The sequence below is a fragment of the Elaeis guineensis genome, chromosome 1, assembly GCF_000442705.2.
Source record: "Elaeis guineensis isolate ETL-2024a chromosome 1, EG11, whole genome shotgun sequence".
NCBI classification, from domain to species: domain Eukaryota; kingdom Viridiplantae; phylum Streptophyta; class Magnoliopsida; order Arecales; family Arecaceae; genus Elaeis; species Elaeis guineensis.
In genome coordinates this window covers 152682634-152748737 of record NC_025993.2, presented here as the reverse complement: position 1 = coordinate 152748737, position 66104 = coordinate 152682634, and the positions used below count along the sequence as shown (strand labels likewise).

The window sequence follows — 66104 nt, the reverse complement described above, 5'->3', positions numbered from 1 at the left end:
GTGAGATGCAAGCCTTTCAAAGGTTTCAGTGGCCCCTGATCAGGCCGAAGGAAGCAGAAGTGCTAAAAATCTATTGAAAATTTCTGAAAAGCTGCTTCGAACCGGAGCAATCTGATAAGAAAACTCTTTTTGGTTACGAGTATTGTTTTATAAGAAAACTCCGGATTTTGTTTCTACATGTTTTGAATTTTGTTATATAAGTTTTAAATATAACTAATATAGATTATTGAAATAAAAATAATGATGAGCTGGATGACAGCTGTCAGACAACCATCCGTACTTCTAATGGTATATTGATAATAAATCGATGTGGAATAACTGATATAAGTAAATATCTGAACTGGATGCCATCTCTTGAGTATCAGTAATCAGGTTAGTCAGAAATCGACGTGAATGTCCTGCTTACTAGCAATTCTGGACTAAGCCGACTTAACAGATAATATTGAAGAGTCAAGTCGGCTAGTGACCGATGTAACCCAAGAGGATTTTTATCACAGATAACAATCTGCAGCCATGTGTCCAGATGATGTTAAGATCGAACTTATGATGCTGTCAGTTTTCTGATGAGGTTGACTTCCTGATAAGATCGGCCTCCTGACTGCAAGGCTCTGAAGGTTAGGTCAGCAACAAATCGAGCTGGAGAGCTGAGAGTTGCGTTGACTGAACCGTGAGCGAAATCTGCAAAAGAAGTTCCAAAATCATAGGATACCCTTCAGTTTAGGACCTTCCGATACTTAAGTTAGTCAGGGTCTTGAGAACAGGTAATAGAAATGAAGAAGTAGAAAACAAAAAAAGTGAGAGTTTGAGTGGAGAAAAATGGAGAGAACTCTAGTTTCATTTGAGAAATTTAGTAGAGTTTATCATTGTTCACTCAGACTTGACTTATCTTTCGGAGAGCATCTTATTTTTTTTATAGAGAGAGCTTGTTTAAACCTTAAGAAAAAGCTGTTAGGTCGTTAGAGATCTGTTAGGCTGTTAGGCCATTGGAGATCTTTAAATTGTTAGAAATCTATTAGGTCGTTGGGTTGTTGTAACAGAATCACCAGCTATGCAAAGATCGTGGGACGGCTGCCTACGTGATAAATGAGTTGAAATACAACTGGAAGATAATTATAGCTGAGTTGGATGACAGCTGTCAGATAACAGTACATAGATATAGCGGCACGTCGGTAAGAGATCAATATGGAATAACTGATATAAGTAAATAAACTAAGTGCCATGCCTGAGTATCAGCAATCAGGTCGGCCAAAAACCAACGTAAACTGATTTGATTGAGGGAGATCGATGGATAATCGAGGTGAGTGTCCTACTTACTAGCAGTTTTGGATTAAGCCGATTTAGCGGATAATACTGAAGAGTCAGGTTGGCTAGAGATCGATGTAACCTGAGACCATCATTAACTCAGATAATGATCTGCTACCATGTGTTCAGATGATGATGATCTCAGCCTTCCGATTAGGTTGGCTTTCTGATGACCTTGGCTTTTTGATAAGGTCAACCTTTTTATAAGGTTAGCCTCCTGATGAGATCGGCCTTCAAGGCTTACATCGGTATTCTTATTAACTCGATAGCTCCTGAGCATGAGTCTCGAGGATATTGACTGAGGTGGTAAAATCTCATAATATTTGCCACCCACTTCTGAGTCCAAAGAGATTGCTTTGGACGAAAGAGGTCGTTCATGAAAAAGAATCCTCAGTTTGTCCGAGGTGGCGAATCGATGCTATTTGATTCTTCAAATGAATCACTGCATCCTTCCACTTGAGCTCGGAGTAGATAGATCGGATCTTCTGCATATTTGATAAGATTTCAATCTTTAGTGCCTCATTTTCTTTCCTTTCAAGGGCATGTTGTATGAGAATTTAAGTCAGAACTTGTCAAATTGACATTTTGTGAGGTCCAATCTGGAGATCAGATATTTCATTTTTGATCTTGGCCCTTTCGAGACTTTGGTCTCATCAAAACTTTGAATTTTTATGAGGTCCAATCTGGAGATTGAATATCTCACTTGATCTTGATCCTTTCGAGACTTATCTCGATCTGGAGATCGATATTTTGGTCCTCAAGGAGATTTGGCCTATTAGGGCTTTATCTATTTGGAGATCGGATTTTTGGTCCTATTGAGACTTATGTAGATCTGGTGATAGATATTTTGAACCTTTGGGAGTTGTCTTGATCTGGAGATCAGTATTTTAGTCCTTTGGAACTTATCTCGATTCGGAGATCGAATTTTTGGTCCTTTGAGACTTATCTCGATCCAAAGATCGATATTCTTGATCTTTTGGGACTTGTTTCGATTTGAAGATCGATAATTTGGTCCTTTGAAACTTGTCTCAATTCGAAGATTGGATTTTTGATCCTTTGGGACTTGTCTCGATTTGGAGATCAGATTTTTGATCCTTTGGGACTAGCCTCGATCTGGAGATCAGATTTTTTTTTCTTGGCTCTTTTGGAGCTTAAGCTCAATCCAAAGATCGGCTCTCGATTTGGAGATCGATTTTTCTTCTTGGTGCTTTCAGTGCTTAAGCACGATCCATAGATTGGCTTTTCATCTTGATCCATCTAGACTTAAGCTCGATCTGAAGATCGGCTTTTCATCTTAGCCCTTTAGGGCTTAAGTTTAATCCAAAGATCAATTTTTCTTCTTGGGCCTATGGGGCTTAAGCTCAATCTAGAGATTGACTTTTCTTCTTGGCGCTTTCGGTGCTTAAGCTCAATCTGAAGATCGACTTTTCTTCTTGATGCTTTCAGTGCTTAAGCTCGATCCGAAGATTGTCTGTCGATCCGAAAATCGACTTTTCTTTTTGGCTCTTTCGAAGCTTAAGCTCGATTCGGAGATCGATTTTTTGGTTCTCTTAATGAGGTCGAATTTTTGATGAAGTCGGCCTTTTAATGAGCTCGACTTTCTGATGAGGTCTAATTTTTGATGATTTCAACCTCCTGATGAGGACAGCTTTCTAATGAGCTCGGCTTTTTATGAGCCCTTTGGATGAGTTCTGTTTTTTGATGAGGTTGGTTTTTTGTTCTGCTTGATTCTTTAAGTGAATTGCTGCATCTCTTTAGATAAGTTTTCAATATAAATTGCTAATGCGAATTTGTTGATAACTTCTACCTCAAATCCTGTCGAGGATTTTTAGATGACCATAGTTGTAGCAAGTTGGAAGATAGCTATCAGATAACTGTCTGTATTTTGGGATCACGTCGATTCTGGTCTGATGTCCAATATGGAAGGTCAGTCGATAGCCAAACTGATCATAGTGCCTCATCAGGAGTCAATTCAGATTAACTCAGATCGATGTTTAATTAAGCTGAGTTGAACCAGATCGGTGTTCAACTGATCTGATCCAGAAGTAGACTTTGATCAATATAATTGTTAGATGATTCTCTCAGATATTGCCATGTGCTAAAGATGGCTTTCTAAGAGATCAATTTTTTCCACTTCGGATCTTGTAGATGATTTTTGGACGACCTCGGATTCTGTCAAGATCAGTTTCTATATATATATATATATATATATATTGGTCTGTCCGATCTCACATAACCCGATTTGGGTTTAATTGTCCTATACATGACTTAGATAATTATATTTATAATGAACTGTTGTGGTCAAGGGGTTAGATGGCTTGGCTGGTTGGATTAACTCTGCTCCCATGTACATAAGCAATTGTCCATTTTGGCTCGTGACCATCTTTAGGCTTTAGTGGGCCTTAGGCTTCAGTGAGCCTTGATCATTTGGAGCTTCATAATTTTACTCTTTGTCGGGAGAGAAAAAATTTTAATTTATATTAGCCATACTTCTTTTTAACTCACAATTGATGTGGGATTAAAGATACTGTCCCCTTATAACATGAACATTATCTGACCTTGATTGGATCAATCATGAAGCCTATACAGCTTAATATAATAAGTAAACTTTAAAATATTAAAATGATATGATTTTGAGAAGTAGATCGATTAATTAAGAACAAACCTGTCTTAATAAACTGAATGTAATAGAAGTTTAAGAAATACCTTTATTTGATGTCATTATGGGCAGATTAGGTCTCCCATATATCAAATGAGTTTCATCTTGAGATATTTCATCTCTTTTCCTTTTAAGGATATATTGTCTTAAAATCTCAAGTCCAGAACTTGAGTTTTCTCAAACAGATATCTCATTTGGACAGACTTTCTTGTCATTGTTTGATCAGATTTTATGACCTCGTTTGGACAAAAGTTGCTTCAACTTAATTGTAGAGATTTGATCTCCTATGGATAAGAATTAAAATATTGAAGAAAATTTTACTGAAAGCTCATTGTCAGTGTGTTAGTTTTTTTAGGAAGAACTTTCATCTACCCTCCAATCTCCACCAAGATTTGACATTATGTTGATGATTCCAGTAGTAGGCAGATTGTGATGGATTGGTTGCTGATTGTGTTAAGATAGAGTTTCTTGAGGAACTACTTCTAATTGCTACTCTGTGGTACATTGAAGTGGAGGTGAAACTGCTTTTGGCATGCCTCTAGGGGAAGACAGTGAAGGCATGGAGTTGTTTTGTGCTCTCTGATTCATCATTTTTCCATAAAATTTTTGTGGGACTAAGGAAGCCGTCTCTATCTTTTCAGAAAAAAATTCTCTGCTGCCTCCCGATTTCCACCATGATCTCTCATTGTTGCTTTGTGGTACGTTAGAGCTATTGTACCATAGTAGTGAGGGTTTTAATTTGCTGGACAAAAAGAATAAATTGTTGTGAATCAGCAATTGATGGTTGAGCAACCTTCTGAGCATCTTTAGGAGAAGATGAGGCTGGCAAAGAAGAAATTGATGCTTTCTTATTCACCATTTTCTACAAAAAATTTTCAAATGCCTTCCTTCTAGCACTAATCTATTGCTGTAAAGCTCCGGAGGTAAGATCGGCAATGAACTAAGCTGGAGAGTTGAGAGTTGTGCCGATGTGAACTGCGAGCAAAATCTATAAAAGAAGTCCCAAAATCATAGGATGCCCTCCAGTTTAAGACTCTCCGATGTTTAGTTAGCTGGGGTCTTGAGAACAGATAATGAAAATGAAAAGTAGAAAAAAAAAGTGAGAGTTTGAGTGGAAAAAAATGGAGAGAACTCTAATTTCATTTGAGGAATTTAGAAGAGTTTGTCTTTGTTCATTCAGACTTGACTTACCTTTCAGAGAGCGCCTCCTCTCTTTTATAGAGAGAGCTTGCTTAGACCTTCAGGAAAGACTGTTAAGCTGTTAGAAATCTGTTAGGCCGTTAGAGATCTATCAGGCTATTAGGCCATTGGAGATCTGTTAGACCGTTAGAAATCTGTTAGACCGTTGGACTGTTATAATAGAATAATCAGCTGTGCAGAGATCATGAAACGGCTACCAATGTGGTAAATGAGCTAGAATACAACTGGAAGACAGTTACAGCTGAGCTGGATGATAGCTATCAGATAACAGTATATAGATGTAGTGATATGTCCGTAAGAGATCGATGTAGAATAACTAATATAAGTTAATGAACTAGGCGCTATGTCTGAGTATCAGCAATCAGATTGGTCAAAAATTGACGTAAACTGATTCGGCTGAGAAAGATCGATAGATAATCGAGATGAATATCCTGCTTACTAGCAGTTCTGGATTAAACCGACTTAGCAGTGGATAATACTGAAAAGTCAGACTGGCTAGAGGTCGATGTAACCTGAATGTCATTAACTTAGATAATGATTTGCTGCCATGTGTCCAGATGATATGATCTCAGCCTTCCGATGAGGTCGGCTTTCTAACGACCTCGACCTTCTGATGAAGTCAGCCTCCTGATGAGATCGGCCTTCAAGACTCACGTCAATATTCTTGTTAACTCGATAGCTTCTGAGCATGAGTTCCGAGAATATTGACTGAGATGATAGAATCTCACAATAGATGGGTATAATATAGGACTGAAATTGAATCAGATACGAATCGGATACCACAATATTCATATTCATATTTATTTTATTTGATGAATACAAAAATGAATACAGATATTGTTCAGATATAAAAATTTATATCCATATTTATTTTAAATAGATACGGATACAATTTAGATACTGAAAATATGGATATAATTACATATATTACATAAATAATTAATCGTTATGATTATAGAATTAAAAATATTATTAAATATACGATAAATTAAGTTAATAATATATTTATATAATTATATATTTTTTTAAAAATAATAAATACTATATAAAATTATATAAAATTACATATAGATTCGGATATTCGAATATGGATCGGATAGTTGCCTATCCATATTTATATTTATTTTTCTTTGACGGACATGGATATGAATATTAGTCAGATCCTCAAATTTCTATCTATATTCGGATTGATTCGGATATGAAAACAAATATGAATGAATAATATCCATACTACTTTTAGCCTCCGTATAACAATGCTACAAGAGTCAAGAGCAATTATATGTAGTGGTAAAAAAAATCTAATTCTTGTGAAAAAGAAAAAAAAATAACTATATTAAAACTGTAGATATTATAATTAATTTTTTTGTAAAATATCTATTTTTAGTCAATTATATAATCATTATATACTTTTGTAAAAATAATGTTTCTCATGATACAATTACACATGTAACGGAAAGATGCGGTATAGATATCACCTGATAGCCACTTTGAATTTAGGCTTCCTAGCTTTCCCAAGATTGTTTTGATCCTATATATATATATATATATATATATATATATATATATATATTTTTTTTTTTTTTTTTTTTGGTAAGACATTGTTTTGATCATTTGAAAATGCATCACATCACTCCATATTCAATGAATTAGGAATCCTTTGGGTGAATATGATCTGGAGTAATACTGAAAAGGCAAATTCCTTCCTTTTTCTTTTTTATAATTTTTCAGTCTTAAAGTCAATGATTATGATAGTCCTTCCATCATGTATTATGATGCTAACCCATGCTCTTGCCACAAATAAACACATGCTCAACCACAAAAGCATGTTTGGCATTTCTTCAGCTTTTTCAGAAGTCTTTTCACTTCCCAGATAAGCAATGCTTTAAATGTTTGCCAAATGGCAATCACATGCTAGACAAGCATTTTATTCAAGCCATTTGGACCATATTTGAACAATTTAAGAGGGAACCCTGCAATGGCTACAGCTTATGCAGAACATTACCATGATCCATAATTTTGTGATGTCTAAAAGCAAAGCAAAAATTTTCTACATCAATTTGCCAAGTCAAAACCAAACAGTGTTATTGAGACAAGGACCACAAAACATGTTATCAGCAGCAAAACAGACAGCAAATACTAGGACCCAACATGTAATGAAAGTCATAGTACAAATTATCATTACCAGAAATTAGTCACTTAAATCTTTGGCCTTCAGGCATAATATGATAAATACGCTAGATCTACATACCAGATATTTCAAATATAATCAAACTATAAATTTCTTAAGCTGCAATTCACTCTTGTTCTTATGCACCTATTTTATGTAAAAGATAGTTATAAATAATCACATTACACCTTGCTCACAGATATAAAGTACAGAACTCAAAACACCACCACCTTATATCATAGTAATGACAGGGTAAAGAAAAATCCTCAAATCTTTTGCAAACCACCTGAATCTGAAAAATAGGAACTGATAACAGCTGCAGTCCAAATCCAAAAGAAATAAACTTATGCTTCTCTATATCACCAGCATATAGGAAATTAATCATATGTTGCAGAGGGATTCTCAAACTGAACCCAATGCAAAGAATGATTTCTACAAACGGTTCTGTAGCTATAAAATCCATTACTCTCTTTTCTATCAGCACGTATAAATCCAATATAACCACCCAGGCAGCAAAAGAATCTGTAGACAGAAATCAGCCATCTTTTGTTAGAGAATTTACTAAGAATGACTATAATATTCAGAATGAAAATAACATCCAAATATCTGCTTAATATACAGAAATTATTAATACTTTCATATAGAAAAACATAATAAAAATCATGAGAAAAGCTAAAAAGCTACCACCATCCAAGCCAACTGATGATCGACATCTTCATATTCATAGCAAATAACTGAGTGCAGATGCGGACTCCAACTAAGATTCTTGGCATGCCTTTTATGGATTCAATTGTCAGGCAAGATGGAGTTGTTCAGAGAACATACTTATCAGATTTATTTTTTGAATATCATGTGGCTCATGGTTTATGTTATAGTGCCCTAAGACAAGGCCATCCTAGTGAGTTGTTGGTTGAAATTTATTAGATAAATAAATGAAGTTTGGGTATCTGCAAAGTACGTGTATCATGGCTTCAAGCTTCACTATCTAATTGTTGCAGCAAGTTTGGTTGGTTCCTCTGATTTTCTTGATTTTGCATCCAGTACACAGATGGTGTTTAACCAGAATTTTCCTACAATGGATATACGTCGAACTGGTCTATGATGACGCCACACATGTTCAACAGCACAATTGAAGCAGACCCATGCTTGATTTGGTATCAGGGGTAAATTCTAAAGATGATTAACATCACTCCTATACATTTTTTTGTGCTGTTCTCATAACTTAAAGCTTCAATTCCAGATGAACAGTGGCTATGTCTTAAGCAGCACTCTTGAAGAATTCTTAAGGAAAAGAATAAGAGTAGCCACAGAACAAAGATTTACCTTTTATATATCAAGAAAGACTGAATCCCAAATCTACTTTAGTGTGAATTACTGATTTCTAATTTAGCAAAACTGATGCTTTCTTTTGCAGAGCTGTGAAAAAGGTGGAGACTCCTTGGAGCGATACAAAGCCGTCAATGAAGATATATACCCACCCCAAGTCAAGAATCTTAAAAAGGTAACTGTTGTGCATGTAATATCCTGACAAGAACCTAGATCCCATGCAAGAGAGATAAACTGGACCAATGAATGCCCCAACACTACTGCATCACGTTAATCTAAGCATGTGTGAACCTCTATGCTATGTGTTAAATATGGACCGAGACGGTAAGATCCTTAGGACTATAAATGAATGAAGCAATGATTGAGTTGTCTGATGTTCTAAATAAAATTATGAGAAGAAAAATATCCTTCAAGCAGAGGAATGAGAGAAACAAGGCAGCTTTGCAAGACCGCATACACATTGGCTGTTAAGGCCTTCTGACTCATACAGTGAACTTAAGGATGACGGTGGAATAAAGTTAAGAACAACAAATTGTTGAGCAGTTTGGCCTTATGCCAGGAAGGTTAATCATCAAAGTTTAATGAGACAATCACCAAAAAGTTAAAAAATTTTAACAATACAAACTTGTTTCTACCACCTATAAGAAAGCACATAAGAGTACTAAGAAAGGTAATTTGTGGGGCAGTGGAATAAAAAAGGGGCTTCCCAAAGAAATATACTGACAGAGTCAAAAGCATGCATGACATCAAAGACAAAAATCACAACTAGTTACAGAAGAATTAATTGAAGATTAGGTCTACTACATATGAAAAAAATGACACAGACAATGCCAGTTAAGATTATTTAGATCTTCACTTGCACAAGCATAAAGTAAAGTGGAGGCAACTTCGTCCATGTCTTCTTTTTTTTTTTTTTTTTAGCCAAAGATTACCCAGGCCCTGTCAGCCAATGCTATCAACTTCATGTTGGTGCCACATTTTTTATATTGAAAAAACATGCCAAGAACACTATGTTACAGGGTACATCAAGATAACCTACACAATGTAGGCATTTTTTTCTTGCTGAATTTATAAATTGTGAAGTCCACCTTTCAGTCTTGAATAATTCAGAGAGAGAGAGGGCAAAAGACTCTGTGCGCGCATGTATTATGCCTGCACATGCATGTGCACAAACACATCTGCGCCAAGGTTCTCATCTCAGTCAAGCGCTTGGCTGATTTGTATGTCATCAGCACTTACGCAAAGTGTTATATAGAAAATCTTGGCCTATATAAACGGGAATATTCCAAGATATCTAACTGACATTGTATTCGAGATATCAGGTGATATTTTCCAATCATCTTTCTTTACTTCCTCAAACAGATTTTTAAATAATAGATTTTCAAAAATAGATTTTCAAAATCAATGCCCAACAAAATTGGTGCTAATCTCAGATTTACCATATTGGCCAAGATTTCAATATATAGGTTCTAAAATATCGACTAACATCTCAGCAAAACTCAGGATTTCCATTTTTTTCCCACCACCTGTCTCAGCAAAGATAAAATGACTGAATCTCATATCCTAAAAATCTCAACCTGTGCATCTCCTCCCCCCCCACCAAATCACAAAATCCGATGTACTGAAAATTAAGCTACTATTTCCTATGTTAACAACTTGAGATAATTCATATTAAATTTTTCAAACAATATCATCGCATGTCCAATATCTTAATTGATTCATGTGACTTGACAAAAACAATTTTATATTCTTAATTTCCTTTTAAAAAATTATTTGAACAAAAGAAGTTATTAACATGTTCTGTTTAGTTTTGAATCATTAAAACAAGTGGTAGCAACAAGCCTCTTGACCAGAATAATGAACATGAATTGTTAGTCACAGGCTTTTGTCTTTTAAATGAAGGCCACTTGGTGATGCTGCAATGTATCAAGTGTCACAAAACACTCTTGGTGCTTGCTTTGCCAACAACAACACGCACGCATGCACAGGTGCTGCACATGTTGTGCCAAAACCATAATTACTAACCAGCAAAGCCCTCTATTTGGGGTTTAAACATATGACCTCACAGCTTTGCAAACTTAAGTTATTATTAAGGAGCTAATGCATATTGATACAGAAAAGCTTCTAAAAGTTAACAAACTTATTTCTTTAAGAATATCAATATGTGGCTTTCACAAAGGAATTTTCATGGTCTGAGCTTTCTTCCTTGGAAGAGGCCGTCAATCTGTGACCTTTTCCCAACCATATTCTTGATTTGCTACAAGTTGTAGCCATGGATAAGATTTAGTAAGAAAGGACAAAAGGTCGCACACAGTGACAGCATGGCCTCAATAAGAACACGTATAGACCAAGGAATACATAAACCAAGAGTATCTGACAATGGGATAAGGCTTGATTGTAATTTTATGATATTTACAGCAATGTTTTTACTTAGTATAAGGCACAATTTTTCTTTATAGCCAATGGCTATGCAATATTACATGTTTTCAGGTAACTAAGGCGATGACACTAGCTATCATATGTTTTAAACATTAGCACCAGACACATGACAGATGGACAATAACACTAGGTCAGGCATCAAGAGTCCAGAAAACAGTGTGAAATGCAAAACTGATGCACTTGCCTGGATGAAATTTATAGAGATTTGCAAGTAAAATCTTCCAGATAATGATCATCTGTGCACAAATTACTACTAGTTAGTCCCTTAATTGGATTACTACTTCAGCCGTAAATCATATCTACAATGATAATGCTGATGAAATTAACTCATAATAAATAAAGAGTTTTTAATCTTAGGGGTATAGCAAAAGAAGGAACATAAGCAATCAGCATAAGATTTCAGCAATTAGAGCAAAGCAACACAATTACCTATCTTTGCAAATACAAGTGGACCTCAGACAACAGAATAGCAAAACCAGCCTAGCAGATCTCCTCAGTACTCACTGATTATGATTCCCTGCTGCCTCTAGAGACTTTAAATAAATCATAAATGCTCCAGTGCATGATGCAGTTTGGGGACTCTGCGCCGAAATAATGGCTCCAGCCGAAAAGATGAAACACCAGTCATCCACCTTTTAGCATCATACATTTCATTCCACGCCTGAACTATCTCATCAATCTTAAAGCCCAAACCTGCAATTCAAGAAAATCTATTACAAATCTAGATACCAATGTCACAGGCAGCTACCAAGCAACCTACTTGATATCTGAAAAACTCAGGATCACCCCAGGTTTAAATTACTATGTAATCTGGTGTTAGTTGATCTCTTAAAAGGGGGTTGTGGTATGCAGGCAGTCAAGGAACCACATAGTGCATGTGCACTATTCAGAATGCATAGGCAGATGCATATAAAGTTAGTACCATAAATATTTAAAAATAAGTGAGCACATTATATATAATGATAGTAGCAAATTTTTTACAAATAATAGCAATATTAATAATAACATCTAGCAATTAGTGTTTACTACTTAGTAGTAGATTCTTATTAGCAATTTTTAATAATTAACATATCTACATTGTTAATACACATGCATCTGGCCTGCTTGAAACATATCCAACAGAATAATCAGATTGAACTTGCCTTATTCTCACGGGCTTACATAAAAGTGGCCACATATATGACCACACAATGCTAGAAGGGTCATGTGTGAGGTAACACAATGACAAGTAGGCTGCATATGCAGCAAGTCCGTCCATATAAACATACATACATACTGCCTTTTTGACTCATATGTGGCCCAGCCGAATATAGCAGCCACATATAGGGTATGCAGTGAAGCTAGGGGACTGCATACACATACACAGCTGAATATGTGGCCTTATGCACTGCATTTTAAATAATGGTATTACTACCAATCTTTGCATTATCATCAGTTGCAGAACTTCAACATCAACAATGGCACGATACTTGTATTAGTACAAGAATAACAAGGTACCTCTATAACTTAAAAAATCAACAGGACTGTTAGTGCAAGCACTATGTCGTGTTTGACATTAGGACTAAGACAATTATACAAGTCTTAAACTAATTTATTCTATTGCTAAAGTGTTTATACCAATTCTAAATTAAATATAAGGCTGCTATTATCAAAAATGTGCACTATAGTAATGGCAGCATAGTATATGCAATTATGCATACACACCTATGAGTATATGCATGCATACTGAAGCATGAGAATCATTTTTCAAAATTCATCCTGCCCTCAGACTTTTAAGGCACCAATAGTCTACTAGGTAGAAGCCTAGCCCCCCAAGAGGCTCACCACTTTCGACTAAAGACTACCAAGTACCATGAGGAGACAACATGGCCTTGCATAGTCGTACCACTAGTTAATGCTTCCTTTTCTTTCTACATCAAAAATAAATGACTGATGAATAATTTGACAAAGAAATCAAGTACCTTCTTGGGTGGTTTTGTTGGCACAATGGTTTTTAATCATAACTGCAATATCTGTTGGAGAAGCTCCTGCAAGTTTGAATTTTTCTACAGCTGCCATCAGACACTCTTCCCAAATTGGAAAACCTAATTTGAATTCCACGACAGAGCGCTCGTAAAGCATGGTACCCCACAAAATGTTTATCTGCGACCTCATGTTGGAAGCCTGTTCTGCAGCTTCATCATTGGAGACATCCTTGAAATATCCATCCAAGCCCATCTTTTGCAACAGAGTTTTTTCCTTGCTAGGCTTAGATAGTTCTTTTAAACGCTGCTCTTCCATCTCCTCCCACATCTCTGTGCCCCTTTCCATATTATCTTCAGCATTGTTGAAGAGCTCTAAAACATCTGCTGAAGGCCAGGTCTCTAAATCTACCTTGCTTCCAATTGCATAGTACCAAGAAAGCTTTGCTTGCTCAAATTGTTGCTGCCCAAGTGCAAGAAGGGCTTCATAGAAGTCTGGTTTGATTTTCAATGCTTCTTCATACCTCTTTCCTGCTTTAACATATTCTGCCTGAGCCCATCCATATGCAGCTTTGACTTGTGAAAGTATTGATTCCTTGGAAGCATCTTCTGACAAGAACAACCTCTTCCTTGCACGAGACATGTGAACATTGCCCCAATTAAACAAGGCCAGGGCTGCCATCTCCTGAAACTTTTCCTCAGCAAGTTCGAAGATTTCCTGAGCTTCTTCACTTGTGACAGTGTCTTCCATTGCCTCGGAATACAGCTTCATCCCAAGCTCATGAAGATCCAGATATGAATCAGAATCAAAACCCACATGGTTCCTGAATAGCCGAGCAAATTGCACAATCCAGTCATCAATACAAGTTGAAGAACTCTTGTCCTCATCATATCTGGTACTTCCATTTTCAGAAATGCTATTAAGATTTCTATCTAGGTTTTGCACCGCAGAACCATTTTTGGCCTCCCCAAGCAATGGCTCTTGTTCAGGATTAACTTCACTGATGTACAGCCTGATTGATCCCTGCGGGTCTGCAGATTCTTCGGCCCACTTTAGCTCTTCTGATGCAGTAATAGTCACCAGGTCACCTTCTCTGTCCTTGTATTTAACTAGAACTGCCTTTGGGCCTGGAAACTTGTTTCGAACAATCTCCCTTAACTGCAACATGCTACAAGTTGCTGGTATCTGAGCCATTCTTATGTCCTCCCCAAGCACTAACTTCACAACCTTCATGGGTTCTTCCTTCACATCACTATGCTTCTCCTCTACCACTACCTTGTCCACAGCTTTGTGGCTCTTCTTCTTTTTCGACTTCTCTTTCAATGGTACAACTTCTGGAGGTGATATAATTGTCTTGTCATCCAACTTGATGCCTTTTTTCTCCATTATCTTTTTAACCCGTTCAGAAATTTCCAATGCTGTGAGGTTGTTTGGCTCCAGACTCAAAACCACATCAACATCTCTACAGGCCCACTCCAATCTGTTCAAAGCTTCAAAACATCTCGCCCTCTTCAAGAGGGCTTTGGTATACTTGGGTGAGACCTCGAGGGCCAGATTACATTCATTGATAGCTCGGTGGTACTCTGCCGGGCTTATCTGCATATAACAAGCAGCTATATTGCTGCGGAGGTAGGCAACATCTATGTGGCTCTTGGGAAGCAGCTTAATGGCTTTTTCATACTTAAGTATGGCCCCCTCATAGTCCCTCCTTTGGAATAGCTTGTTGCCCTCCTCTTTCATATCCTGAGCCATGTCAATGAAGATGGTCATGTCCTCATCAAGGACCTTTGGGCTGTGCTCAGAAGACCGGCTGTGTTTTGAGTTTGTGTCACTGGCTTTGCTTCCTGATTGCTTCTTCTTCTTTCCTGAAGGCTTACCCATTTCTAATTCACAAGTAAAATCGAAACCCTAGCTCAAGCTCCAACCAAAAACCTTTTTTTTTTTTCTTTTTCTTTTTTTTTTTCTTTTTTGGTATGCTTCCACCACTATCGATTGATCGACCACACAAAACTTGGATACAACAGTTTCTGTAAAATAAGAAAGGGTTCTGCGGTATAATTCCTAATTATACAACATCAGCAAGCCAAACAACCTTTTCCCCAATATATTCCACCGACAAGGAAAAAAGCAATCTTCTGAACACAGCCAAATGGGACCTGATGGGGATGACGGGTTTTCCCTTAATTGCCCAAGCTGAGATAGAAAAAACCCTAGTCCCGCATCAAGGATCCCTCCTTCCCTTGCTAAGCCACAAAACCGCCTCAAAAAAATCCGTCAAACAAAACGAATAGGCCAAATCAAGAGACGGGGTTTTCCCAAATCCCCCTTCCGCACCTATCTAACCAAACCTTGCACCCGAAAAACCACTCTTTCGGACAGAAATCAATCGAAACAGCCAAGAGAGGAAAACTTATCTGAATCACGAGTCCTCCTCAGATCGCCCGATTGAGAAACCTCGCTCCACCTCCCAGAACCTTGAGAAGATGAGAAATTCCTCCTTGAACTTAATCTGGGAGGAGGGTTCTTTTCCCCTTCCTCGATCGAAACAGCTCCAGCTCCCGTCGCCTTCCAATTCCGGAGGAAATTAAATCGAAGCCCTCAAGAAATTTCCAAAAAGTACTTTCGCCCTCTCTTTCCTTATCTAACGACGGTCGTCTAAATCCAAATCACCACTCTAACCCTAGGCGACCACACGCAATCCAACCGTTAATTTCCTTAATTTCCCTCTTTTTTTATCAAGGCGTTCGGTGATTTGGACGGCAACGGGAGGCGCACAGGCGAGCCGCAGCCGTCCACCCCGGCGCGTTTCGTTCATTCGCGCGTGGGGCCAAAAGGAAATCCCTTTTTTTCCCTTGGCCTCCAAGATTTCCGCGGTGGCGTAAACATAACACATCAGCAGCCCGAAGCTTCGAGCTGTGGATGAGTAGAGGCAAAGAATACGGGCTTCGCTGTCCCTTTCATTATTTTCCTTAGGGAATGCACGCTGGAGAATACTTTGGGCACGTTCCACGCACCGTACTAACAGCCTTCTTTATATGCCTATCCACCTGGCATCTATTGTTTTATACGCAACTGCTGCTGGATATAGAGAAATTATATAATAGACCGCATGCATCATATAGTTATACGTATCATCAATCATAATCATTTATATTTTAGATGATATATCAAGATAAATGCTTGATGCATAGAGCCATAAGGAATGCATGCCATCTATCACAATCACTTACTTCTAAAATAATATATCAAGATAAACATTTGATAGATGAGATTAATAGAATAAACAATTGTTATTGATAGTATATATGACTAAATGATCTGCATCATGTAGCATATAATTTTTTATAAATATATTATTTATGTTGATATAAGAAAATAAGTGGCAAATGAACAACCTTGCATGAGGTTCTTATAAAGTGCACCATGCCTCGGAAACCTTACTCCTTTTTTGTTTTGATTGGACCTATTATTTTTGCACAGCAACATTTAAACGCCGCCAAGGGCAAGAGAGAAGGCTGGATTTGGAATGTTCTGATAAATTTTTGATTAAAAGGCAAATATTTATTGGTCGACAAGAAGCTAGCAAACAGCCAGCTCAAATGATAGACGGTGACATGTGACAATTTCCCTTGAGGATGACCAGGACATTAAACAAACATGGAAATAAATAGCACGTGCCAGAACCTATTAAATTCCGGCACCGTTCGTAACCAGGAGATGATGGCAAACTTTACCCTCGGTCACCTGGTCAAACTCGTAGATCATGGATGTCTCGAGACAAAAATAAAAGTGGATAGCTTTACTTTATTATTCAATAATATGAAGATCCAGTCCGTTAATTGGAAGGTGCTCCACATCTTTCCACGAGATAAAGCATCTATTTCTTGTCTTTTTTTTCTTTTAAATTTAGAGTGCCTATTTTATTTAATGTACATGTCCTAATAAATCCAGGAATCAATCTTTATGAAGTAGAAGTAATCGAAGGTTACGTGCATGCAAGAACTCACTTTGACACATGGCATAAGGCTTGGTATCACGAACAGAAATTAGGAGGAGATACATAGGGACCAATTGATTGTTGAGTTGTCAACCCAATAATAGTAGGCCCATGCAATTTCTTGACATTTTTTTTTTCTTTTTATGCTTTTTTTGTATAACTTCTGTCTCATATACAAATACATATTTGGAATAAAAATTTGTGTGCAAATTAAAAATAACAAAAAATATATATAAAAAATTAAAAACTAGAGATAAATCTCCAGTTTTATTTTTATCTTATATTCTTATATTTTTTAAAATATTATAGTATTAAATTATCATAGTACAGTATTTCTTTACAATAAAATAGTATTACATTATATTAGTGTAGTATTTCTTTATAATAATGTAGTATTGCTTTATTATATTATATTAATATAGTATTTTTTTATAATAAGATAGTATTATATTATATTAGTATAATATTCTTTTATAATAATACAGTGCTGTTTTATTGGATTATATTAGTATAGTATTCTTTTACAATAAGATAGTATTATATTATTATAGTGTAGTATTCTTTTATTGTAGTATTACTTTACAATATGCAGTATTGCTTTATAATAATGTAGTATAATTTTATAATAATGTAGTATTATTTTTATTATAGTATAATATTATTTTATATTAATATAGTATTACTTTATAATAGTATAATATTGCTTTATAACTGCAAGGACAATTAGATTATTTCATCTCATTTGGATAGTTGCTTTTAAGTTATGTTTCAAATAAAGAAGGTTTTTTACTTGAAACTTAAGTGAATAGTTATTTTTAAATTTAAACTCAATTAAATATTTTTCATTAATTTTTTCAAAAAAATCACATGTAAATTATGTGATTATGGGAAAAATGTGCATGGCAAATTTTTATTTAAGTGAAATATCATATTTAATTGGGATAAAAAATAATATTTTCTTCTTCGTATCTAGATATCCTTCGCCGTGTGATCGCTTCAAGATGTCAGCTTACTTTGATAGGTTTTTTTGACTAACAAAAGTCTTTGGTAGTTGTATCAAATGACCTGGAATTTAATCTTGTCTTTGTCAGGTTAGGAAGGGTTTAGGGATATTTGGAGGCAGTCAATAATGGAAAACTCAAACCGGAATGGGTCAAAGATACCTATCAGGTCATCTCTCAAAAAGCATAGACCTATCAGGTCATGTAGATCATCTCTCTCCTTTTAGATCAAGTTGGGGTGATCTCTTCCATGGATTTTTTTTCTTCCCTTTTCATATCCTAAAAGCTCTCTTGTCTTGAAGTTCCAGTGAGATAAGAATTACAAAAATTCCTTTAAACAAAATATACTAAAATGAAATCTCAAGAGAGAATATTGGTTGAACTTGCACACCTTAACCAAGTTTTTTGTTTTTTTGGTAAAGCACGTTTAACCAAGGTTGACACATGCTAAATATTTTTTCTTGCATCGAACAATATAATTAAAGTCAAAAATAACCCATCTGCTAATGAGAAGATAGTGTTGATTAAGATAAAGTTTTATCCCATGTGGCAAACGAAGAGAACATGAAGTTGAGCATTCCAAGGGTCTCACTTTTTGTGAACGCCTGCATCAAAGTTTCTTATTGAAAACAAGAATTAATAATTTCACCTTCCCAAGTCAATCTTTGTGTTGCCATGTCTTAAAATGCATTTTGTTGTTGGGTGATTTTAGATTGTGTTGGGATAAACCCACCGACCCCGACATTGGTCTCTACGACTCCAACTCGGCAATAACCGACCAACCGAACGTATGATTCTGTCTGATCGATTCCAACTCGACAATAACCGACCGACCGAATGTACAACTTCGACGAAGTATTGGCCGAACTGACGACTCCAACTCTTCATCAACTGATTGAACAAATATCATCGACTTATGGTCGGTGACCGATGATACAGCAGAATCATCAACTAACGACCATATCTACTACCGACATACAGTCGGCTAATCTGCTCAATATGCTATAACCGTCACGAACGGTTACCGATCGCATATCACGATGCTATAATTGAGAAATTAATGATCCACTACGTGATTATGGCCCGATGATTTAGCATCATAAAATATGGGACCACGTTCGATGGTTACAAGAACCTCATTTATAAAAAGGGGGCAAGAAAAACAGGGCTGATAAGCCATTTCTAGCTAGAACTCTGCTACTTTGAATATTGACATCTACTATTCACCAACTTTCCTCTCTAACTTAAGCATTGGAGGGTCCCTATCGGACACAAATTCGGTCAGTGCGGACGTTATCTTGCAGGTATTCATTCTCGATGATAGACGTCGGAGAGTTGACCACAACAAATTGGCGCGCTAGGAAGGGGGACGGAAAAGAGATAATATTCACCATAGTGAAAATTAGAGCCCAATATTCAACTGCAACCAGATCGACGAGACACTCTTCCTATCGGAAAGAGGTTCCTCCCCCTTCTCCAGTAGCAAAGCCTAGTTCCTCACGTCCTGTGGTCACCACGGACGTCCAGATCGCTGCACTCGTGCAGTAGATGAGTATTCTTACGGAGGCGGTCAGAAGCCTCCAGCAGCAGCAGACTCAGCCACCACAGCCATCGGCGGAGCAACTGATGGCGCAGTCGGTGCCATCCAAGCACAGCCACCGTCATCCACGACAATCACAGTCTCCTTCACCAGAGCGACCATCTCGACTCTCTCATCGAGACGAGCAGCGGCACTCGCGGCACTCTCGATGCGCCACCCACCATTCACGACGTCCTTCTCCTTCTCAGTTGGATCGAGCAAGGAAGGAAAAACGACCGCGAACACCGTCTGCTTCCCCCTCTAACTCATCGGGAGGTTCCACCCTCGAAGTTTTCCAACGACGACTTGATGATTATGAACGTAAATTTCAAGAGATCAATCGCCAACTTGCTCAGCTTCAAGTAGAAGGTCGGAAGTCCTCCAACGACTATGACTTCCACGCCACCCAGCCGCTTTCTCGACACATCTTAGACCAACCGATCCCATCTCGGTTCAAGATACCTCAGGTGGAGCCATACGACAGATTCACCGATCCGATTGACTACCTTGAGAGCTACAAGGCTCTCATGACGATTCAGGGGCCACCGACGTCCTCTTATGCATCGGCTTCCTGACAATTCTTCGGAAAGCTGCTCGAGCCTGATACTCTGGGCTTCAGTCGGAAAGTATATATTCTTTCGAATAGCTAGAACATTCTTTCGTGGCTCATTTCAGCACCAGTCGAAGGCCGCCACGTACTTCTGATAGTCTCTTCTCGATTAAACAAGGAGAGACTGAAATACTTCGGGATTTCGTGGCTCGCTTTAATGCGGCTACGCTTGAGGTCAAAGACCTTAATGAAAATATGGCTATCTCAGCCATAAAACAAGGTCTGAGGGGATCTTGATTTACATATTCTTTGAACAAAATTTTTTCTCAGACTTATGATGAACTTTTGGAGCATGCATACAAATATATGCGCGCAGATGAAGGAGCTTCTGACCAGTGCCAGAAAGAAGGCAAAAGTCAGAAGAAGAAGAAGCAAAAGAAGGAAGGAGCTCCGATCGAATCAAGTCGGCCACCATCCAATAAGCGGGCTTCACCCTGACGATGGAGTCCAAGGCCGAGTTACGGCAGGTATGACTCCAATACTCCTCTTTCTGCTCCTCGTGTGCAGATCCTTATGGAGATCAAAGGAGCGAAATATCTGCGACACCTCCTACCGATGAAAGCATTGCCAAGGAACCGTGACTGAAAGAAGTATTGTTGGTTTTATCGTGATCACGGTCATGATATCGAACAATGCATCCAGCTCAGGGATGAGATAAAAATCCTTATTCGATGAGACTACCTCGATAAATACCAGAGAGATCCACTGACTCAACCTCCTGCTGATCGACGACCTCAACTGCAAATCGGGAAGGCTGTAAATAATCAATCAACTGTAAGGGTGATCAACATGATCTCCAGACGACTGGACAGGGGGGCAACTTCTGAAGATGAGTCGGCAAAGCGATGATGACTCGACAATATACTAACTTTTTTGGAAGAAAATGTTCAAAAAATTTAGACTCCCTATGATGATGCTGTTGTTGTTTCGACAATAATAGCAAACTATGATGTAAAAAGAATCCTTATAGATAATGGAAGCTCGACTGATGTTTTATTTTATTCGACTTTCTTCCGAATGTGACTACCGAATGACCGACTCAGAAGAGTTTCAACACCATTGGTCAGCTTCACAGGAGATGCTGTCATAGTGGAAGGAGAAATTTCTCTCCCCTTAATCACTGGGACCGAGCCACAATAGAGCACTGTTTTCATAACATTCACGATAGTTCGGGTACCTTCGGCTTATAACTCCATACTCGGACGACTCGGACTTAATACCCTAAGAGAAGTGGTTTCAACATATCATCTGTTAGTCCGATTCTCAATAAGACATAGAGTCGAAAAAATGCATAGAGATCGACAACTCGTCCAATGTTGCTTCTTTGTCTCCACTCAAAATAACAAACCTGAAGACTCTTTGTCTGTTGATAAATTGGACCAAAGAGAAAATCAGGAGAGGGGTGAACCGGTTGAACAACTGGTTTTCATCCCGTTAAAAGAAGAAGATCCCGAGAAAATGATCCGAATTGAGTCACAATTGTCCGACTCAAAGCGGCAACAACTAATAAAATTGCTCAGGGCCAATGCTGACATTTTTGCTTGGTCGGCTACCGACATACCCGAAATTTTTTCAGAAATAATAACTCACTGACTTAACATCAACCCAAATGTTAAGCTGGTGAGACAGAAGAAACTGCTTTTTACTCCTGAAAGATAAAAGGTCATTGATGAAGAAGTCGACAAACTCCTTGCAGTAGGCTTCATTAGAGAAGCTACATATCCTGACTGGCTTGCTAATGTGGTAATGGTGAGAAAAGCTAATAGAAAGTGAAGGATCTGCATCGACTATACTGATCTGAATATATTCTGTCCGAAGGATAGCTTTCTTTTACCAAAGATTGACTAATTGGTCGATGCGATTTCTGGCCACCGACTACTGAGTTTTATGGATGCCTTTGTCAGATATAACTAAATCCGTATGGCACTAGAAGATGAAAAGCACGTGGTTTTTGTGACCGATAAAGACATATACTGCTACAAAGTAATGCCTTTCGATCTGAAAAATATCGGTGCTACCTATCAACGGCTTGTCAACAAGATCTTTAAGATGCAGATCGGGCAGAACATGAAAGTATATGTGGACGACATGTTGGTGAAGAGTCTCCAAACTTCAGATCATGTTCGGGACCTGGAGAAAGCTTTCAGCATACTTCGATAGCATCAGATGAAATTAAATTTGACCAAATATACATTTGGAGTAACCTCCAAAAAATTCTTCAGATTTTTTTGTTTCACAATGAGGGATCGAGGCTAATCCCAAAAAGATCAAAGCCATTATCGATATAAAGCACCTGAGTTCAAAGAAAGAGATACAACAACTCAATGGAAGGATTGCCGTGCTCAGTCGATTTATTTCTAGATCGGTCGAGAGATACTTGCCATTTTTCAAAACTTTATGGCAGACGAAAAATTTTTTGTGGTCGGATGAATGCTGACAATCTTTCGAAGACTTGAAACAATATTTGGCTTCTCCATCTTTGCTCACAAAACTAAGGGTCGGAGAGACATTGTATCTCTACTTGGCAACTTCAGCAGAAGTAGTTAATTCGGTGCTCGTCTAGGAGGATGAGAACCGAATTCATAGACCAATCTACTATACCAGCAAAGTACTTCACAATACCGAAGTTCGATACTCAAGGGCAAAGAAAATAATCTACGTCCTAATTATATCAGCACAACGACTTCGTCCATACTTCCAAGCCCATCAAATTATACTTTTGACAGATCAGCCGCTGAAGGCAATCTTACATCGACCTGACACGTCAGGTCGGATGGCAAAGTGGGCAGTAAAGCTTGGTGAATTCAACATTCAATATCGCCCACGACTGTCCATGAAGGCACAAGTCCTAGCTGATTTTGTTGCCGAATGTACCATATCCAACAATAAGCCAGAAGACACAGATGACAACATAATAAAAGAGGATACGACTCCCGACCCCGACCTAGAGTCGACCTGGGTGCTGCACATTGATGGAGCATCTAATGCACAGGATAGTGGAGCCAGCCTTATACTCACAAATTTCGAAGGGGTAGTCATCGAATACGTCCTTCGATTCAATTTTAAAATCTCAAATAATCAAGCTAAATATGAAGCACTTTTGGCCGGCTGAAGATAGACAAAGAGCTCGAGATCAACAGTTTGAAGGTCTTCACCGACTCACAACTGATTGCTGGATAGGTCAAGGGTGAATTTGAAGCCCGAGATCCTACTATGATGAAGTACCTTCAAAAAGTGAAAGATATTACAGTGAGCTTGAAACATTTCGAGATCTTTCACATCTCCAGAATCGAGAATGCTCAGACCGATATACTTTACAATTGGCTACTACTGCTTTCAACTCACTGGATCGAACATTTATCGAATATCAGCCGAGCATTGACAAAGTCGAGGAAGTACTGTAGTTTACTATCGAACCGAGCTGGATGGATCTGATCATCCAATATCTGACTAATAGGACCCTTCCTATGGATTCCTCAGAGGCTAAATGACTCTGATGGACAGTCTCTTAATATGTGATGATAAATGGTCATCTATACAAAAGATCCTTCTCTCTTCCTTTGCTGAAGTGTTTGGAACCTACAGATGCTGACATGCACTTAGAGAAGTATACGAAGGGATTTACGAAAATTATTTGGGGGGCAAGTCTCTAGCTTATAAAATCCTACGACAAAGATATTATTGGCCCAACATGAAAAAAGATGCAGTTGAACTCGTCCGAAGATGTAAACCATATCAAAAGTATACGAATATACAACATCAATCGGCTAGTCAGCTGACATTGATTGTAGCACCATGACCCTTCGTACAATGAGGGATTGACATACTTAGTCCTTTTCCCCCGACATCTGGTCAGAAAAAATTTATAGTGATCGCCATCGATTACTTTTCCAAATGGGTAGAAGTCAAACCTCTAGTGTAAATCACCGAAAGCAAGATGGAAGACTTTACTCAGAAATTTATTATTTACAGATTCGATTTGCCACACACCATCATCACCGATAATGGTTAACAATTTGACAACCAAAATTTCAGAGAGTTTTGTACGAAGTTTCATATTACGCACAAACTCACTTCGATCGGCTTTCCACAGTCAAATGATGAAGTAAAAGTAACCAACCGAACAATCCTGCACGGGCTAAAAATCTGACTAAATGAAGCCAAAGGCCTCTAGGTGAAAGAGCTATATCTGATTTTATAGACGTATCGGACAACTTCTCGCATACCGACAGGAGAATCTCCCTTAATTTAGCCTATGGAACAGAAGCAATGATACCGCTCAAGATCGGATTGCCATCAACAAGAGTCGAACAATATTGTGAACCGAGCAACTCTAAATGTCAGAGAGCCAATCTAGATCTCCTTTCAGAACTCCGACAGCAAGCTCAAATTTGGATGACTGCATATCAGCAAAGGATAGTCCGGTATTATAATGCAAGAGTTAAACCGAAGGTCTTCCGGTCAGGAGATTTGGTATTAAGAAAAGTAGAAGTATCAAAGTCTTTGGATTAAGAAAAACTATCTCCGAACTAGGAAGGACCTTATAGAATATCCGAAACTCTTAGACCGACGCATATCGGCTGAAAACTCTCAAAGGGTCGGCAATTCTCCAAACGTGGAATGCTGATAATTTGAAGATGTATTATCAATAAAGTCATCGATATGTACATTATTTGAAATACAATCAAAATTTTAGAATCACAAGTCTTTGACAAGTTTTATCAACTACCGACTGAATGTTGGCTTTCATTCCCAAAGCCGAGTTGTTTCCAGTACTTAGACACAAAGAATCAACTGCTTCAGTGACAACTGTATCTCGATTCTCCCGCAATAACCAACATCAACTACAGGCTTCACTAAAAAAATTGAACTGCCGACTATACTTCAGTTCTCAATATCGGCTTTTCATTGTAAAAGCTGACTATAGTCGAAAGACTAATATACCGACTTAGTCTCGACTAAGCAGAACGAAAAATGCTAAAACAATCAAGGTCGGATTGGAATTATACCGACTAGGCTACGGTCAGTTGAAAGATTTTTGGCTTGCCACTGATTATCAGATAATTTGATATACAAGCCCGACCAAACATCGGGCATGGAATATTCGACCTACAATCATGATCCTAATTTTGTTAAATACGTCAAAATGATTATGCGACTAACGGATATTCTATAAGTCCTACCGAATGATCGGACAACCAATTAATGTTCGATGATTATTCCACATTACAGACATTGCAGGCATTATCAACAAGCAAAACAAGAGACAAAATTTGGAAGAAGATGCTTTCATTCATTATCAAAAAGAGTTACAAAATTGGATCGAAGTCCAACTACAAGTGTCAGATTACAAAAAGAAAAAGCAAAATACATTGACTAAGTTTCATCATCGTTCCTTTGCTCGGGTGTAGCATCTCTGACTTGAATGATTTCGGACTCAGTCGGTGCTTCTTCTTGAATCGGAGCGGCTTCTTCTTCAGCAACTCCGTCTTCTGATCTTGAAGGGATGATGCCGCTCAAGTCGAGATCTAGACACAACTGTCCGACCACCTCGCTTGGCCGACCACATTAACAGCCTGACCCACTCGTACAGGAATAAAGAGGGCTTCAGATTTTCATCCACCATCATTAGCATCCTTGGTTGCGTGGCTTAGACGAGGATATGAAGCACATAATGACAGCTTATTCATTCGACCATCGGCTCTAGGGGCGAAAAGTTGAAACTGCTCTGGGATACAAAACTGCTCCCGAAGCCGTTCGACATTCGATCCCGAAAGTGAAGAGGACTCCACATCTGGACTCGACTGGGACTCATCAGTCAGATTCTCTGACCGATCTTTTCGAGAAGGAGAAGTCCTAGCCATGAGAATTACTCTAAAGAAGATAGAAGACTTTAGAAGAAAGAAGAAAGGATTCGAAAGAAAGGCAAAGTTCACATGAAAGCTGGGAGCGATAACCTTTGACGTTGGGGCAACAATCCGGCAGAGTCCCAGCACCACCAAAGACAGTGAAAAATAAAAATTTGGCTGAGAGCGATCCTATATATAGAATCTCTCAACGATCGAGATGAGAGCGGTCAAATCGAAGATCCATCAGATGACGACACGTGGCAACATCTGGACCGACCATTGGTTGGACAGTTCGACGCACCTGTTCCAAATTGAACCACGTCACCCCTATCTGCGTGAACAATTTCGACCCAATAACATCTGGACACGTGGAACAAATCTACTTATTAGAATCATATCATTCAATGTCGAATCGACTTTTCGAAAAGATACCTGACACTGACAACTGATACCGAATCATCCGGCCAGTATAACTGACGAATGTACCTACCAATACGATAAAATAATCGATCATCCGTATCTCAGAGGAAATGACGTCAAAATCGGAGCTCGATGTGATAGAACTCTCTTCGTCTAACGTGATAAACCACGTGACAATTTATACGTTGGATCACTTTAGATTTGAGAGTGAGGGGCAACTGTTGGGGTAAATCCACTGACCCCGATTTTGGTCTCCATGACTCCAACTCGGCAATAGCCAACCAACCGAATGTATGACTCTGATTGATCGACTCTTTCTCGACAATAGCCGATCGACTGAATGCACAACTTCGACGGAGCATTGGCCGAACTGACGACTCTGACTCTTCATCAACTGATTGAACAAATATCACCGACTTATGATCGATGACCGACGATACAGTAGAATCATCAACTGACGACCGTGCCTACTATCGATATACAGTCGGCTAATCTGCTCAATATGCCATAATCGTCACGAACGATTATCGGCCGCACATCACGACACCATAATTGAAAAATTAATGATCCACTACGTGATTATGACCCAATGATTTAGCGCTATAAAATATGAGACCACGTCCAATAGTTACAAGAACCTCGTTTATAAAAGGGGGTAAGGAAACTAGGACTGGTAAGCCATTTTTGGTTAGAACTCTGCTACTTTGAATATTGACATCTACTGTTCACCAACTTCTCTCTCTAATTTAAGCATCGGAGGGTCTCCATCGGACACAAATCCGATCAGTCCAGACGTTGTCTTGCAGGTGTTCGTTCCCGATGATAAGCGATGGAGAGTTGACCGCAACAGATTAAAATATCAGTGTGATGCTACTTGAATACTCCAACTTTGATCACGGTCTCCTGCTTTGATCTTGACTAGAGTTTCCAACCACCAAACCCAACATCAATTTGCAAACTAACCTTTGGTTGGTACCAGTAGTTTCTTTCAAAAAATATTGTTGACCACCAAATTAAACCCTAAAAGAAGTAAAAAATATCTGTGGTTGAATCCAAAAATGTGCCTCAATTCATATGGCATCAATTAACACCGTTTTTGTCGCTTATGCAAATGAAGGAAAGATCCTCCCTAGCTATACTAGGAGGTAAGATATAATTGTCACCTTGTTCCCTTGTCTGTAAAACGAAAATTATAAACTCCTAATAACTATCACATCTTTTTGAGAGAAAATGTTCCACGACAAACATCCTCTACCCAAACATAAAAAACATGACCTTGCTCCATAATATTCCATTTAAAAAAGTCGTGGATTATTTGTTCTCATTGACATAATAATGTAGTAACTTTTACGTGATTATATGTTTGCACGCTACTCAATGATTCGTGATCATAATTATTGATAAATATCTTTAAAATATTTATGATTTAACAAAAAAGGAATCAATATGATGATTATATGCATAGTTACTTGTACATCTTGAGCAGTGAATATATCGCACTTTTTGTCCTTTTTTTTATTTATGTGGCAAAATCTTATGTAATTGGCAATAATGTTCCGCAAATAGTAGGAAATTATTCTAAGATGTTCACTCCAAGCCTGAAGACCAATATAAATTTCTAATCTTGATTTTACTGACTTGAAGAGATATAGTTGATTTCGAATTTTGAAATATCATTCCAATTTGGTGGGGCAATTGGGCAAAGTCTGACTGATGACCAATTTTTAGAAGTTCAAAGGAGGATCTATTAGATGGACACAAAAGACCATGTCCAATTAATGTGTGGATGTTGTCATATATTCTAAGACTTATTGGATTATTAAAATTATTTGATTGACATAAAGAGCTAAATTCATCATGTATGAACTCTATCATAATCCAAGGTCCATGTTCTTTCGAAAATGTTGAGTCCATACTCAACGAAGCCGCTTACGTAAGGTGGCTTGTGTTCAAATAACAGGTAATAGCATGTCACACGTATGAGACCCAGCCCTTTTCTTGCATATGGAACCCACCATCTCTGACTTCTTTCTCTGCAAGCACATGCATGCTCGTGTGGACACCCACATTAAGCAAAAATGATGATAAAAAGAGACATTAATACATATAGATGGCTCATAAGATGATCATGCGGTGTTTGTTTCTGTCTCTCGTTCTTTAACCCCCCCCCCCCCCTGTTATTCAGTGCAAAAGGATTTTAAATTAAAAGTCAATAAACAAAGAAAAATTATACTTTAGTCCTTCAAATTTCATAAATATTTTTTACACAATATTTATAATTTAAAAACTTCTAATTGGATCTCTCAATTTAACATGTGATCTAATGTAATTTTGTTGGCTGATTCCGGCCAATTTCTAGCGCTAGAAGGTTGTACATAATGCACATGTGACGTTCTTTTCATTATTGGTATTAATATCAGCATATGAGTAATAATATGGCATAACGATTAAAAATTTTTATTTTGACGATGTGGCATATGAGCGTTGATGTAGCATATAAATGATGATGTGATATATACATTATGATATAACACTCGATGAATAGATACTTCAAGCAAAAAATTTCATTGTGATGTGTGTTAGGTGCTATATCATCATCTATGTATCAAACATTACTCATATACTTTATCATCAAAATAAAATTTTTTTAATCATTATGCCACATCATCATTCATATGTTAACATTGGTGCTAGTAAAGAAAAATCATATGTATATCACGTCCAATTTTTTAGTGTCAAAATTTGGCCAAAATCAGAGCCTATATTGAACCTGTGACACCCCAACCCACATGCACAAATGTTAAAGCATTGGAGATGAAGATCAATGCTGGGGAGGAGTTGGACTCCTCCCTCCAGCTCTATTTAAAGAGAAAAAGGCTTCCATTTTTTTTCCACTAGGGATCAAGGTCTCAAGCCAAAAAAATCATCACAGTTTTCTTTCCAAAAGCTACCACCGTACTCGCCCGAAATCGAGATTGGAGAGCTCGTCAGAGCCTAAAGTGGGCCTTGGCCTTCTTTCCTCTCTCTCTTTGCTATCTCCTTATAGCTTTAGGCACTATCATCGGCTGCTGGTTTTGTTAGAAAATTCATCAAAAGAAAATTTTCTATTTTTTTAGATCTAATTTTCGGCCTTATTTATCTTTTTCCAGTCTTTTCCCACCGCCAGCCTATGTCGTCAGAGTTCTTGATCAACCTCCTATGTTGGCTTGTGCCTAATAGTGAAGCCCAATCGCCAGATATTAAGAGATGTATAGGTTAAAAGGCAAAGCCCTATTTTTGTTTTGTTTTCTTTGTTTTATCTCTTCATCGTCAGCCGCTGTTACCATCGACTGCTGCTGATGGTGGTCGACCATCATCCTCTCTGATCGGTAGCCACCACCCACACTTCTTTCGCTCCTCTTTCCTATTCTAAGATGGGAGGGGAGGGCACATGCTCCCCTATTTTGCCTAAGATGTCAGAGGAAGAAGAAATAAAAAGAAAAGAACGGAAGAAAAAAGAAAAAAAAAGAAAGAATAAAAAAAAGAATAAAAAATACAAAAGGAATTCTATCTCTTCTCTTTTCTTCTCACCTTCCTCTCTCTTTTTATTTTTTCTCTCTAAAAGTATCTTTCTCTAGATTATATTTCTCTTCTTGATTATTTAGATTTTAATATCTTGATAGATCCTGATGAAGGAATCTTGGCTATTGACTGTCGGCTACCAACCTCCATGTTAATCAGGTCGAGCATTATGAGATTTTACTATTGATTGCATCATAGCATCCTAACATAATCCTTGATTTGTTGTTGACCAATTAAATCATTTTGATTAGGGCTGTCGAAATGGGCTTGGCCCACAGGACCAGCCCGGCCCAACCTTGTAAATGAGGTGGGCTGGGCTGCCATATGAATAGCCCAAATAACAATCGGGCCTGTTTGGCCCATCCCACATCAGCCCAAGGGCTAATATGGGTTGGGCCGGGCTAGTCCGGATAGGCCATAAAGATTTTTTTAAAAAAAATTTAAAAAAAAATTATTTATTTTTTAATCCCTGGCTCCTGAGCCCCGCTGCCCCACATCGCCGGCCACTGCCGCAAACCAGCAGGATGACCGCTTCTGTCGGTTCCTCTCTCTTTCGCCTCCCAGCTTTATAGATCTCCCTTCCTCCTCCTCTTCATCGCCAGTGCCGCCGCCTCTGACCTCCAAGTCCGATTACGAATCAAGATACGCTGGCCCCCTCCTCCCTTCTACCAACGGACGCCCCTCCATCCAACCTCCAAGCGATCTCCTTCCTTCTCCTCCGATTCCTTCCTCCCTTCTGTCGATGGATGCCCCTCCATTCAACCTCCGGACGAACCCCCTCCTTCTCCTCCTCGTCGGCACCGCCACCTTTGAGTCAAATCCAGCCATGGCTCCTTCTCCTCCTCAGGCTCTCTCGATCTCTCCACTCTCCGAGTCAGATCCACACCGCCTCTCCTTGGGCTCTCTCGATCTCTCTCCACTCTCCAGGCTCGACCGCTCGAGGTGCAGCCACCTCCGAGTCAAATCCGACCATGACTTCTTCTCCTCCTCGGGCTCTCTCGATCTCTCTACTCTTCGAGTCAGATCCGCACTGCCTTCAGCCTCCCCTCAGGCTCTCTCGATCTTTCTCTACTCTCTAGGCTCGATCGCTCGAGGCTCTCCCCCTCTCGGGCTCTTTGCCTCTCTTTTTATCACTCTTCACTCTTCAGTCATTTGAGATTTAAGGCCTATGAGCTGGCCCGATCTGGCCCACAATCCTTAAAGGACTGGGTTGGGCCAGCTATATTGTGTCTCATTTTTTGGCTGGGCCTAGCCCGGCCCGGCCCATCAAATTTTAAGCACTTGTGGACTGGACTAGGCCAGGCTGGGCTAGCCCATTTTGACAGTACTAATTTTGATTGGACTGATCAGAATATCAGTCATAATCATTTAGCCAACCTTATAAGGATTTCAAAATTTAGGATTTTTATTTTCAAAATAATCATGCTTAAATTATGACAAAAATATGATTTTGGATATTAACTTTTGAAAAAAAATTTCGATAAGCTCATTGTTCATGTAAGATTAAGATGGCTCCATGTTGGATAGAAAAGAGCTGCTCAAGGTGTTGCTAGAGTGACATTTAACGAATAGGATGGTGGTGTTCCTTAACAAGTCGGTGGCACCTTTCAACAAAAAGGAGTTATTGATCTTACTAGAAATGTCCAATGGAGCAACAAGAACTAAGCATGGCTTATATAATGTAGATATTAATAAGATTAGTATAATTGTAACAATAGTTGCAGCAATAGTTACCACAATAATGGCAAGTGAACAACAAACGCTGTCACTACAAGAATGTGGAGAGCAGCCAAAGTAATGAAGTAATATTACAAAATTTAAGCAGTTATTTCCATTGACTTTCAAGGAGACTACAGAATTTTTGAAAGCTGAGAATTGGCTTATGAAGATGGACAAAATATTTGCTGTTATGAGATGCTGTGATGATAAAAATATCTTGTATGCATCATACATGTTGCAAGATGAGACGTTCAATTGGTGGGAGAGGCTACAACATAAATATGAATAAGATAGGAAACAAATCATCTAGAAAAAATTTTGAAGGACATTTTATAACCAAAGTGTAAGGACTAAAAAAAATAAAAATTTATTTATCTAAAATAAAAAAATATGACGGTTACAGAATATGAAACTAAATTTATAAAGTTTGCCAAGTTTGTCTTATGGTTGGTCAAGGATAAACATGATGGGATGCATAAATTTGAGATGGAATTGAGGATAAAAATTAGAAAATAAGTTGTGCCAGATGGATTAATCATTTATGTAAATATAGTGAATAAAGTATTGATAATTGAAAAGAAAGTCAATAAAAAACATGCAGAAAGATAAAAAAAATCAAAAGAAGGGAAATAAGTCAAATGAATCTCAAGGATAAAATAATAAAACTATTGAGAGTTTAAATAAGACATCAGCAAGTAATAATTCTAAATTCACTGATAGCATCAAGTATTTCACATGTAGCAAAGCTCATAGGGAAAAGGATTGTCATTGGAATATTGATGCATATTTTTGATTATAGTCAAAAGGGCCGTAAAATAACTGAATGTCCACAAAGAACCGAGAGTCAACTTACCCCAATAACTAATCATGATAAGGATAGAAGTTTGAAACTCAGATCCAAGAAAGGGTCTATAATTTTATATAATAAGATACACAAGTTTCCGATGCAGTGGTGATGAGTTTTGAGATAGATTCTCAAAACTAATTTAATTAGTTGGTTAGTTTTGCTTGCAAGATAAGTAATGCTTTTCTTTTTTTAGATTTATTAATAAATTTTAAAATATTTTTTATATTGAATTATTCATAATTTATAAATTCGATGTATGATATTTTGGATTGTCGAATATGCTCTTTTTTAGTATACTAAATAATTTATGATTGAATGTTTTGAAATTATTATGGATTATATCAATTGATTTCAATGTTACATGGTTCATAAACTTTTTGAATTGGAAGATGAAAAAATATTTTGATTTTAGATGGATTTTGACTTACAACCTGACTATATATCTAACTCTACCAGTGAGGGTTAAATGTTGGTATTTTAATATTATACTAGTGTAGGTTGTGTACTAATATTTTGATACTCTGTTAGTGAGGATTGTGTGCTAGTATTTTGATACTCTGCTAGTGAGAGTTGTATGCTAGTGCATTGATATCTTACCCATAGGGATTGTGCACTAGTAATTTGATAACTTACCAGTGAAAGTTATATGCTGGTAGGATTGGAGCCAGGCTTGAGCTGGCTCGAGGCCCATCAGGCCGAGCTTTGAGCTAAGCCCACAACAATTCAGGCAGGGCTTGGGCCTAAATATAAGATCCGTTGGTCTTTCAAGTCGGGCTCGAGCATACCTTTGGCCTGGTCTAGGCTCGAGCTTGAATTCAAATCCAATTAGTAGCTGAAAAAAATCCGATGAATAGTTTGATCAATAATCCGATCAAGTCCAATCTTAAGTGGATTTAGTCTGATTAATAAGTCGAGCCTGATCTGATTAGTTAGTCAGTTATCTAATTGCTTCTCAAAGAGCTTTAAAATCTCTCTTCCTATCTCTCATCCATTCCTATGGCCCCTTAACTCCAACCTCTCCGGCCTCATCCCCCACCTCACCCCCTCCGCACTCTCGACCTTGTCTGCACCCCCACCGCCACCCTCCATCAGTACTTTTGTTGGGCCCATTCCCTCCCTTCTCTTTGACTGCCGCCTTGCCGCCAAGACCCTCCACCTCCTTTGCTCCCATGACTCACATCCCGCTTGCCACTTCACCCTCTCTCTTCCCCTCTCCTCCCTCCCCGACCACTCCCTCGACACCCTTCTTCGCTCCCTCACCCATGTTGGCCGCCTCCGCTTTGCCATCTCCCTCTTTTGCCTTCTCTCTCCTCCATGTTCTCCTTCAACTCCCTCCTCGCCGCCCTCCTCCATCGTAGCCACACCAGTGCCACCAGTTTCCTATCTGACGAAATGCTCCGCGCCACCCTCACAGTTCACCCCAATGCCTGTACCTTCAATACCCTCATCTGCTATCTCTGCCTGAACTCCATGCCTGTTGAGACCTTCCACCTCTTTCGTGAGATACCCTACTGTGGCTGCCAACCCAATCTCATCACCTACAACACCCTCTTCGATGGCCTTTGCCGCACTAGCGAGCTCTATGTCGCCCGCGGCCTCCTTGACTCCATGCGGACCAAAAGCAAGAAGGTGATACGATGGTGAAAAGCATATAATTGGATCAGCCCAATATTTGGCACAAATAAGTAATTCGGGCATGCCTAATTGGATTTAGGTCAGGCTTGGGCATGAATTTTAAAAAATTTCGATCCTAAGCCCAGCCTGAAGCCCAAAAAATATTTCAGGTCATGCTCGGATAGGGGTGCAGCCCAGCCTGGCTCGGCCATTTCCAACCCTATATGCTGGTATTTTGATACACTATCATTGGAGGTTATATAGTGATGCTTTGATTTAGTTCATGGTTGTCAAAATAGATATGATATTTTGAAAGAAATTAATTTATGAATAAAATGAATTCGTATAGATCTTATTTTGATTAATATTGTATATTTTGAAATGATATATCTTACATACTTATTTTTAATATATTATTATCGTTTGATTTATCTAACTAAAGTATATATTGCTAGTTGCACTGTTTAGCTCATTGTCTATTTATTATTGTGTTTATAAATTCAAAGGACTGGCTTGACTTGGAGATTCAATATAGAAGAGCAAATTAGAAGTAGAATATGATATCTTTATTTTAGATTATAATTTATTTAAAATAAAATAAAACTAAAAAATATTATTTTATAAGATATTTGATTTAATTTTTTAAATTAAATTTAAACTTTAATTTATTGATTATTTATTCTACTGTTGCTTTATGATATTATAAAAAGATGTCTTGCATATTTATGAAGAGAGTTTTTCATGAATATGCCGTAGTTGCTATGACTCCTAACTTATAATTTCGAATAGAAAATGTGATAAAACCATACTCAAAAAAATATGGAACTTAATTAGAGGTTTTTAAACTAATGGACTCATTTAAAAATTATTATAAAATTTGAAAGATCAAAAGTATAATTTATATAATAAATAATGGGTGTGAAAAGTAAAAAATGAGATATGAGAATCATCATCCCATTGCCTTGCTTGGGCATGACAAGGTAGCCCATTCCATTGTCAGTCATAAACACCAATTGCCATTCCTTTGTGCCTTTTCCCTGAAAATGGAATGCAAGTTTGCAAACTATATTTAGTTTAGTGTATGCATCTCTTCAGCTGAGGAAGATTTAAAATCTAAATTCTTATAGTATTTTGGTTACCCAAAAAAAAAAATATCTAATAGTATTTCTCAAATGTTCGACTCATAGCTTTTCTCATTTGAGGTGCGCCCACCATTTTTCTACAAACAATGAAAATACTCATCATGTAAGGTCTGTTCGGTGCTTGTAATTGAGCATCCAAGCTCAGTTCGGACCTGGAAGAATCCGCTTAAGCCATTTGTTTGACGTTTTAGCTGAACTGAATTCCCTAGGCCTTCAGTCCCAGGGCCAATGAAGGCTAAACAAAATAGGGCACGAAACTACTTCAGTGTGTTTTAGTGAAATGAGCCACCACTCAGCCCACTCGTCAAACGGGCCCTAGCCTACGCGCGTGCTTCAACCCAGGATCACCATTAATTCTCATGAGAAATTTTTTGTACGCTGTCCCCGATGAAAAAGAAAATACACCGCATCTTGGACTATATAATATAATTAATAAAAAAAATATTTAATATAATTTAATTTTTTTAATCAAAATATCTGCCCACTCATTTTACTCCCAAGATATCCTAGATAATAATATGATGTCATAATAATAATATGATATCCTATTGCATCCTATGATATTCTATTACATTACATACATAATTATCAAAATATCATAAAAATTTATAAAATTTCATCCTGTTATATTTTATATATAATTATAAAATATCATAAAAATTAATAGGATATCATAGTAATATTATGACATCCTGTTGTAATTTTATAACATCTTGTTGCATTATACAGACAGTTACCAGGACGTCATAAAAACTAACACCATAATAATATTATGACATCCTATTACATCATATAGATAATTATCGAGATATCATAAAAACTAATAAGATATTATAATAATATTATAATATCTTATTTTAATTCTATTATATTCTATAAATAATTATCGAAATATCATAAGAACTAACAAAACGTCGTAATAACATTATAACATTCTATTGCAATCCTATGATAATATATTATATTTTATAAATAATTATCAAAATATCATCAAAATTAATAGGATATCATAATAATATTATGGCGTCCTGTTGCATCTTAAAGATAATTATTAGGATGTCATAAAAATTAAAAAAATATTATAATAATATTATAATATTATATTATATTTTATAAATAATTTTTATGGTATCGTAAAAATTAATAGGACGTGATGATCTTATGGCAAACAACAAAACGTGAAGAAAATTATATTAAATATTTATTTTTTATTAACTGTACTGTATTATATAATTTAATAAAATGATGCTTTTTTTTTGCCTCCACCTGACCTGATGGTCAAAGAATTCCTCTAATTCTCGTAACAAAAAGGCCGCTTCAAACGCATCCTAACGCACAGTGTTTCTCGCGATCGACACATTTCTCGAAGTTCTCAGCCTTAGATCAAGACAGATGTGGCGCGTCCGAGAGAAATTCAAGATATAGTAATGCAAGCTGAGCTTCACGGGATCCGCTCCACGATAAGTTGTTGCTGCTGATCGTGAACACTCCTTATCGTGTCCCACCTTCACCGCTTTTTTTTCGCTACATCCGCTCCGGCTCCCGTACGAAAAGGACCGATCTCTCTTGTTAACCTTTCTGAATCCTTCCACGGAGAAAACTAGGGCGTGGTTCATTCCCCCTCTCTTTTTGTCGCTTTCCCTTTCGGTCGCTGTTGACAGAATTCGGGATGGAGACGGTCAGAAGGGCGGCTCATGCCGGATCCTGGTCCACCAGCAACGGTGAATTCGAACTCTCCTGTTCTTTTGGGTCTTTTCACGGAGGTTTTTGCAGTATTGATCTGAGAGAACAGTTTTCCTCGGGTTTGCTTCCATTTGTTTCCGAAGGAATTCTTTGGATGTCGGTGGTTATTGGTTGTATTAGAGTTTAAATGGTTAGTGGAGGATTTATCGGGAATGGATTGCATTGCTTGGTGTGCTGAATCAGAATCTAATGGATGGGGGCAGCTGGTCGTTTCTGCAACTGTTTAGACGTCATTTATAAGTTCATGGATCAGTTTAGCTTTCCAGCTGTGATGGTTTTTTATATAGATGAGATTCGGATTGTGTTGATCAGTCTATTTATTATAGTGAATTGTTGTTGGTGCCTATTTTAGATTTGTCTCTTAATGAACCTTTAGTGGGAAAAGGATGTGGATGAGGTTTGCGCATAGTCTTTTCTTGTGCATTTACGATGACTGGATCTAACATAAAGTATATTCAACTTGATTTCTTTTTCAGAAAGAGAATAGAAATTATCATCAAGGAATATGAACTTTCGTGTTTGCTTTAATGTGGAATGAGGTTATGACTCCATTGAGCCAAAGCACTAGGTTTTCCAAAAGAACGTCCATTGAAGTGTTGCATGATATTGTTGAAGATTAGTTTGGAGTTGTGACTACTGTAGTGTTCATTGGTGCAGAATTGTAGCATGTATCGGTATTTGAATACATGGAGGATTGATTTGATGGGAAAGTGCCGTTGAAGAATATGATTGTGCATACGAATGGATTATTCTTGAAGTAAATGGAATCGGAGCTTTTATTCAATTTGATGGCGGTGTATCGTATACTTGCTATCTCTCTGCTTAACAATGATGAAAATACTGTTTGCTGGTCTCATGCTGCCTTGACACTGCAGTGACATTTATATGGTGCTGTGGTGTGCCAAGAAGTGGCAAGTAGCCAATATGGCTATGTGCTGGTAAGGCACTAGAATGATATGTTCTTAATGGTACAAATGACACTTCAACACGTTATATTAATGAATAGATGGATAGGAAATTTGTAGTCAAGTTGAAAATGGAAAATTAGAGTGGAGATGAACTTATAGAGTGTTGTTTGAATTTTGAACATAAAATGCCAATAGGATGAACTATGAAGTGTAAGTTTTATATGATAGAAACTGCATTACCGATGGTGTGGAAATTCTAGTTGTATCAGTATGCAATTACTGATTAAGATCCAAGCAGTGAAGAGGTAATCAAAATAATTAGCCTATGGCAGAATGTTCAAATTGGAGATTAAGGAAGACATTGCAGACTGCTGTGAAATGTTTTGACTTTTGAGGTAACTCAACTAGTGATCATCGATCAGGTTTTAACATTTGCATAGCAAAACATGTTCTAACAACCTTAGGCTGCCCTTAATAATATCTGGGTGGCTTCTTTGCTTTCCGTTCCATCAAAAAAGGAAAAAAAACGACAACCTTATGCTGAAATTAATGAGTTTTGGCTTCAGAGAAATTCCTAGGAAATGGGCTGAGCATCGTGCTTTGATCTTCAAAACGAAGAACAAGGAACACACACAAATAAAAAAAGAAGGAATACCACTGCAAGCATGTAAACTGGAATAAGATGTAGTAACGAATGTGCTATTTACTTTTCCATTGAGTAGAGAATGACATGTTGGAACACATGTATGTCGCAGACCACCAAAAAAATGCAAAGTATGAATTTACTGCCAATATCTAGAATTATTTAATTGCATGGGTGGTTAAGTTTGTTCTGTTAATTCTGAATCTTAGTTAAGGCAATGATTTAAATTCTGAATCTTGAAAAGCTTTCAATACTATCTGGTAAAGGTGCTATCAAGGACTTTTGGATTCCTCATCTGATAGTTCTCCTACTCTTGTTCTTCCTAGTTTTCAAATGCCTTTTATACACATTGTTTCCATTTAACCAGTGTTTGATTATACTGCAACTTTCAGAGAAAAGAATTCCCATGCTTATATTGGAGTGTTTTCCTGTTGTTATAAAAGATTTTTCTAAGAGTGCCTTCATGAAATCCTGACAGCCAACAAACTGGAAGAGGAACTTGATGGGTGGCTCAGAGTAACTGGCCTGGCTAAATCTCCTAATGTTAGAGGTGTAATTGCCCCGTAAGTTGTCACACACAATCTTTCATGTTGCATATCTGATTAAACACATCACCTTGCTCTATTGTTTCTGTACTCCATTTTTTATCCCTACAGGCATGCTGGTTATTCATATTCAGGTCGCTATGCAGCATTTGCATTTGCTAACATACACCCAGCAAACATGTGATTTGATTATGCCATTCCTTTCTTACTTCTATTTGTTAGTCCCAGAATTTCACAATATTGGACTGAAAATTGCATTTTAACCTTAGCCTGCTATGATATGATCTTATGACACTCAATCAATTGAACCTGATAATTTGTATTAACAAACTAAAGGGTTCTGACTTTACTAGAGTTCATATTATACAGTCAGCAAGAGAGCATCCTTTAGGTCCATAGAGTAGTCAATAAAAGTCCAACAATCAAGCTTTTCTATTTTATATGGTTTAAAAATTGTTCAGGTCTGATTTATCTATTTTATTATTGCGAGCCCTAGTAGGAGTCAAATAGGTTGGCAGTTAGTGGGATTTCAAGGGATTATTTTCTCTTTATATTTGTAAGAGTCCAAGTTGTCGTAAACCAGGGGTTTGTTAGAGTCAGATTAGTCCAACTGGTTTTCTCTTCTGCATACATGGATGCTATCTGCTTAATTATGCTGACATTGTGATTGGTTATCAGACAAACCAGTTGCATGATAGCTTTGCAATGTTTTTTGAAATCACAACTGGTCAATTAACCATTTGATCAGCATCTATGTATTAATGCAATAAGTAAGCTGTATCATTTTTCCCATAACATATTGATTTGGTCATTTTACTTTTTCAGGGGCTTTGTTTCATTGATTTTGGTGATTGAAATTTGTCCTTTGTTGTAAAGCAACTTACAATGCATGCATGCCTTGTTTTTGTTAGGTCAGAATTATGTCCAACCCACGCTACCAATGCTTCTTGTAATTTTGTAGTTGAACATGCTTTAGCAACCTTTATACAAAATCTGTACTAGACAATTGCAAACATGTGAGGCATGAGCCATGAAGGCATTTGCAAGATGCCATGACCAACTACCATTGGGCACGTTTTTACATTTCCTGTTTCAGCTTAAACATATATCCACTTGTGATTGCTGCACATCCATCAGAACTGAATCAGTTCTGGAATCTGAAGGTAAATGAGGTGTTCCTCCTGCTGCTGAGAATGGTTCCACAAGCCATATGTCCACAGCACCTCCAGCTGAAACCTCGGATTTGGATCAAGCAAAGGGGTGATCGATGAAGTTCGATGCAGAACTTAAAACTGTTGCCAGCTCTTTTATGCCTGTGATGGTTAAGAGCTCCATGCTTGAGGTGCATTTTCATTCTACATTTCTTTTTTTATTATTATTTCAATAATGTTTTAGATTTTGTGTGTTTGAATGAAAAGAACCTTTCAATGCTTACATCTAGCTCTGGTTCTCCTCCTTGACCTTGGATGATAAACCTCAGTATTTGGCTATCTGCAACATGGGTATGAAAAGTGGCATTAAGTTGTTCTGTTTATTTGTTAAGATATACATGGACTGAATGTAATTTCATGTAATTGTAACTTTAAACTGCATGCCTAGTAGTTAGCCATTGCCTCCAGATGGTTGCTTGTGCAGTACCAGTTCTGTTCACTTCTTCATTCTACTAGAACATGAGGGATATAATATGTCCACCTAATTGTGTGCATGTACCATCTTGATAATCTGCTTGTGGACATGCATGGATATCAAGCAAATCAAGGAACCATGGTGTCTGGCCTGTCTGATGCTTGTAGAATATAGTAAATTAGTGTGTTGGATATTAAACGGATGGTTTATCCTGGTAATCCACCAGACAAACTTGATATATGTTGATATGTCAATGGTTGCTGGTTTGTTCGATGACAACACTCCTTGGACAGGTAAATCTGGAACCAACCTTCCAACCTTAAAAACAATTTCCTGGTGTTTTTCAGATTCTACTAATTAAATTGGTAGGAATAACCTCCATGTTGCATTACTTCATATACTGATGGAAGACTTCCTTTCGAAAAATGAATAAATAAAGAGAAGTACCGATGGAAGATATCAACAATGTTTCAAGCTCATGGCCAAAGAATCACATGCATAAAAGCTAAAATGTAAAATGGCACATATCTATTCTCAAAGTCAAAAATGTCTTTCTTTGTCAAACCTTACACCAATGTTTAAGTGAGTAGAACACTATGGGCTATTTGATTGACAGGTTTTTACTAAAGCAGATTTAGGAAAAGCTTACAATGAATACGTTCTACAAAAATTGTTGTTTTAGTTGCCTTCCATTAAACCTATTTTTCTATTAAGTTACAAAAGTTCAGGAATTTTCTATGGAGAACAGGTCTTCTCTTCTTTACACAAAGTCTGTAAATTAAAATCTGTTATACAGAGAATCATGTTTACAATTATCTGTAGAGAACTAGAATGGTTGATCTATGCACCAGGGTTTGACCCAAGTAGGTTAAACCTCTGCCTTGGTATCAGACTCGAATCCTATTGAGGTGTTCAACAAAATTATGTCAGGTTGGTTACCATAGGAGGCATTGATGACGATTGCAACATCCTCATTCAATCAAGATGCCACCTTCCAATCACAAAGAGAATTGCTTCTCCAATATTACCCTATTCCATAAGCAGGTAAAAATTCAAAGGCTTAATTGCTTAAAAAATCCTACATTTTTGTATCATTTTCTATTTTAGCATATCATTTAAATTTTTTCACTCGGGTATGTATCCTTTGTAATTCATTACAATGTTTGCCTGCCTGTCAAACCGGCATCCAACTTTGCTGTTAAACTGTAGACATAGAAATGACATGGAAAATAACAAAATAAGATGGAAATGACATGAAAAAAATAAATTAAATTGAAAATAAGATATGTCTGTCATCTTCCTCCTATTCCAACCCCTCTCCTCCTCTCAATCCCTTTCCTCCCAACTCTCTCCATCTTCACCACTTTCCTTCCTTCAAATCCCTCGCTATTTAGTGCAGAGAAGAAAGAAATAAAGCAACAATCTAGAGGAAAGGAAATAGAGTCAAGAGCAAGCAATGGCCAAAAAAAGAAATCTCATTCTTAGGAGGGCATGGGACCTCATAGTCCTCTCCATCTCTCCAATGGCCTAAGTGAAGAGACCCACCAGCCAAAAGCTCTTCAAAATGTTTAAAAGATTCAAACTCTGTAAACACTGCAACTATGCCTTTATTGGAGAGTACAAGTTCTCCCCTTCCAACACTCCTCTTGTCTACCACCCTCATGCTTCCTTGAAGAAGAGAGCTATTTCTTTTGTCTTCTATGTGGTGGGAATGACACCGAGTCTATTGTTAAAGAAAGCATTGGAGATGAATGGAAGATATTGTCATCATGTGCTGATGAAGCTAGGCAAAAGTATCCAAGCTTTTAGAGCCATAGGAAGAGAATGATTCATCATTTGTTAATCAAAAAGTACAGAAGCTCGTAGAGAGGTTGTACTAGGAGATGAGGATTCAAAGACAGGAGTCTATAATGTACTACATGGAGATGCTTAATAGTTCTTAAATATTTGTATATTTTGCATTTTCCCTCTATTCCTTTCATTAGTTTTGGCTCCTCTTTTCTCTATAGGTGGTTTTCCTTCTACATTTGGCTGCAAAGCAAGATCATGCCTTTGTTGTTTGAATTGTTTCAAATAATTTGTGTTGTTTTATTCTGTTATTTGTAAGTTATGATTAGGTTATGACATATTGTAAGTTGATGTGAGTAAATAGTATTTTGCATGGCTTAGTTTTCAGTTAGCACCAAAAAAGGGGCAATTCTCACTATGCTTTCTTTTTTTTTCTTTCACTCCCACAATCTCAACCTACAACCATGTTCGCCTCATTATCCCGTCACACTCTTCTCTCTCTGGCATTTCATCAAATACCTTGCACTTCTCAAAGCATTCAACCATCAGCATCCTTTTGTCTTTTTTAGTATATTTGTTTTTTCTTTGTTTCACATATGCATCAATATGGTATTTTCAGTATAACTATTAACTTGCGAGATTTTCTCATAGGACTTGGTGTGACTCTAAACGCACGGGATGAAGAGAGGGTGCAGGTGCAGTCCAAGAGGAGGGTGGGAGGTGGCAGTATGGGAGAGATTAGGGAGGAGGAGATGGCAAGGGATTTGAAGGAAGGGGAGAGGTGGAGGTAGAGAGAACCGGAGGGATGACAGATAAGCCTTTTATTTTTCATTTAATTTGGTTTATTTCATGTTATTTTCATTATTTTCCACGCTATTTCCATATTGGTATGTTATGCACATTGTTTAGGTCGATTACTGTTGGAGGCACCGCTGAAGATGGAGATTTGTTTGGATATCGGGATAATTCATTTCATGAAACATTGGAAGGTGGAAAGCAGCGGAGCAATGTGAAGCATAAATTGGGGCGATCGTAGATCAGAGTCCTGTCCTGAACGGCTAAATTCTTTCTCCTCTATCCCTTTCTCCCTGTTGGTTGCCCTGTATGGATATATATTCCTGGAATATAATGGTTTATCATGGCTTTCAAACATGCCCATAGAGCTGTTTGGGTTGAGATTATCATCCAGTGACGTAGAGAAAAGTTATTGCTTCCAACAACATCACATTTATAGGAACTGTTTGCTTCTGCTGGTGGTACCCTTGTACATGCCACCACCTGATGTGCAAGGTCTAGGCTCTGGCACCTTCTCCATCGTGATGAGATACACAACATGAATATGTGAGAATTCCGTACCCTTTCGTTAGCTAAAGCCGCAGCACACTGTCACACTTCCATTTCACATCAATAAACTGGCTTTCATCGGTAAAAAAGATTCTGCACAATAAAAGCTAGCCCGATGCACCACAGCATGCACAAGTTGACCAGACGATTACACGAGGCCAAAACTGCTCTCCAAGAACAGTAACTAGCATTAAGTAGAACTTGCAAAGAGACAAAATCTATGATGGACATTCCGACAGTTGCATCTACAAAGAGCATGATCTCGTGCTCCATGTGGTATGACGAATCATGAGGCAAGAACCGATCGTGGATTGTGGCGAACATTGTTACGGCCAAGGCCCAACCCCAGAGCAACCCCATCAGTCTTACCGTTATGGTTGCACTGTAAAGAGTTTACGTGTCCATTGTTGGAATGCACATCAATGCAAACATGGCCATTGCCATTACCACGTTGAGAATGGGTGCCTCCATTCTGAATATTTGTCCTTCTTGTCATTTGGATCATCCCCATTTCCGCGGAAGGTGTTGTTTGCTCCGGACACTCGACATCTTCATTATAACCATTAAGAAGGAAGTCTGAACAGTTCTTGCGAATGCCATGATCATATGGGTTTCTGAACCGACCACCTGGTCCTCTGAGATAGCTATACCTCACAGCATTTGCCATCTCATTTGTCGTTATGTTCCTCGAGATCTGCATAAAAAGAAGAAACAATTAGGAAGGGTTAGTCTTCTATCAACAAAAGCTATTAAACACAAGAAAAGCAAATTTACTGATACAAGAATGCACTATAACATTATTCAGGAAGCTTGCAACTATAGCACTGATAAATAGACATGATGAACTTTGATGCACATAATTTATTGGAGCCATTAACTGCTTGCTGGGTTATAAATCTTGCAAATAAAAATTCCCAAATCAAACTCAATTTTGAATGAACTTGGCCATCTATTTTGATTTAAGACTTGCTGGCTCTGACATTTTCTTTATTTTTTTTTCTTTCTAATTAATGCTTGCATTTTCTTCTTAAAGCTACTATTTGTGTAAAGTGTGCTTCATCAACATCCTGCACATTAATGGACTGCTGGGGAAGAGGATCGAGTTCTCTTGTCTATGATCACATACAGAGAATAGCAGCAGATTCTGAAACAGATGGACAAATAGGATACAGGTAAATGCAACATCACTCTGAACCAAGAGTCTGAGAGAATCACAGACACAGAGAGATGCCAATAAGTAAAAATATTCTAAAGATAATTAAACAATTCACCTTAATAATTAATAGATGATTACACGTTAAGTTCAACAGAAAACTTAAATTGGAAGACAAGTCATGATCCCAAACTCAAGCACAAGGATGTGCAAATAAAACCATGCTGCAAAATATTCAACACATCTATCACTAAGCCCAAAGGAAAACAGAGTATATTGGAAATCATAAAACTTAGACTGATATGTGCAGGTTTCATCTGCAATAAAAAAAAAAATTGCAATATTAGAACTTGTTAGGAAAAATGTCTCCAATTCGATGCATAGGAGCTAAAACCCAGATGCAGAGAAGCCTATCTCGAAGAACACGTCGCGGGGAGCCCAAAAATGCGGAGCGGTGAGACCTGCAGTGCACGGACCAAAAGGACTAGCGGTCTAGGCGCAAGCGTGCGCAGGCCCGGCACGGGCGCGCGCGGGCCCGGCCTAGGCGCCCGCGACGGCCTAGGCCTAGGCGGGCGCACGCAAGCATGGCCCGTGACCTCATGCGGTCCACGCCTTGGCCAACGTTTTCTCTAGGTTTTGTGCATGGACCGGCCAACATTTTCTCTAGGTTTCGTGCAGTCCACGGTGGACCGACATCGTTTCTCAGGGGTTTCTCATGGTCCATGGAGATTTCTTTGGATTGATGGTCATTTTGGCACGATCGGACGGCTTGCAGGTATTGTGGTCTTGATCGGATGGCTTGGAGGCTTGATCGGGTGTGATCAGGCGCGTAGATACGCGATCGGACGGCCAAAAAAGACGTGCAGCATTGATCGAACGGTCCAGATGCATGTGGAGTTCAATCAGGAGTGCTTTTTCAATGCAGTGAGGGTTTTGGGACTATAAACGGCCCTGTGGGCAACAGAACCGAGCGGTGAAGGCAAGGGAGGCTCAGGCAGCAGCCGAGAGGAGTTCAACGAGTGCCGAGCATGAGCAACCCGCAAAGCAGATGCAGACAGAACACTGAGGGCAGAGCATAGCATCAAGCAGGACGAGGCAACAGCCGTGTAAGTGACCGTGAGGTATGATGTAGCGGTTTGCTCCACTGGAAGCGTCCAAAGGCATCGAGGACTCTGATACTTGCAGGCCTGTGAGAGGATCTCCTTGAGGGATTTGAGAGAACTTTTGTGAAGATAGCTTCTAATTGAAAGAAATTTGTGTACGGAGAATTGAGAGTGTAAGGATCTCCTCTTGTATTTATTTTCTCTTACATAGTGAAGCTTGCATACTCCATGAAAGTAGCACTTAGGCTATTCCACGCACTTGATTGTGTGTTCTCTATTTTTATTTTTGCTTTTTTCCTGCCGCAACGGGTGGCACCAGATCCGCAACAAGTGATATTAGAGCAAGTGATATCACAACAATTAGTATCAGAGCCAAGTTGGTACCAGGTGCAGGTTGTGATGGTGGTGATCAAGATTGAAGATGGAGAAGACAGACGCAATCAAAGTGGAGATCAATCGCGAAGGGTTGATCGATGCTCTCAGGTACAAGGAGAAGCCGTTTACATGAAAGATGCCAACGGGAGTCCAATGCGAGGTGGAGGTGGATCGGGCATGAGATGGAAGACTTGGAAGGATGATGAGCGACACCGCGAAGAGGCTACTCCGAGCAGATATTGAGTCAGAGGATATGACGGAGATGGGATCGAGCGGCCTGGCTCAACTCTCATATTTGTCCATCTATGAGTAGCAGGTGTTTGTCCTAAGGCATGGAGGTAAGAAGATTCAAAAGCTCTCAAAGTCAGGTGGAGGCTGAATGTCGAGTTGAGGTAGAGATTGTTAGAAAAAATACCTCGAATTCGATGCACAGGAGCAAAAACTCAAATACGGAGAAGTCCAGCTCGAAGAGCACGTCGCGAGGAGTTCGAAAATACGGAGCGATAAGACCTGCAGCGCACGAACCAATGGGGCCCGTAGCGTGCGGACCAGAAGACTGGCGGCCCAGGCCCGCGAGCGTGGCCCAGTAGCACGCGGGCTCGGCCCAGAAGCATACGGGCGTGCGGACTAGCCTAGGCATGCGCGGCCCAAGCCCAAGCGAGCGTGCGCAGGTGCGGTCCACGCACGAGGCATGGATCGGCCGGCTTTTCCCCAAGGTTTCGCACAGTCCACAATGTTCCGACGCCATTTCCTAGGGGTTTCTCGTGGTCCATGGAGATTTTTGTGGACCAATGGTCATGTTGGCGCGATCAGACGGCTTGCAGGTGTTGTGGTCTTGATCGGATGGCTTGGAGGCTTGATCGGGTGTGATCAGGTGTGCAAATGCGCGATCGGGCAACCAGGAAAGATGTGTGGCACTGATCGGACGATCCAGAGGCGTATGGAGTCCGATCAAAAGTGCTTCTTCGATGCAGTGAGGGTTTTGGGGCTATAAACGACCCTGTGGGCAACAGAACCAAGTGATGAAGCCGAGGGAGGCTCAGACAGCAGTCGAGAGGAGTTCAGCGAGCACCGAGCATGAGCAACCCGCAGAGCAGACGCAGACAGAGTACCAAGGGCAGAGTATAGCATCAGGCAGAACGAGGCAACGATCGTGTGAGTGGCCGTGAGGCATGATGTAGCGGTTTACTCCACAGAAAACTTCCAGAGACGTCGAGAACCCTGATACCGACGGCCTGTGAGAGGATCTCCTTGAGGGATTTGAGAGAGCTTTTGTGAGGGTAACTTCTAGTTGAGAATATGAGGATCTCCTCTTATACTTATTTTCTCTTTCATAATGAAGCTTGCATGTCCCGTGAAAGTAGCACTTGGACTATTCCATGTATTTGATTGTATGTTTCCTATTTTTATTTCCTCTTTCTTCTTGCCGCAATGGGTGGTACCGGATCCACAACAAGTGGTATCAAAGCTAGTGATATCACAACAAAACTTTTATGATACCACTTGTCATTTCAAAATGCATCAGACTCTCAGTATGCCAAATTAAGTATTTATCAAAAAGCTAGAGAAAATACAATCACACGATTTATTTACATACCTGTGATGCCTGTACAACAGTCAAAACTGCAACTCCAAAGAAAAGAAAGAAGTCCATTATTAGAAACAATACAGCTCCAGGATGATAAGTAGCAGAATGGCTCAACCATGCACCAAAAGATGTTGATGCAGTTGGATCTTTCACAATTCCTATAACACAAATTTAGTTCCTGTTTAATGCAAGTAAAACACAATATTTCTAATCAACATAAAAACTAAAAACTTTAACAAAACAAAGTTCAACAACACATACTGATTATAGTTACTGCACCAGTAATGATCATAGCAGAAACTTCTAGAATGAGAAACATGAAGAAATCCCACTTGTTTCTCTGCAATTGCAAGCCATCTTTTATTTAATGAATATAAGAACAAGAAGAATGTTATATGGACAGGGAGAAAAACCCTAGTGCCTCCAGATGAATTTGAGGCACAGAAAAGTCTAGAGAGCAAGAAACAATAATGCAAGTAATGAGTGTCAAAGCACCTTGCCAATACAATTTGATAGCCAAGGACAGTGATGATCAAACTGTTCCACACAGCGTTCACAAGTGGAACAATGCTTTGAACGCAGAGGCCTGACAATCTAGAAAAAAAAGATATTCAAGTATAGGCTGAATGAGAAATTTTCAAACACGGATGTTGGACATGAAAAGAAAAAAAAAAAACTTAAAATTACAATTAAAGGAAAATGTACCTTGCATGTTGCACAGAGCTGAGACCAATTTCCAGCTAGCAGAGAAGGATTGTTTAGTTCCATCTTTAGCAAAGGCTCCTGTCAGTATAAATATTTATAGATATAAAATCTTGTCAACTTTTTTAAAGAAAGTAGGATAATAATTATTGCCTTGATGATCAAGGATCTATCAAACAACCAATCAATTAGGTAATTGGATAAATAACAGCCTGTATTGGTATCTTCTATTGTGCGCTACATTGAGATTTCACAAGATACTATGTTGATAAGGTTCCAACAGCAGCCAGGAGTATGTGAAGTGCCATTTTCGTCAGACAACTAACAGAAAACTATATAATATAGGATTTACTTTCAGAATATCAAAACAGCTAACAACAAACATTAAGATAGTTACACTGCAGGTAAATCTGGGGGGTCACTAAAATCCTTATGAAGAAGAAACCATCCAGATAGAATAAGAGTAGGAAAGGTGAGAGAAGAAAAGATATTTTCTAATTCTCCAAGATAAAATCAATCTATCATAATTCTCAAGTCTCAAAGCCAATCTGCTTAGATCATCAACAATACTAACCCAAGGGAACTTCTGTTCAGATTTTAGATAAAGCTAAAAGGAATCCTACTTAAAATATTACAAACCAGAGTATACTCATCACGGAAGCATAATATCGGCCAGTTTTTGATTTTCAAACATTGCGCCATGAATTATCAATTGTAGATATCAAAGATATCTTTCCAACAGAACCAAGATCACTAAAATCAAATATGTTTGCAAAAGGATATGCTCGCTCTAGCATACCTCCAGACATGTGCTATGCGACCAACTTTGATTTTAGGTGGTGCAGCATGTTATTATTTAGGCTATTTCTTTGACAAAGTGACACAAAATTAAAGAACCCTGAAATAGCTTATTTTGAAATTTACAAATGTCCTTGTTCATGAATTTCGACATATTGGATAGTATAAATAAAAAATAGGTTTTGTTGGATATATATTATGATTTGATTTCATAGTTATAGCTTCAAAACCTTCCATTAGAACCTTCATGTATCAGAATATAAACCAGCATATATGGAGAATACATGATCTAACATGGGATAAATCTTTTAAATCACCTTATTTTCAAATAGAGGCATGTTGGCAGGGAACATATCATTATGACAAAGAGAATCTTACTAAAAATATCTTACTTACTAAGGTTGTGTGACATCAGATAAAGTATATAAAACATCAAGCTATCTTAAAGAAGTTTTGCCTCTGATTGCATTCAGCAATGCATAAGACAATTTTATAGCACATGTGGAGTCACAAATTCATAAATTGTTTTCTATCATAGATAGAGGTTCAATCTTTTCTCTTGAACAGGGGAAAAAAAAAGTAGTATTTTTAAAAAATGTGCAGCATATGCATTACTTTCCTAAGATTAAAATATATACATATAATTATAGCTATTTAAAAAAAGCGTAGCTTATTCAATGGGATGATTAATAGCACTTGTTGAATGTGTCTATTGATAAGGCACATAACTTGGCACAGAAGGCAAAAAGCTATAATTTGTTGCATAACAAAAACTTTGATAGAAAAGAGATGTGCCTTGGTGTCTCCAGTACCTTGTACGTGTATAACTCAAAATGCACCTTAACTGCAAAGAAAGCAGCCACCGTGAAAACTTATGTGCTTTTACCCTAATGCAAAGATGCATGCAGTACTCTAACTTATTAAACAACCACAGAATGAAAGAACAACTTGTTGTTATGTTACAGTCAGCACATGCACCAGAAGAGAAAAATCAGTTGTTTATTGTGATTAGATTTACTTAGCAAGGCCAAAGTTACAACTCACATCATCTCGCAGATTTTGTGAATCCCGTACATTCATTTTGATATAACCAGGGTCCTTCCTGCAGCAAACCACAAAAAGTATGGCGATGAGATGGAGCATGATGCATAAATATTAATGTCTGCACCATGTGGCATAGACTATAAGATGATAATTTGCATAACTCTACACCAGCAAACATCAGAGTATGACAATAAAAAGTGATGCACAGTAGTGTTATGCATGCTTTCACGTGTGGGCATGTGTCTGTCTTACTTTTGATTTAACACTCCAGCTTATAACTTGCACCTCAGATAAGTACACCTTCCTATTCACTTGCTAGTTTTCTCTTCATCTAGAATCCTTTTGGGTCTAGGGGAGTTTTAGAGGGTTGCACCATATGTGCAAGAGTTTAATTGAAGGTTCCAAAAAGCAACTCATCCCATTATACCCCAAGGGTTACTACCAAGTGCCAAAGACCATTAAAATGGAAATAATGGCTGTTATTTGCCCAATCCAGCCTTCGGGGAATAAAAGAACAGCTATTAAAACAGCCGTGGTAGTTACTATAATATGTAATGACAAAGTAACATCATTGCACCAATTGCAATATAACAATTTTGGACTAATACTTCTGTTTTATTAGTATAAAAGTCACGAAGGGTAAGGTCAGGCCATCAGGGTTATCCCTAACGTGGATCATTGCTTTAAATATTGTGCCTAATTACACTACATAAATGTATCTTAATCTCAAATAAACAGACAAAAAAGAAAGAGAATATGATCAAACAGGGAGTGTATTCATCAATATACTTTTCATAGAAGAAGGGAAATTAAAATCTAATCCTTAATATTTCAAGATAGACATAATAGTATCCAACAATTCTTCCTCTTAAATCATAATTGTCCATCGCATGTTCCATCCACTTGAATCAACCACATTCATGAGGAAGTGACTTGGTTTCATCATCAGTAAGAGAAAGGAACTGAAACAGAACCAAAGTCAGGTTTATATTGGAAATTGTATCCAATATGATGAATCAAAGAATAGAAATGATCATAACGAGTAAATTGATATTTAAGGTTCGCCATCTCGGTACTGAACCCCATACAGGTACGATCCTATTATAATGTCGGTAGACGGTTGGATATGGTATGGTAGTGTCAGTATGGGATGGTATGCTGTATTGGTAATTCGGTACGATACCAGTACAGTATGGTATACCCCATACCGGACGGTATGAGATGGTATGGCAAATCTTGCTAATATTCCTCTCAAATCATAACTATCAATTGTACATTTCCTCATCGCAAGTAATGAGTAATTTCTCATCAAAAATATGGGATTGCAACTGTCCAGCAAACATTCCTTCATCCTGACTTATGGACAAGCATTCTATGTGCCACATAACTCCATTGATGGAATCGCAGTCATCCATCAAATACTCCTCTTGAAACAGTCATATGCATTGCATATACAAAGAACTAGTTTCAAGATATTGATATAAAAACTACTAATGCTCTATGTCAAACAGTGAGAAGACCAAATAACAACTGCTATTGACATTACATAACCGTTAAAACTTCTAACAGCTACATAATTGCTGTTATATGAATGTATAACATCAAACGATCCTCTGAAAAAATGTGACAGTCATTAATCTAATCCATGGTTCAAACATCAACCAGAAAGGTAGATTTTCTAATGCGCTGACTAGTCTTCCAGGTCCTGTGGCATTGCATCTCTAGCCTAAGTAGTCATGGTGAAGAATTTAGCGCCAATTCTTAAGAACAATTTCTGATCATGTCTAGTCCATGATGTTGGATTTCTTCGTGTTAGATTTTGGCAGACCATGCACCAGCCAGCAAGAGAATTGGGTGAAAATTAGCCTAATACCTGACCTAGTGTCCATATTTTTGGGATAAGTCAGTCTAAATGGTGTAGAATCTTGGTTAGCTTTGGATTTCAATAATTTCCTTACAATCTGAAAAACCAATATTTTATGCATATCTTAATATGCCAACAAATTTAATAAGAACAAACATATTATGCTGATGATACGAAGCATATAACTTTAACAGACAACAACATAATATAAGTACCATGATATTTGCCATGAGAAATAAAAACTTAAAAAATATATATATACAAATAAATCCTACCTATTGTGATATACAAAATCTTTTTCTTTGCCATTCATCTTCTCATAAACAGGGTGGCGCTAAGTACATGAGCAGTGTCTAGATGTTGATAAGTGAATGCTTCAGAAACTATATTTCTTTTCCAAATAACATTTCAATAGACTCTTTCTGAAAAGTATTAATTAAAATAGCTAGCATCAAGTGTATTATCAAACCATGCAACATAATCACAATGTAATGATTATACTAAAACTTATAAACATAAATTGCTTCAAAAGAGTCTTAAATATTTCCAAAACGAAACTGACAAAAAGCTGTCAGATGTCAGCTGTAATAGTTCCAAAATATTCATATGCATACAGCATACTGCATCCTGAATTCGCATCCATTTAGCACCAATCAGTTAGAAAATCATGCTAAAGAATTATTTATAATACCTGCTACATCTATAAAACATAACTAGTCCAACAGTTGCCAGTAAGACACCTAGCCATGCAAAAATCCCAAGTGCAGATGTTAACTTCAAAAGATAGGATCCTGCATCCAAAAAGAAAGTAAAAAATAAATAACACAAACACATTCACTTGAATAAATGGATATGCTTCAGCTCATGCATTCATGCAACACATATACCTGAAACGACTGAACGTATATATGTAACAAGCATGGCAATAACGATGCACCAAAGAGCAGGTGCAAGTCCTAATTTTGATAACTTTCCAAGATGGTTATTCGCATCGCATCGCCTGTCAAACAACCTTCTAGCATTTCCCTGCATAAATTTTAATTCCATTAGAACCCTGATACCCTGCTGCAACCTTTGAGAAAAATTCTTTTACTTGTTTAAAGTAGGAAAGCAACAGTAATGGATTCAGGTGTAATGCCCTATATAACAGAAGAAATTTCTAATGCATCAAGACGATCTCATATAGGCTCTTGTAATTGCACTTTCATCAAAATTCAATAGATTCAAGCTCAACAGTAGCAAAATCAAAGTTGTGTCATAACGTTGGCAAGAACTTCTTTGAAGGAAGCATTTTTCAGAACTAGAGTCTCGCATGTGCAGTGAACTTGCACATCTCTTGCACATAGATAACTATGATTTTTCAAAAGAAATATATGAACTTTTATTCTAAAGTAATACATTTGTAAAATTATTATCATCCATAAACCTATCTAATTGTAGAGGATTAGTTTTAATCATAAAGAGTTTTGGATATATGAGAATTCTAATTAAAGAAGGTAAGTTGAAAATAAGAATTTTCTCTTTCCTCTTGGCAAAGGTCGCCGACTTGGAACTGGATCCCATGCTAGCCGGCTGGCGGTAAGAGTCGATACACCCCCATATTGAACCGTACTGGGCCCGAACCAATATGGAAATGAGGGATGAACCAGAAGGAAGAGAGAGAGGGAGGGAGGGAGAGGGGGGAAGAAAAAAAGGCCGACAGAGACACCGGTGATGGCCACTGGAGGGCCATTGAGACCTAGGCTCCACAGTCCTCTGCGAGAGAAAATGAGAGCAAAGAAAGATAGAAAAAGAGAAGGGAGAGAAAAGGGAAGGAAATGCAGTAGAGAGGCTGCCGGATAGCCCAAAACAAGGGCAAACCCAATACCGGCTTCACTGTGTACCATATTTTCTGAAAAACACAACGAAATAGGGGCTTCGACCTTGTTTCGAACCCACGACAGCAGCGAGGCTGTTTTAGGCTGTCCGATGGCCACAATGGCCCTCTAGCGGCCTCTCCGCCCTCTTCCCCTTCCTTCTCTTCTCTTCCTTCCTCTTTTTCTCTGTCTCTCTCTTCTTCCATCTCGCGGAGGATCACGAAGCCCGAAAAACCTCGACGGGCCACCACTGACCTTTTCCTTTCCTTCCCTCCCTGCCTCTCTCTTTTCCTCTCTTTTTCTCTCTTGCTCCATTTTCACCAACATTCCGAATCAAACATTCGAACCACATCAGTTAGCCACCAATACGATTTGGTATACCCCGAACCGCCCCGGACCATGCCTCTCGACAGTTGGGTTAGGGCATCCATGCTATTTATGGCTGGCTCCCATGTGGAAAATAAAAAAAAGGGTACTATAATGTTTTCTTTTTTTTCTTGGGAACAACATATGCACACCTTCAAGCCATTTGAGGCCGGTCACGTTCTTTGTATGTATAGTTGGACTTGGCTATACTTGAGTGGATCACCACTCAAATTCTGTCAGATTTAGATCATATGATAATGGTCTCACATCAATGACCCAAGCTATTGAATGTGATCTCTAAATTGCCTAGGCACCAAAGATAATGTAATTTGAGACTCGTAGCCTTATACATCAAGTAGTTAAAAAATTGGACAGTTCAAATAACATGAAACAATATATTTTTTGATCACTTGACATATAGGCTAAAGGTATCTAAATCGCATGATTGTTTGTAAATAGTTTAGTAATAGATCACATCAACAGCTTGGATCATCAATATAGAACCCCCATCATCAAATCTAAATCTGATTGGATCTAAGTGGAGACCCGATCAAGTGTAGCCAAGCCTACCCACCAACTTAAAAATATATATATATATAGAAAGAGAGAGAGAGAGAGAGAGAGAGAGAGAGAGAGAGAGTAGAAGTAGATGTCATTCAAAAACAAACATTTTAGACTTCTGTTTTAGAGACTAACAGATGCTTATCATGGTAGTAATTGGAAGAGGTACAAGTCGATGAAATTATAGAAGTATCCGGTTGTAACATCAATGAAGGTAAAAGTTGTTGCTACTGTCAAACCTTTCAAACTTCTCAACATGAGCAGCATATGTTGTTTGCTCCATGGCCTGTTTGGTTAGGGGTAATATAGCATAAAAAAATAAATCCCATGTCAGATTATTATAGTATGAAAAGTAGATAAGAGAGATGGTAAAAATAAATTGTGGGTCCCACATTTATATTTTTTTGATAGAGATGGTAAAACAAATACCATCACAAAGGTAGTATTCGTTTTCCTAAATTGGTTTCCGAGTAGAGGGAATCTAAAATGTTGCGAGTTCTTGACAAAAATGCCCTCAGTTATATTATATTAATATTGTATGAATGAAATTATAAAATAAATTTTAATTATATTAACAGACATTATATCAATATTATATTAATATATTCTAGATATATTAATATATTGATTAACAAGATATATTTAATGTATTAATATATTTATTAATAAATATTAATTATTAATAAATAATTAACAAATATTTATTAATTATCAATAAATCTAACATATGATTAATTAATAATTAATCTATTTATTTATATACCAAAATATAATAAATTTATTTATAATAATAAATATATTTTCTAATATATGTATAATTAGTTTAAAATATTTATTAACTTATGTCAATATATTTCTATTGAAATGTCTCATATTGATGGCCTTCATATAAATGAAGCACAAAAGGCCAACAAATGGATTGAACCAAAAAAAAAAAAAAATCATTAATTGAATTGTTTATTCAACGGTATTGTTGAAAATTTAGAAATATACCGCATAAGATTACCTCCAACCAAGGATGATAATCCTTTTCCACTGTTATTTTCTAGAGTACTTTTTCACCAACCAAATATTGTAAAATTTATTTTTTCTTTGCATTTATTCTTTCAAATAAATTATTTCCAAGAATTATCAAATTACCCCATAATTTGACATACACCAACCAAACAAACCCCCAGTGTCTTGTTTTATCACCTAATTAAAGATAAACAGGAAGCTGAATATAAATAGAAGGGATTAGGGTTGTTTTTGGTTTCACATTTATAATTATCTATTATTCCCTAATCCATTATAAGATCTTGTAAAAGTTTCTTCTACTTTTCTACAAGAAGGTTTCTATAATGTACAAGTAAAATAAGGGAACCCTATAAATGGAGCTCAAAAAGATTCCAAATAACTATTTCAATTTAATACTAAAATTTTGAAGTACCTTAAATTCATTTCTCGAGTATAGGAATGAGCAAGAAGTGTATGATGTGACAATAGGTTGGAAGCAGTTCCATTCATTACAAGCTCACAGACTTAATTAAGGCATGACTTAACATTCTTTGAAACCAAAGTTCCTCAAAACATGAAATGGTTAATTGGAAATAAGAAAACATAACGAATTCATCAATCTACTTAACTGACAAGGTCTATTACATGAATCATTTAATTTGCTAACATTTATCAGAGTCTGCAGAGAGTAGAACATGAATCCTAAAGAAAGTACACATTTGTATCTTTCTTCATATTTCTTTTGATCTTGTACACTGTATATATTATAATTCATTATGAGTTTTATTCCTGGTCTTATGTGGTTGTCCCTAAATTTGGTGCCATACTCAGAGAGTTGTACCTGTTTTTGGCAGTTGTTCGAGTAAACTTAATGTAGATGCAGATAAAGCTACTTCCCAGCATTGCATGTTGAATTATCGACCTCAACTTAAATATCCATGAAACGATCAATCATCCATGAACAAAGAACAATGCAGCAAAAGAAATAACAAACGAAAGGAAACAATGCCTAGCATTTTATAAAAGAAAGCAAGTAACTGATTGAACAATGAGAAAACAAGAGGTTCTCATTTCCAAGTAGTTTCAAAAATGCCAGGAAGCGCACAGATGATAACTTAAAGCAACACTACAAACTTAGAACTAGCCTAATTCAGCGTGGGATAAATATTAAGGAAAAGCTTAGACAAATTGTTCATGCATTTGGCAAATAAAAGCTGCTAGATACAAAAATTAAGAAACCATTGATTTATTTCCCCAACAAATAATAGGTAAACAACACCATGCGCAGAATACCTACAAGGAAAAAAGTAACTTGCCGATGATTCTTGCTAGAAGCTAGCTGTGCTGGTGTTAAGCCACTATTATCTGTCACCATCAGGTCCTCCTTTTTCCCTGCTTGAACCAGCACAGTGCATGCTTCTAGATTCCCTCTGATAGCAGCCCAATGAAGAGGAGTGCAACCTAACAACAAAAGCACATGACTCAGTGCAAGTACCAAAATTTCTGAAAACACAATCATAATACAACAAAAAAAAGGTGAGATGCATTGGCTAAGGCACTCTATGGTCCAACAACAGAGAGGGGAGAAAAAAAAAAGAGATGACAAGGATAAGGTCATGTGCACCTTCTTTATCCTGCCGCCTTCTGTAAGCATCGAGAAATAAAAGAAGACGTATGCAATCAGCATATCCCTTGTAGGCAGCCCTAAAAGATCCAAAATATCAAATTAGAAAATTTAGAATAGAGAAAGATCATAGTCCACAATCATCCTGAGATAATAAAATACATTTTATTTTCTTATAGCATATATTTTGGCAAAAACAAAGAAAAATAGTCTGCAATGCTATGACACGATGACATGAAGATATGGAAAAGGACTACATTGGAATTCACATCATCAGCCAACTGGGGGGACAAAAAAATTTTGAGTGTTTATTGTACTTGTATACTGCAATGAGATAACTAATTCACAAAGGTACATTTTTGATGGAACATGAAAGACAAGAAGTTCGATGCTTGGGGAAAAAAAGGTAGAATTATGTTTTGGCCAGGTTAATAGTATTATTCTACACAGCATAAGTTGAAAGGAAAGGACAAGGTGCTGCATACCAGTGCAAAGGGCTTCTTCCATCATTATCAGGAGCATCAGGATCGGCATTCCATTTTGTGACGATATGATACAGAAATGCTGTCTGTCCATATTGGGCTGCAACATGTGCAGTCTGCAATCAACGGAAACTTGATTAAAAGTCCATTTAGATAAGCAAACATGACTGATATTATCCCCATTTCTAACAAAAACTTACTGTGTAGAATTTTTATGGCAAGATTTTATCATTGAAAGATGAATGAGGTCCATAAACAACATAGCTTGGTGAAACATGCCTAGGAATGCAAGGACTTGAAGTGTAGGAAATAAGACACAGGCTTGAAGCTGAAGCTTCTTTAGATTGTTGGCAAGGCATGCATTTTGATGAGCTAGAAGCACAAGATTTTCATCAAGGCATTACATAAAGGATGAAATGGAGCCTTCTTTGGAAGGTTGCATCTGTCAGCACATTATCATGGATTAGGAAAAATTGACTGAATTATCTATTTAGCTTTTGTACCTTCGGAAGGAGAATTGGGCTTCAAAACCATTAAATTGCTCCCAAGGCATTCACTAGATGCACAAATCGGTATAAGCTGAAAATTGTTGATGACGTGAGGAAAATAAGAAACATAAGATGGTACTAAGGCTTACGTTGCTGGTTAGAATGTAAGGCAAGTAAACAAGACGAAAGTGGAAAGAAAAAAAAAATAGTTGCGGTGAATTTCTAGTAAAACTCAAAATGTAAAGTGAAACACAAGGGTATCAAAGAAGGCACAAGAGTTCCACCAATTGAGGACAAAGTCATGAAGAACCAATAGAGATGACATATGGAGGTTTCACTAAGAAGAAATTCTTGAACAAATGTATATGGTCTATGCAGAGGAGGGGATACCTAAAGCAGGCATTTCAGAAAATTTGTAATAAAAATGGAGGTATATTTACAATGTACAGTTGGAGAGTGAAGATTCACAAAGCAAGCATCAATTCATAGCTGGAACCAGGCCTGGCCAAAATATGCGAACACAAATATCCACAACCTGCCCTTGTCAAAGACACTTAAAGCTACCCATGATTCAAGAAAAATCAAGCATGAAAGACAATACGACTTTCCTTACGTGTCATACTCAGAAAAAAAATATTAGGCAAGAGAGCTCAAAGCCCAGAATACATGATAGAAAAATTACACTACTTGAATCCAAACCTGATAACCATACAAGTCTGCTGCATCCACTCGAGCTCCTTCTTTCAACAAGAGCTCAGCAATCTGGATATGGCCGCGCACTGCACTCCAGTGCAGTGCCGTCTGCCCCGTATGATCCGCCGAATTCACATCTCCTCCGTGCTGTCCAAACATCAATAATCAACCACAGAAACAACCGAAAAAACTATAATCACACAATAAAAAGTATCCAAATTAAATGATCTCGAGACATCCCAAGATTCTTTTGTTTTCGCAAAAATACAAAAAAAGAAAAAAAATAATGGATAGCAGAAAAAAAACAATAGATATGCAATTAGATAGACACCCAAAATTTCTATCGAAAAATCATTAGAGAAAGAGAGAAGACCTCGATGATGTACTGGGCGGCGGCGGTGCGGTTGTTGAGGGCGGTCCACTGGAGCGCGGAGTAGCCGAGAACGTCGGGCTCGGAGACGGAACAAAGCTCCACCTCCACCAGCCGCTGAAGCTTCTCCAGATCGCCGTACGCCGCGGCTGTGTAGACGTCGTTCCTTAGCGCCTCCTCCTCCACGGCCGCCCCGCCTCCGCCGCCACCGGCGCTGGCGGCAGGCCCTTCCTCCACCACCTCGATCTCCGACGCCATCTCCGGCCGCGGCCGCCCGTTGGAAACCCACCGCGGTCCCACAACGCGAAGACGGAGAAAGACACAGATTGCTGGGGGTTTTTGGGGGCCGAAAGAAGGGAGAGAGATATAATTGAAGAAGACGACGACGGCTGGGTTGACTGATTTTGGGCGAAGGCGGAAGGCGGAAAGAAAAGGAACCTACGTTCTGATGCAAGTAAACCGTAAGACTCTGAGAGAGAGATAACAAGGCTAGGTCCAAACGGAAGTTGGAAGGAGGTGGGAAATGCCCAATGGTGATCACCGATGACCAGCATATAACGTGCGTGATACGTGCTCTAAAATTTTTTTTCCACCACTTTTCAAAACACCGTAAATTATATAACAAATAAAAGTTGGTTACATATTTGAGTAATAAATTTTAATAATAACTGAACTGAAATTTTCATGATTGAGACTGACATCATTCTCACTGGCTTTTTCTGATCACTGTGAGTCAAAAAAAAAAAAATTAATTTATATAAAAAAATTATTTTTTTATATAAAATATTTTTTAAAAAATAAAATTATAAAGTTCATGAATCAGAATGGATAATACCTAACGTAAGACAATTTTTAAAGAACATAATCATGAGGTCTATGGATCAGAATGGATAATACCTCATGTATCGAATCATGAGCTTTTGACCGCAATATTGACGTCCATCATGGGACCTATGCGCCTCCTTTAGACTGAAGGACTCCAAGGGGTAAAAATAAGGAGGAAGACAACTTTGATCCATACACAGACTCCTCTTTGACTGAAAATTAGTCTCACATTGATTGTGAGTCAAGAAGGACTTTGACTTATATAGGATAAAATCGTAAGGTCTATAGGCCAAAACGGATAATATCTCACGTGCCGAACAACAATATAAATATAATAAATTATAATAAATAGAATATTTTAATAATCAATTTTTTTGATATATTTAGTATTAAATTTGAATGATATCCAGCGTATTAATAACAATATTCACACGAGGAATAAAAAACACTATATAAGTTGGGTGATCAAGTAGAAACTTTCATCATTAATATTAATCTCATTAATATCAGTATCTATATAGTAAATGTAAAATTCTGCACAAGCTAAAGTCTATTTACAGAAACTATCGCCATTAATATCATCCCCATGAAATATTTAGGATATAATTCTTCATCTTTCTTTAACTATTCTTAACATATAATATAACAATATATTAAATTATAATAAATAAAAAACTTCAATAATCACATTGTTATTATATATTAAACAATAAATTTTAATGATAACCAAATATCTTAATACATGAATCATTAATATCTATTACATATTAAAAAATAAATTTTAATAATAGCTCGTGTTGCTTTAGGGCTCGAAATTTGGAGTAGAGTGGATCAACTTGAGCGAGATAGGGATGGAGTAATCCTCGTGATCTGATGAAAACTCCTTTAATTTGCAAAATCAATCAAAAAACTGGGTGGGGATCCTCCGGTTCTTGACCTTCCAATGTTTAAGTCAGTTCGAGCCTTGAGAATAAAGGTGAAAAAGAGTAAAAGAGCAAGAAAAATTAGATAGAACTGGAAGAGAATTGAGTAGAAGCCAAGAATTTGGCTTGATTTTCTACTGGCAGAATTTTTTCTAGCTTTCAAGAGTTGGACTTACCTATGAAGGATCTCTGATCCTCTATTTATAAAGGGGATAACGAGACCGTTCTAGAATTTGCTAAGCCATTAGGAGAGTTTATTAGGAGTTAGAGAGCCATCTATAAATGAACTGGCATATAGCTGTGTATACAGGCTGGACATGAGATCGTGGCCAGCTATGACCTAGTAGAGAAAATCACTGTAAGCATTTAGAGAATAGCCAAGTATATCATAAGAATAGTTCACCTCAATAGAAGGCCGAGGTGAAATAAGAATGCCATAATATTTCACTATAGAGAAGACCAGAGTTCAGGTCGGCATATATCCGACTTGAACATTTCTGTCAGAAGAGTCATCCGGGCAGTATAAAGATATCTTTCATACAGATTAGTAAAATAACGATCTGAATCCAGTTTATAGGTAAGTTGGTATGCTGGGATCCAACACTTTAAGATTGATATCCTCTTGATCTCATAAGATGATACCACGTGTCTTGAAGACAGTTTAATGCACCAACATTTTGCCCCCGACTTCTTATGTCTGAGGTGATAATTTTCTGATCGAACTAGAAAGTAAGAGTATCTTCAGAGCTTTCACCAATTTGAGAAGTATTTGCCCTAAAGATCGGATTTTACTAGTCGAGATGTTTTATTTCCGAATAAGCTTTTTCTGGTTGGGATATCAATCATCCAGGAGATCTCATCTCCGTGTTTGCTTCGATTTGGTTGTTTACCGATCAGGAGATCTTATCTTCATTCTTAAATTTTCGATCTGATTTTTATCGATCAAGAGATCTTATCTCCGTATTTGATTTTTAGATTGATTTTTAACCGACCAGGAGATCTTATCTCCGTGCTTAAACTTTTGATCCGATTTTCACTGGCTAGGAGATCTTATCTCCGTATTTGATTTTTGATTCGGTATTTAACCGATCAGGATATCTTATCTCCATATTTTACTTTGAGATTTTTGGGCGGTTTGAAATAAATGCACTGTGCCTCGAGAGCAGAGAAATTAATTGTTTGGTTGAAAATGAAAGGACTTGACCTTTCCGAAAATGATCCATCATAGCTTCCCTCATCATTGCTTGGATGGATGATTTGAAAATATCAAATAACAGCGCGATAAATGTTAATGCCAGATTGGTTTATCAGCTTGGGCATGGATCAATCCAACATGGCAGGATCTGAGGGAAGATGTGCCTAACTGCTGTCTGATCGAGTATTGGATTGATGCCAAGTGGCACAAATCGGCAAGGGGATCAGTTAATCTTGGCCATTGGTCTGCCTATAAAAAATTTTTGCCCCCCAATCATTGTTCATTTTCCCTGTTACCTTGTAGAGGCACTGCTGAAATATTTCCAGCAGCTTCTCAATGCCGAACGATCATCAAAGACAGTGAGGAGCCTCATCGGAGCAAGAGAGGAGGAGTCTATTTCATCTCTTGGAGAATTTTATCTATCTTTTCTTAGGTACCAGTCCTCCCTCACTCACTCTTTTTCAACCGTAGGGTAGCCCCTCTTCTTCTTTTGAGTCTTCTTATTTTTTCTTTGTACTTTTCTTTTGAGAAACATGTCCCACAGAACTAGGAAAGGGAAAGAGACCATAGATGAGCCACAGATTAGGTCGACCCAACCCCTACTAGTCATAGAGTTAGGAAATGTATCCCGGGACTCTGAGACCGACCTATTAGGTGAGGAGAGTTCGGATCATAACGCAGAATCTCCCATGCGTAGTCTCACAGACTATCTCGATCCAGAGACAGAGGGATCTATCTTGATCGAGGAGAACCTCACAACACTTAGAGATAAGTACGACATACCTGATGAATATGAAATGCTAGTGCCAGGTCGGGAAGGTCGAGTCTCTGAATCTCCTGAGGGCTGCATAGCCTTCTACGATGAGTCTTTTTGGCTTAGCCTACGATTTCTATTGCATCTTTTTTTTGTAATATTTTTGATTTCTATAGAGTTCACCCCACTCAAATAACTCCAAATACCATTAAAATGATCATAGTATTTATCATCATGTGCGACTTCCTTCATTAAGACCTTAAGATCTCCTTGTTTAGATCTCTAGTCCTTTTAAAAAGACATTCGAGTGAGAAGAGCCGGTGGTACTTTTCATCTTGGAAGGATTGTAAATTTGGACCTAGCCTGTCTTTTTTCATTCACAGCTGGAAAGATCATTTTTTCTTTGTCCGGACTCCTATTCCATGGGACTTTAGAACTTCATAGGGACGTCCGGACACCAAATATAATTCTCATGATGAAATTCTCTCTGAAGATGAGGTGACTTACTCAACCCTGATCACCACCAAAACATCCAAGCTCTCCATTTTGATAAATGATCAGGCATTGTATGATGCTGGAATTAGTCTATACTCTTCTCGGGGTAAGACCAAACTATTTTATTTTTAAACTTTTCTTTTTGTCTCTAATGTTCTAAACCGTATATCTAATGCAGAGATGAGGTTCAATCTAGCAAAGGTGGAGGAGAGGAAGAGGAAGGATCAACTGAAATCGTTTGCTACTATTTTCATGCCAAAAAGAGTTAAAGGTGCGAACCCTCTTCCTGCCTTAGTGCCATCCCGATCTTCATCAACGACTTCCTCTCCAGTCACCTCGGGGAGAAGTGAAGCATCCCAAGGACCGTAGAACTCTCCCCAAGCATTGTCATTGGAGCTGTCTTGCCAACCTGCCATGGTGAAGATCAAAAACAATAGCGCCCAATCTATACTGCCCTCCAAAGAGCTCGAGTACAAATCGACCACATTCTCTAGGGTACCATCAAGTTCGACTGAAGAGGATGCCGTCACAAGAATGTCACTCTTAGAGCAACCTTGACTAAGTCAAGATCTCCTCGAATCTATCATGCCGACCGTCGATACGGAGGCACGTCGGAAGAATAAGCCCAAGAAGATCGCCAACCATGGATTTGAACAACTCATGCATGTAAGTATTTCTCCCTCTTTTTTTTTTACTTCGGTGTATGATCGATCTGAATTTCTTGTCTTATAGGTTGCCGTAGATTTTAAAATCATGTATTAGAATATGGTACACCTATTGAAAATAAAGAGGCCATGGATGCCAATTTACTCATCCTCCAAGAGGAGAAAAAGGAGTCCGAATTTGCCGTCAGACTCAAATACCAACTCGAAAAGAAGCTGGAGGCCTTGAAGGAAAAAAACCAGAACTTGTTAGACCTTCAGTGAAAAATAAACGAGCAAGAGAAGAAGATCTTTGACCTATACACTGTTGCTGAGAAAAATAAAGAACTAAAGTCGAGGCTTAAAGAGGCAGAAAAAGCCAATGAATCCCACGAGAAGGCCATTGAGGCCTTAAAGAGATAAATAAAGAAGGAGCAGGACAAGGTGGCAAAGGCAGTGAAACTATATAAGGCTTCCGAAGAGTTCGAAGATGAAGTGTCTGAGAGCTCCGAGGGTGCGTATGACTACACCTTCAGCCAATGCTGCAACCTGATCAAGAAGCTATATCCCAAGGTGGACATCTCTAAGGTCACTCCAAAGGTGGCCATCGAGATGAGCGTGAAGGGAGATCTTCAATTACCCTTTGAAGTAGTAGAGGAGCCAGCAAAGGAATTAGGTCAGTCAACTACCGAAGTGAACACAATAGAAGCCATCGCTGTGGAGCCCATATCTATGGTACTTCTGATGGAGACTACTAAAGACCTCGAGGCTGGTAAGAAATCAAAGTCTGCCTCAGATATGAAACCTACCATTACTGATATCAAGAAGCTGAAGCAACCCAAGAAGGAATCGACTAAGGAGAGCTCCAATGCACCGGTGATCATTTAGTAGAATTTTCTTTTCTTCTCGGGATGTATCGACCTGATACAGATCTTTTTATTTTCTCTTTTTTTTTTTAAATATGTAAACCCAATGTGGGTTCTTGTCTTTATAACTTCTTTAAATATCAATGCAAAGGATATTTTCTCAAGTATATTTGAATCATGCAGTCTAGCGAACCTTATCATTTGCCAAGATGAAATAATCATATGTATCTTTGCAAATCAGCAGTATCGAAAATCAATAACTAATTTAACAAAATCAAAGACTGATAATTTTAAGTTCACCCACCATCAATTAATTAAAAATAGATTGGATGTACCTTTATTTGTATGATT

General features: G+C 37.9%; 3 protein-coding genes and 1 pseudogene across 6 annotated transcripts; 2 read left to right on the top strand and 2 right to left on the bottom strand.

Annotated features, from left to right (window-relative positions):
- Positions 1 to 7312: 7312 nt before the first annotated feature.
- On the bottom strand, positions 7313 to 15913 carry LOC105039069 (protein PHOX1). Of its 2 annotated transcripts, XM_029262719.2 has the most exons (4): positions 13055 to 15913; positions 11523 to 11786; positions 11278 to 11329; positions 7313 to 7850 (listed from the first exon to the last, which is right to left on the bottom strand). In XM_029262719.2, exons 1-2 carry the CDS (start codon positions 14934 to 14936, stop codon positions 11638 to 11640), a joined length of 2031 nt encoding a protein of 676 aa, XP_029118552.1. In that variant the 5' UTR covers positions 14937 to 15913; the 3' UTR covers positions 7313 to 7850; positions 11278 to 11329; positions 11523 to 11637. The 2 variants fall into 2 exon arrangements, with proteins under 2 accessions (XP_029118552.1, XP_010913355.1); XM_010915053.4 differs by lacking the exon at positions 11278 to 11329 and having other exon boundaries at positions 13055 to 15912.
- A 20989-nt stretch (positions 15914 to 36902) lies between these two features.
- LOC105039380 (uncharacterized) lies at positions 36903 to 43799 on the top strand. Of its 3 annotated transcripts, none has more exons than XM_073244170.1 (5): positions 36912 to 37115; positions 39167 to 39251; positions 40330 to 40575; positions 41790 to 41903; positions 43299 to 43799. In XM_073244170.1, the coding sequence occupies exons 1-3, from the start codon at positions 37064 to 37066 to the stop codon at positions 40502 to 40504; spliced, it is 312 nt and encodes a 103-aa protein (XP_073100271.1). In that variant the 5' UTR covers positions 36912 to 37063; the 3' UTR covers positions 40505 to 40575; positions 41790 to 41903; positions 43299 to 43799. The 3 variants fall into 3 exon arrangements, 2 of the variants coding, with proteins under 2 accessions (XP_073100274.1, XP_073100271.1); XR_002164044.2 differs by having other exon boundaries at positions 36931 to 37115; positions 40397 to 40575; XM_073244173.1 differs by lacking the exon at positions 41790 to 41903 and having other exon boundaries at positions 36903 to 37115.
- On the top strand, positions 41910 to 43292 carry LOC109504791 (uncharacterized; annotated as a pseudogene).
- A 245-nt stretch (positions 43800 to 44044) lies between the features above and the next one.
- On the bottom strand, positions 44045 to 60575 carry LOC105039068 (protein S-acyltransferase 24). The gene is made up of 13 exons (XM_010915052.4): positions 60058 to 60575; positions 59691 to 59831; positions 58507 to 58619; positions 58022 to 58101; positions 57695 to 57858; positions 53506 to 53644; positions 53310 to 53409; positions 50755 to 50812; positions 48916 to 48993; positions 48706 to 48804; positions 48472 to 48550; positions 48220 to 48368; positions 44045 to 44685 (listed from the first exon to the last, which is right to left on the bottom strand). Exons 1-13 carry the CDS (start codon positions 60310 to 60312, stop codon positions 44278 to 44280), a joined length of 1863 nt encoding a protein of 620 aa, XP_010913354.1. The 5' UTR covers positions 60313 to 60575; the 3' UTR covers positions 44045 to 44277.
- Between the last annotated feature and the right edge of the window lie 5529 nt (positions 60576 to 66104).

Bases quoted from the DNA above. Each gene is read 5' to 3' on its own strand.
- LOC105039069 (XM_029262719.2), bottom strand. From the start codon at position 14,936: ATGGGTAAGCCTTCAGGAAAGAAGAAGAAGCAATCAGGAAGCAAAGCC. The intron at 11,787-13,054 runs GTACTTGATTTC...CTTGAATTGCAG, and splicing joins CAACAAAACCACCCAAGAAG to GTTTGGGCTTTAAGATTGAT.
- LOC105039068 (XM_010915052.4), bottom strand. From the start codon at position 60,312: ATGGCGTCGGAGATCGAGGTGGTGGAGGAAGGGCCTGCCGCCAGCGCC. The intron at 50,813-53,309 runs GTATTATAAATA...GGTTTGCTGCAG, and splicing joins ATGTTTTATAGATGTAGCAG to GAAGGACCCTGGTTATATCA. The intron at 48,369-48,471 runs GTATGTGTTGTT...TTTGTGTTATAG, and splicing joins TGGTGCAGTAACTATAATCA to GAATTGTGAAAGATCCAACT.
- LOC105039380 (XM_073244173.1), top strand. From the start codon at position 37,064: ATGGAGACGGTCAGAAGGGCGGCTCATGCCGGATCCTGGTCCACCAGC. The intron at 37,116-39,166 runs GTGAATTCGAAC...AAATCCTGACAG, and splicing joins ATCCTGGTCCACCAGCAACG to CCAACAAACTGGAAGAGGAA. The intron at 39,252-40,329 runs GTAAGTTGTCAC...TTCCTGTTTCAG, and splicing joins GTTAGAGGTGTAATTGCCCC to CTTAAACATATATCCACTTG.